Consider the following 72,089-nt stretch of genomic DNA (forward strand, 5'->3'; position numbering starts at 1 on the left):
CAGTGATGCTCAATCACTTTGGGTTTGTAGGTGTTTGGGTTTGGTTTTTCCTCACTTGATGATTTTCACTCAAAGTCCTCGGAGGATGGGTTGCTCTCAAATGACAAGTGTCAAGTTCTCTCAGAGCAGCCAACCAGCTAGTGGTTGTAGGGGCGGCTATTTATAGCCTAGGGAGTAGCCTGACATGATAAGACATAAATGCCCTTCAATGATATGACCGTTAGGTGGATAAGATATTTTGGGACAGCTGGCGCGCAGCACAGCAACAGTCGGAAATTTGACTCTCAAATTCCTCAGGGCTATCATGTTCCTCACTCTGTAGGCAATCCGCACTGGCGAATTCCTAACTCCTCAGTCAGAAAAAATTCCTCAGCGACCAGAAGAACTTCGTCTCTATCACTGAAGAAATTGACTGAACTGTATGAGATTTCCAATGGCTTCACTCGAAGGGATTGGTAGGTGTAGAATTTTGAGTTGAGCATCACATGGAAATTTTTCCTTAGTATTTCCTCGACCCCCTTTAACAGTACGGTGTTTCCTATGACTCAAGAAAGAGAAAACGAAACTACGAAAACAAAAGTCTTCACGCTTCATGTTCCTCAAATGAATACCAAGTCTTCAAGGTCACACCAATTTCTTCACTTTCAAAGTCTTCAGAATACCAAAGTCTTCAGTCGAAGAACTTCATTTTTAGGGGTCGACTTTCTCTATAAATATCAAACTCCTCATACACTTATAGACCTGTGTACACTCATAAACACATTAGTCCCTTAACCTATAAGTCTTCAATACACCAAAATCACTAAGGGGCACTAGATGCACTTACAGTCGGAGAGCCACCAGGGGGCCCACGAGGTAGGGGGCGCGCCCCCCACCCTCGTGAGCAGGGTGTGGGCCCCCTAGCCTTCATCTTTGGCGACGGTTTTTCTTTATTTATTTTAAGATATTCCATGGAGTTTCAGGACTTTTGGAGTTGCACACAATAGGTCTCCAATATTTGCTCCTTTTCCAGCCCAGAATTCCAGCTGTCGGCATTCTCCCTCTTCATGTGAACCTTGTAAAATAAGAGAGAATAGCCATAAGTATTGTGACATAACATGAAATAACAACCCATATTGCAATAAATATCGATATAAAAGCATGATGTAAAATGGACATATCAACTCCCCCAAGCTTAGACCTCGCTTGTCCTCAAGCGAAAAGCCGATAACAATAAGTATGTCCTCATGTTTAGGGGTAGAGGCATCGATAAAAATAAAATACGGACATGCAGGCATCATGATTATTCTCATAACAGCAACATATATAGATTTTGTCATATGATTACTTATGTTCAAGTGATGATCTTTTCACAATGCGAAAGTATGAATTAGAAACCTTATTGAGCACCAACAAGTTATAACCTCAGTCATTGAAGCAATCACAATTTATCAGAACATTGGAAAGAGTCTATGTCAGAGCTTAAAAGCAAGTCCACATATTCAACTATCATTTAGTCCTTCATAATTGCTAACACTCACGCAATACTTGTGGTTACGGAGTTTTAATCAGACACAGAGAAAGATAGGGGCTTATAGTTTTGCCCCACAACCTTTTACCTCAAGGGTAATGTCAACAATAATAACTCATGCTCCCCTACATCCAATTAGATATGTATATCATGTTCTTTCCAACATGCTGAGCTTGCCAAAGGATAAAATGAAAAAGGAAAGGTGAAGATCACCGTGACTCTTGCATAAGGTAGAGGATAATAATAAAAGATAGGCCCTTCGCAGAGGGAAGCAGAGGTTGCCATGCGCTTTTATGGTTAGATGCACAAAATCTCAATGCGAAAGAACGTCACTTTATATTGCCCCTTGTGATATGAACCTTTATTATGCAGTCCGTCGCTTTTATTACTTTCATATCACAAGATCGTATAAAGCTTATTTCTCCCACACCAATCAATCATACATTTTAGAGCAATTTTTATTGCTTTGCACCGATGACAACTTACTTGAAGGATCTTACTCAATCCATATGTAGATATAGTGGACTCTCATGGCAAAACTGGTTTAAGGATATTTGGAAGCACAAGTAGTATCTCTACTTGGTGCTGAGAATTTGGCTAGCATGAGGGGGAAAGGCAAGCTCAACCCGTTAGAGGATCCACGACAACATACTTTATCTCATATGTAAGAAAACATAACTCATCATGTTGTCTTCCTTGTCCAACCTCAACTCTTTAGCATGTCATATTTTAATGAGTGCTCCCAATCATAAAAGATGTCAATGATAATATATCTATATGTGAAACCTCTCTTTCCTTATTACTTCCTATTTATTGCAACGATGACCAAAGCTATATTTGCCAACTCCCAACAACTTTTAATCATCATACTCTTTCTATGTGAAGTCATTACTTTCAATAAGATCAATATGAACTCTTTGATTCTTTTTATTCTTTTTCTTTTATTCACCCAAGATCATGGCAAAATAATCAAGCCCTTGACTCAACACTAATCTTTATTATATATATAGCTCACGGACTCGATTACATAGAGGGATCATAAAGCAAAACTCATAACTAGATCATGCCATAAACTTTATTCTACTAGAACAGGATACTACTAATGGGATCAAACTAAGAAAAACGGTAAAGATAGGAGTTGTGATGGTGATACGATACCGGGGCACCTCCCCCAAGCTTGGCAGTTGCCAAGGGGAGTGCCCATACCCATGTGATTATATCTCCTTCTTTGTTGTTGGTGTAATATTTTTGGCGATGATTCCCCTCAAGATACGGTTCTCCTCCTCGAGCTTATTGACTTGCTGCTTGAGGTCCATTATTTCTTTGCGAAGCTTTCCTGTAACGGCTAAAGCTCCTTGCACCCAAGGGTGTTGCATAGCTGCGGGAGAACAAGAGACACTCCTCCTCACATTCTCATAATAAAGAAATCTAACATTGGAAGGGATAATCGAGTTTGGAATAGCTGAGCTCTGTAGTTCCCCCATCGTAAACCCAGCTCGGAGGCGAGAGGTGACTTCTTGATCTTCCATGGCATCTACCCTCATCAGGTCAGCCTCCATCTCTTCCTCTGTTGCTGGCCCAAAGTGGTCAGCGTCGCTGTTTGCCCTTGGTTCCGGTGCCTGGTTAGATACCCGGCTCTCCCCGACTGACTCCTGAGAAGACATCTTGCTCTAATCTGCAGCAGCAACAGCTCGAAACAAAAACAGAGGATATTTGCGTGATACGGGAGTCAAAACCTTCGGGAGAATATATAATGAATTTTTACCGACCAAAACACGTATCATGCAAGAAAACGGAGTCCGGAGGGTGCACGAGGTGCTCACGAGGTAGGGGGGCGCGCCCAAGGGGGTAGGGCGCGCCCACCACCCTCGTGGGGCCCTCGTGTCCTTTCTAGACTGCCACTTATTTTTCTATTTTTCTAAATATTCCAAAACTGAGAAATATTGCCTTAAAAATTGTTTTGGAGTCGGCTTACTTACCATACCACATACCTATTCCTTTTCAGAGTCTGAAACGGTCGGGAAAGTGTCCCTTATGTATTCCTCCGGGGTTACGGTTTCAATAATATTGGTTTCAACATTTATAGGATTACCTGAAATATAGTGTTTGATCCTTTGACCATTTACCACCTTCGGATTTGTGCCTTCGAAGTTGTTGATTTTTATAGCACCGGAACGATAGACCTCCTCGATAACATAGGGACCTTCCCATTTAGAGAGAAGTTTTCCTGCAAAAAATCTTAAACAAGAGTTGTATAGAAATACATAATCACCTACATTAAACTCACGCTTTTGTATCCTTTTGTCATGCCATCTCTTAACTTTTTCTTTAAACAACTTAGCATTTTCATAAGCTTGGGTTCTCCATTCATCGAGTGAGCTAATATCAAATAACCTCTTTTCACCGGCAAGTTTGAAATCATAGTTGAGCTCTTTAATAGCCCAATATGCCTTATGTTCTAGTTCGAGAGGTAAGTGACATGCTTTTCCATAAACCATTTTATACGGAGACATACCCATATGATTCTTATATGCAGTTATATAGGCCCATAATGCATCATCAAGTTTCTTGGACCAATTCTTCCTAGACCTATTAACAGTCTTTTGCAAAATTAATTTGAGCTCTCTATTGCTCAATTCTACTTGACCACTAGACCGCGGGTGATAAGGGGATGCAATTCTATGATTAACATCACATTTAGCAAGCATTTTATGGAAAGCACCATGAATAAAGTGTGAACCACCATCAGTCATTAAATATCTAGGGACTCCAAACCTCGGAAAAATAACTTCCTTAAGCATTTTAATAGAGGTGTTATGATCAGCACTACTAGTTGGAATAGCTTCTACCCACTTAGTAACATAATCAACAGCAACCAAAATATGTGTATATCCATTAGAGGCAGGAAAAGGTCCCATATAATCAAAGCCCCAAACATCAAATGGTTCTATAACAAGTGAATAATTCATAGGCATTTCTTGACGTCTACTAATATTACCAATTCTTTGGCATTCATCACAAGACAAGACAAACTTACGGGCATCCTTGAAAAGAGTAGGCCAATAAAAACCGGATTGCAATACCTTATGTGCAGTTCTATCTCCAGCGTGGTGTCCTCCATAAGCTTCGGAGTGACACTTGCGTAGGATTTGTTCATGTTCATGCCCAGGCACACAACGTCTAATAACACCATCTACTCCTTCTTTATAAAGATGTGGGTCATCCCAAAAGTAATGTCGCAAATCATAGAAAAACCTTTTCTTTTGCTGGTATGTGAAGCTAGGTGGTATAAATATAGCAACAATATAATTAGCATAATCAGCATACCATGGAGTGCTATGAGAAGTGCTTATGACATTTAATTGTTCATCAGGAAAGCTATCATCAATAGGTAGTGGGTCATCAAGAACATTCTCTAACCTAGACAAGTTGTCTGCAACGGGGTTCTCAGCTTTTTTTCTATCAACAATATGTAAATCAAATTCTTGTAGCAAAAGAGAACCCATCTAATAAGTCTAGGCTTTGCATCTTTCTTTTCCATAAGATATTTAATAGCAGCATGATCAGTGTGAATAGTTACTTTAGAATCAACAATATAGGGTCTGAATTTATCACAAGCAAATACAACTGCTAAAAGTTCCTTTTCGGTAGTAGCATAATTTCTTTGAGCATTGTCTAGAGTCTTACTAGCATAATGGATAACATTTAATTTCTTATCAACTCTTTGTCCTAGAATAGCACCTACAGCATAATCACTAGCATCACACATAATTTCAAAGGGTAAATTCCAATCAGGTGGCTGAACAACAGGTGCAGAGACTAATGCTTTCTTAAGTATTTCAAATGCTTCTACACAATCATCATCAAAGACAAATGGTACATCTTTTTGTAATAAATTAGTCAGAGGCCGAGAAATTTTTGAGAAGTCCTTAATGAACCTCCTATAAAATCCGGCGTGACCAAGGAAACTTCTTATACCTTTGATGTCCTTGGGACATGGCATCTTTTCAATAGCATCAACCTTGGCTTTATCAACTTCAATACCTCTTTCAGAAACTTTGTGCCCCAAGACAATACCTTCATTAACCATAAAGTGGCACTTTTCCCAATTCAAGACAAGATTAGTTTCTTCACATCTCTGCAAAACTCGATCAAGATTGCTCAAGCAATCATCAAAAGAGGATCCATAGACGGAAAAGTCGTCCATGAAAACCTCACAAATCTTTTCACAGAAGTCAGAGAATATAGCCATCATGCATCTTTGAAAGGTAGCAGGTGCATTACATAGACCAAAAGGCATACGTCTATAAGCAAAAGTACCAAAAGGGCATGTAGAAGTAGTCTTTGATTGATCTTTAGCCGACACAGGTATTTGAGAGAAACCAGAATAACCATCTAGAAAGCAATAATGCGTATGTTTGCATAATCTTTCTAGCATCTGATCAATAAAAGGTAAGGGGTAATGATCTTTCTTAGTAGCTTTATTTAATTTGCGAAAATCAATTACCATCCTATAACCTGTGATAATTCTTTGAGGGATCAATTCATCTTTATCATTAGGGACAACAGTAATACCTCCCTTCTTAGGGACACAATGGACAGGACTTACCCACTGACTATCAGCAACGGGATAAATTATACCTGCCTCCAGAAGCTTGAGTATTTCTTTTCTTACCACTTCTTTCATTTTAGGATTCAAACGTCGTTGAGGATCACGAACTGGTTTGGCATCCGCTTCCAAATTTATTTTATGTTGACATAGAGTGGGACTAATGCCCTTAAGATCATCAAGAGTATATCCAATAGCGGCACGGTGCTTCTTCAGAGTTTTCAATAATCTTTCTTCTTCATGCTCTGAAAGGTTAGCACTAATAATAACAGGATATATTTTCTTTTCATCAAGATAAGCATATTTAAGATTATCAGGCAACGGTTTAAGCTCAAACACAGGATCACCCTTGGGTGGAGGAGGATCCCCTAGGATTTCAACAGGCAAATTGTGTTTCAGAATAGGTTCCTGTTTAAAGAATACTTCATCTATTTCCCTTCTTTCATTCATGAACATATCATTTTCATGGTCTAGCAAATAGTGTTCTAAAGGATCACTAGAAGGTACGGCAATAGAAGCAAGACCAATAATTTCATCCTTACTAGGCAATTCTTCTTCACAATGTTGTTTACTAAATTTAGAGAAATTAAACTCATGAACCATATCATCCAAGCCAATAGTAACAACATTCTTTTTGCAGTCTATCTTAGCATTAACAGTATTCAAGAAGGGTCTACCAAATATAATGGGACAAAAGCTATCTTGTGGAGAACTAAGAACAAGAAAATCAGCAGGATATTTAGTTTTCCCACACAAGACTTCAACATCTCTAACAATTCCCATTGCAGATATAGTATCTCTATTGGCAAGTTTAATTGTAACATCAATATCTTCTAACTCAGCAGGTGCAATTTCATGCTTGATTTCCTTATATAAATCATAAGGTATAACACTAGCACTAGCACCCATATCACATAAGCCATGATAACAATGATCTCCTATTTTAACAGAAATAACAGGCACGCCTACCACATGCATATGTTTATCTTTATCACACGGTTTAGCAATTCTAGCAGTTTCACCGCAGAACTGAATAACATGCCCATCAATATTATCAGACAAGAGATCCTTAACAATAGCAATATTAGGTTCTACTTTGACTTGCTCAAGAGGTGTATAAGTTCTAATATTGCTTTTACGAACAACAGTTGAAGCTTTAGCATGATCCTTTATTCTAACAGGGAAAGGTGGTTTCTCAACATAAGAAGCAGGAACAATAGGATCATTATAAGTGACAGTCTTTTCTTCAACTTTAATAGGTGCAGCTACTTTTACTTCTATGGGAGGATGATATTTAAACCACTTCTCCTTGGGGAGATCAACATAAGTAGCAAAAGATTCACAAAAAGAAGCTACTATCTCAGAGTCAAGTCCATATTTAGTGCTAAACTTACAGAAAATATCGGTATCCATAAAAGATGTAACACAATCAAACTTAGGTGTCATACCTGACTCCTTACCTGCGTCGAGGTCCCAATCTTCAGAGTTGCGTTTAATTCTATCTAATAAATTCCATTTAAATTCAATAGTCTTCATCATAAAAGAGCCAGCACAAGAAGTATCGAGCATGGTGTGATTGTTTTCAGAAAGCCGAGCATAAAAACTTTGAATAATTATTTCTCTTGGGAGCTCATGATTGGGGCATGAATATAACATTGATTTAAGCCTCCCCCAAGCTTGAGCGATGCTTTCTCCTTCGCGAGGCCAAAAATTATATATATAATTGCGATCACGATGAACAAGATGCATAGGATAATATTTTTGATGAAATTCCAATTTCAATCTTTTGTAGTTCCATGATCCCATACCATCACATAGCCTATACCATGTCAATGTGTCTCCCTTCAAAGATAAAGGGAAGATCTTCTTCTTGACAACATCATCGGGTATACCTGCAAGCTTAAATAATCCACAAACCTCATCCACATATATTAAGTGTTCATCAGGATGCTTTGTTCCATCTCCTACAAAAGTATTAGCTAGCAGTTTTTCCATCATACCCGAAGGAACTTCAAAAGGAGTTTCATTTTCAATAGGTTCAGTAGGTTGGGGAGCAACTCTTTGCTCTACTGGACGGGGTGAAGATACCCCGAACAAGCCCCTCAGAGAATTACTTTCCATAGTAACAAGTGACAGTAAATTTCAGCACACTATATAAATTTTTCCTTACCAAATTCCACCTACCAAAGGCGCTACACTCCTCGGCAACGGCGCCAGAAAAGAGTCTTGATGACCCACAAGTATAGGGGATCTATCGTAGTCCTTTCGATAAGTAAGAGTGTCGAACCCAACGAGGAGCAGAAGGAAATGATAAGCGGTTTTCAGCAAGGTATTCTCTGCAAGTACTGAAATAAGTGGTAACAAATAGTTTTGTGATAAGATAAATTGTAACGAGCAACAAGTAAAAAGAGTAAATAAAGTGCAGCAAGGTGGCCCAATCCTTTTTGTAGCAAAGGACAAGCCTGGACAAACTCTTATAATAGGAAAAGCGCTCCCGAGGACACATGGGAATATCGTCAAGATAGTTTTCATATGATTCGCGTTCGGTACTTTGATAATTTGATATGTGGGTGGACCGGTGCTTGGGTGCTGTTCTTACCTGAACAAGCATCCCACTTATGATTAACCTCTATTGCAAGCATCGGCAACTACAACAAAAGTATTAAGGTAAACCTAACCATAGCATGAGACACATGGATCCAAATCAGCCCCTTACGAAGCGACACATAAACTAGGGTTTAAGCTTCTGTCACTCTAGCAACCCATCATCTACTTATTACTTCCCAATGCCTTCCTCTAGGCCCAAATAATGGTGAAGTGTTATGTAGTCGACGTTCACATAACACCACTAGAGGCTAGACAACATACATCTCATCAAAATATCGAACGAATACCAAATTCACATGACTACTAATAGCAAGACTTCTCCCTTGTCCTCAGGAACAAACGTAACTACTCACAAAGCATATTCATGTTCATAATCAGAGGGGTAATAATATGCATTAAGGATCTGAACATATGATCTTCCACCAAGTAAACCAACTAGCATCAACTACAAGGAGTAATCAACACTACTAGCAACCTACTAGCACCAATCCCGGACATGGAGACAAGAATTGGATACAAGAGATGAACTAGGGTTTGGAGATGAGATGGTGTTGATGAAGATGTTGATGGAGATTGCCCTCTCCCAATGAGAGGAGCGTTGGTGATGATGATGACGATGATTTCCCCCTCCCGGAGGGAAGTGTCCCCGGCAGAACAGCTCTGCCGGAGCCCTAGATTGGTTCCGCCAAGGTTCTGCCTCGTGGCGGCGGAGTCTCGTCCCGAAAGGTTGCTTCCTGTTTTTTTCTTGATGAAAGACTTCATATAGGAGAAGATGGGCGTCAGAGAGCCACCAGGGGGCCCACGAGTTAGGGGGGCGCGCCCCAGGGGGGGCACCCTCGTGAGCAGGGTGTGGGCCCCCTGGCCTTCAACTTTGGCGACAATTTTTCTTTATTTATTTTAAGATATTCCGTGGAGTTTCAGGACTTTTGGAGTTGCACAGAATAGGTCTCCAATATTTGCTCCTTTTCTAGCCCAGAATTCCAGCTGCCGGCATTCTCCCTCTTCATGTAAACCTTGTAAAATGAGAGAGAATAGCCATAAGTATTGTGACATAACGTGAAATAACAACCCATAATGCAATAAATATCGATATAAAAGCATGATGCAAAATGGACGTATCAAGGGGGCACCCGAGGTGGGCACAACCCACCTGGGCGCGCCTGCCTCCAGGCGCGCCCAGGTGGGTTGTGCTCCTCTCGGAGCAACCCCGAGATGCTTTCCTGGCCCACTGGATGCCTTCTGGCCCAAAAAAATTCCTCAAGAAGTTTCGCTGCGTTTGGACTCCGTTTGATATTGATTTCCTGAGATGTAAAAAAACATGCAGAAAACAGCAACTGGTACTGGGCACTATGTCAATAGGTTAGTACCAAAAAATGATATAAAATGACTATAAAATGATTGTAAAACATCCAACAATAATAATATAACAGCATGGAACAATCAAAAATTATATATACGTTGGAGACGTATCAAGAATCACTAGGGACACAATATTTGTTTATGTATCCACACATGTATCTAAGCTTCCGATCAATACAATTCTAGCATGAATAAGAAACCTTTATCATGAATAAGGAATATAATAATAACAACTTTATTATTGCCTCTAGGGCATATTTCCATCAGACGTGCCAAGGCTCCCTATGCCGGTTCCGCCCGGGTCATCTTGTCAGCCCACTGGCCCTCTAGGAGACAGAATTTGAAGCCTTTCCGTTCAAGAGAAAGAAGTCGGATCCGTGGCGGACTCCTCTCCACCGACGTTGCCAACTAGGGCCCTTATAACCCTAGGGCCCCCGATATCTTATATAAACCAGGTTTGGGCTAGTCGACAAAACATTTTAGACATTATGTACACCCCAGTCGAAATATACACAAAGTAGGAGTAGGGTTTTACCTCCATCATGAGGACCTGAACCTTGGTAACTCGTTTCTTTCTCCTCCATCATAAGGATACTCTCAGGTAGCATGGAGGTGGATGGCTGCTACTGATCCAGGCAGAGGCATGGTGGGGCGTGGCGCGGTCCAGTTTCGAGCGTGGCAAGCGGGCGGATGCATGCGAGTCCGGGCGTAACGAGAAGGTGCACATGGTCCAGATCTGCACGGTGCACGACAAGCTGGGGCTGGCCGGTGTAGTAGGGCGTGACCAGAAGGTATTTGCGGCCCAGATCCGCGTGGTGCGTGCTCCTACTGGCGTGTTGCTCACGAATGTGCACTTTGCGACGTAATGGAGGAGCTTGACGCAGGATGCTAAGCGAGTGGTGCGATGCACAAATGGCTTGTTAGGGGGGTTTCTCGAGTCCTGGGACTTGGAGGGTGATGCCGGCGAACGCTGTACTCTTACGATGGCGCCTTCGAGCCCCTTTTCCTTGTTGGAGGTGTCAAGGTGGCAGTCCTCACTTTTCCTCCCCACAAGCTACGGTGGAAAACCTAGATCTGATTTACCGAATTGGGTGATGGCAGCGTTGTTAGCTTTGCTTGGTGTTGCGTGCATTCTCTCTTGATGGCATCTTTTCGGAGGTGCCACTCGGAGGGACTTGTGGCTTGTGGAGTTGGCCGGTGACGGCTAGTGTGTTTTCGCCCGTGTTGCATTGCTTTATTTGGGGTGTTCATGTAATACCCGTTTCTAATCAATGTGTTTTTTTTCGCAGGGTTCTAATCAATGGTTTTTATTTTATTTTTCACTCTCTTTTAATGCTCTTTTTTTTTGCGGGAACTCTCTTTTCATGCTCTGCAACGTGCAATATGTACATGGGGCTGGAGCGTACGCCGTCCACACGCGGGAGGTCGTCGTCTGCCGTCCCGACCGTATACGTTCTCGCCACGTCATCGATCCGCGCGAAAGCTCATCATGGTCGTCCATCCCAAGCATCACCGAACGGCCGGAACCACTCCACGCCATCGATCCGAGGCATCATCCTCTCCGCCAACCACAGCCCCTCCTCCCCGCTCCCTACATAACCTCGCCGCCCCTATCCGTCTTTGCACACCGCAGCATCAGCAGCCCGCCTCACATCCCACCCAAACCCAGCCTCCCCACACGCTCCAACCACCAGCACGCATGGCACCCAAGGCGGCGGAGAAGAAGCCGGTGGTGGCCGCGGAGAAGACCCCGGCGGGGAAGAAGCCCAAGGCGGAGAAGCGGGCGCCGGCGTCCAAGGAGGCCGGCGGCGAGGGCAAGACGAGGGGCAGGAAGAAGGGCAGCAAGGCCAAGAAGGGCATGGAGACGTACAAGATCTACATCTTCAAGGTGCTGAAGCAGGTGCACCCGGACGTAGGCATCTCCTCCAAGGCCATGTCCATCATGAACTCCTTCATCAACGACATCTTCGAGAAGCTCGCCGGGGAGTCGGCCAAGCTGGCGCGGTACAACAAGAAGCCCACCATCACGTCCCGGGAGATCCAGACCTCCGTCCGCCTCGTCCTCCCCGGGGAGCTCGCCAAGCACGCCGTCTCCGAGGGCACCAAGGCCGTCACCAAGTTCACTTCATCCTAGGCGTTGTCGTTGTTTCATGAGTTGATGGCGGCAGGCATCGTGTATGTAGTTGGCAGCAGTGTGATGTTACAATCTCTGTAAGAATTGTGCTGCTTGCGGCCCTGAAGAAATAGTGATGTTGCTGTTTGAATCAATGTTGCTGTGTGCTTGTCTGTCGCTTCAGTGATAGCTTGTGTGCTTGACTCTCTTCTTGATGCCATTTGTTTATGTCAGCAAGTTTCTACTGTGATAGTTTACCTAGTTTAATTTGCTGTCATTTTATCTACTGTGATTGTTTCCAAGTCTGCACATAGAAACCTCTGATTTTAAATCTACAATCTTTGGAGTTTGTTTTCTTAACCTATATACTGTTGCTGCCATTTGAGTAAAACTGAAGTTGGCGAGCTTTGTTAATTTCTGACAGATCTTTCCAAGTTTTTCCCTTAGTGGACTTGTTATCCATATGGCAAGATGCCAAGAACAGCTTGACCGCTAGTGCTCAGAAAGTCACAATGCATTAGATTCAGATTAGCTTCTTGAGATAAATTAGAGGCTTTTCACAAAAAAAGAAGAAATAAATTAGAGGCAGCGCACCCATGTTTTTTAGAGTCAAGGAGCAAGCTAGATGGAACCATCATCTTTTTAGGATGGCATACCTGAGTTTTTTTTCTCTATATATGTTTATACTACAGTAGCTAATTTTCCTTTGTTCTACTACTACACTTGGTAATTTGTGATCACGAAGCCACCAATTTTGTGAAGGTGCAAAGTTTTTTTCTATTGATTCATTTCTCTATGTTTATGTACATTTGTATGGATATATGAATTCTAAGTTACTTGCATTGGCAATAACCCTTCACCATTCGCCATCTTTGGTTACGGGAGCTGTTCCTCATTTGTGTTAGATGATGTTACTAGAGGCCTCATGTTACTATCTTGTAGGAGTTGTGCCGCGTGAAATAGTACTGTTGCTGTTTAAATTAATGATCAAGGTCTGCTTGCATGTCACATCAGATTCTTTACATAGAAGTTTTTAGTTTGCACTCTCGAAATGTTTTTAGTTTGCATTTCTGTAGTTAGTTCATGACTTGCTGTTGTCCAGGTTTTGTTAGCAGCTTTCTCATTTTCTCTACTCATTTTGGCGCCATATCAAAATTTCAAACCTCTACTGTTGGCGCCATATCAAAGCACCTGGACGTCATGCTGTGAGCCAGCCTGGAGGAATTGGAACTTTTGGAAGGTGCAGCAAGCACTGCCAGCAACAGAGGCATTTGAGCTGTGACTGTTGTTGACAGGCATTCAAACCTTGCGGATATCGTAGGGAGTTTGACGGAATATTTGCAAAGAATTGCTAGGTGAATCAAGGCACCTCAAATTATGCTATTTTAGCTGGGTCCTGTTTGAATCGTTCTCATTTCCAGTTTTCTTGATCTTTAGCAGATGTGTCATCCCCCTTCCCCTCTTAATGCAGAAGCAGAGCTCCTGCTGCCAAAGTCAAAATAGATGCAAAAGCCACAAATGCAGATGAACCCATTTTCTAACCAAAAAACATAGGTCAAAATGAGAGAAATGGTTAGAGGGGACTGAAGCTCGACAAACAGAAAAGGTGGAGTGGGAAAAGCCGATTTGATTGTCTGAAGGAACAACTTGCGGCGCTAAAGATGCAGTTGAGGTGCAAGAGAGCCAATACAACTTGAGGTACGCCCTTAGCTAAATCCAGTAGTACAAACAACCAAGGCTCCATGGACATGAGGCGAAAACAATCTGGTACAACAATATATGCCTAGGTTGTTTTTTCCGATAAAGGGTGTTTTCTTACTGACTCATAATGTAGCATGGAGGGATACAATCATAATTTATACACAGCCGGCCTCTGCATAACTAGGATGCACGCAGCCAACAAACACACGCACTAACCGACCACACCGCCAAAAAGCAAAGCCATATAAGACCAAAGCCATGCCTATGCAGAGGAAAAAAAACCAAGCAATAAAAATAACAATTGACGATATATAGCAGTGACCATCGGAGCCAACCATTTCTTGGCAACACAAGGACTACGAACAACATATGCCTAGGTGGAAACCGTGACGTGGGTTTTCCATTAGTAAGAAAGAGTAAAAACTGGTAAACACTGGTAAACTAAAATGAACTTCATAGTGGCCTTGGCCATGGATATTTCTTACATTGGAGCTGTAAATCTGGCAGGCGATGACTATGCAGAACTTTTTGGCAAAGCTTGCCACCAAAGAGAACTAGGGATCAACGGGCATCTCCATGGGAATCGTTGGTACAAGTACATATACAGTTTGGTGTTCCTGGTCACTTTTTCAGCAAGATCTTGCAAGAGGTCCGCTATTTGGACCCTTCTGACTACAAACATAATCTCTTTTCTCGACAATAGAACGATAACCCATCACCAGTTTACTGACTTGGAAAATTGGCAATCCATCCATAACGGCAGCCTGAAACATGTCTTTGAGCATCATTTGCTTAGCTTGGTAGTTTCTACAAGGCATCCAAGCTTCTGCCTATTTTTTCTTCTATCCAGGCAAGTCTCCTCTCAAGTTTTAGCACACTGGCATGAATAATCCTAATATCAACCTTTGCAAGCTTGGCAAATGAGTGTACCAACATGTAATAATCAGCGTGTCCAACACAATCGAGACTACCAGTTATATTGTTTTCTTTCTATAGTGAAGATAGCCATCTGATCTCGGGCACTTCCTTGGCGGCATATAACAAAGTCCATGGTCTTCCATTTCTGACTTGATACTTAGTATCCCTGATGATGATGAAGAAAAGCACCTTGCGCCAACAAAATTCCATCTCGACCTCGTTTATTCACTCCAGTTGTGGTTCTTGTTAAACATATTGTAACGTGACATACATTGTAACGTAGCATGTAGCGCCGGCTAGGTTGTTAGGATCGATCTCTATCCTCCTGTAACCGTAGCCTTATCTCTCCCTCTCTTTCCTTGGTTCACAAGTTGTAATCCCAACCAATTGTATGCGCTATCCAGGGAGGTGCGCCCCTGTTATATTAACACGCAGCGCGTCCCTCCAACGAGGTAAGACGCTTAAGCCAACCTTCACATGGTATACAGAGTCTCCCTCTTCCTATACATCTAGCATCCATCGTTTTCCATCCACGAGCTCGCCATGTCCTCCTCCTCCACCAGTGCTCCTCTGGCCGTCCTCAAAGGTCAGGTTACAGAGAAGCTCACCTGGACGAACTACGTCCTCTGGCGTGTGCAGGTCACGCCACAGCTGATCGGGGCTGGTGTCTTCGGCTATGCCGAAGGGACAATCAAAGAACAAGAGAAGTTCATCGTCACCAAGGACAAAGACGGCAAGGAATCAGCCTCGCCGAATCCTCTTCATCAAGTCTGGGTGCGGGAAGATCAGCAGGTATTGGCATATTTGCTGGTTAATCTTTCCAGAGAAGTTCTTGTCCAGGTGACCAACATCCACAAGGCGCACGAGCTCTGGGCTGCGGTGGCGAACATGTTTTGTCCTAGTCCAGATCGCGTGTGAACAACATCCGTGTCGCCCTCTCCAACGCAGAGAAGGGCACAGAGTCGGTGGGCGCCTACTTCGCCTATATGCGTGGCCTCGCCGACGAGCTAGCAGCTACTGGCAAGCCTCTAGATGACGACGAACAGATCTCCTACATCATCGCCGTGATGGATATGGAGTACCAGCCACTGGTGTCAGCCCTCGACGCCCGCACCGACCCTGTCACGCTCGATGATCTGTTCGCTCAGATGAGCAACTTTGATCAGCGCGTGGCGATGTTCCAAGGCAGCAACGGCAGCGGTTTCAAGTCCTCCGCCAACGCCGCTGTTCGTGGTGGCCGTGGTGGCTCCCGCCCCCGTGGTCCGCCGCGCAGCAAGAGCAAAGGAAATGGCAGCGGCAACTACAGCAACAGCAACGGTGGCGGTGCTCCTCGCACCGGTGCCGGCGGACGGCCCTCCTCCAACAACAATAGGGGCCGTCGTTCCTCCTCCAGAATCGCCCCGATGCTGTCCGCTGTCATATATGCAGAAAGCTGGGCCACTCCGCTAAAGACTGCTGGTACAGGTTCGAGGAAGATGAAGGTGACTCCTCCCAGGACGAAAAAGTTGTTGGTGCTGCCGAAGCTTCATACGATGTAGATACAAATTGATACATGGATAGTGGTGCTACAAACCACATCACCGGTAAGTTGGAGAAAGTAACCATGCGGGAGAAATACCGTGGTCAAGACCATATCCACACTGCCAGTGGAGCAGGTATGAGGATCAAACATGTTGGTCATTCAGTTGTTAAAACCCCTTATCGTCCAATTCACCTCAGAAAAATACTACATGTCCCTAGTGCATTTAAAAATCTTCTTTCCGTCCATCGAATTGCTATTGACAATCATGTGTTTCTCGAGGTTCGCCCCTTTTTCTTTTTGATCAAGGATCAGGCAACGAAGAAGGTTCTCTACCGAGGTAGATGTGTTCGAGGGCTTTACCCATTGGTTTCGGAGTTTAGAAGATTCAGTAAGCAAGCATATGGTGTCACCAAACTCTCAACGACGAGGTGGCACGATAGACTAGGGCATGCATCTTTTTCTTTAGTTGAACGATTGCTTAGGAAGAATAAGCTCCCATATGTTGGAGAGCGTGATATTGAAACCATTTGTGATTCTTGTCAAAGAGCTAAAAGTCATCAACTACCCTATCCAATTTCAACTAGTATTTCTACCAAACCTTTGCAACTCATTTTCTCTGATGTATGGGGGCCTGCCCCAGTTCAGTTGGTAGACACACATACTATGTTAGTTTCATCGATGACTATAGCAAGTACTCCTGGATCTATCTTCTTAAGAAACGATCCGATGTTTTTCAAGTGTTTCAAAACTTCCAAGCTCTCGTTGAACGAAAGTTTGATAGCAAAGTTATTGTTGTCCAATCTGATTGGGGAGGGGAGTATGAAAAATTAAACTCCTTTTTCCAAACTCTCGGTGTCTCTCACCAAGTGTCATGCCCTCATGCCCATCAACAGAATGAGTCTGCTGAACGCAAGCACGGACACATTGTTAAGGTTGGCCTTGCCCTTTTAGCTGGCGCATCCATGCCCCTTAAATTTTGGGACGAAGCTTTTCTATCCGCTGTTCACATCATTAACATGTTGCCTAGTAAAGTCATCAACAATGAAACTCCAGTTGAACGACTCCTCCATACCAAACCAGACTATGCATCGCTTCGTGTCTTTGGTTGTGCATGCTGGCCAAATCTTAGGCCATACAATCAACGCAAACTTATGTTTCGATCAACACAATGTGTTTTCTTAGGCTATAGTCCCCAACACAAGGGCGTAAAATGCCTAGATGTTCCCACTGGACGCGTCTACATATCTCGTGACGTTCTTTTTGATGAAACCAAATTTCCTTTCGCTGATCTACATCCCAATGCCGGTGCACTCCTTCGCAAAGAAATTCTTCTTCTACCTCCTAGTCTTGTTGGCAATCATGGGGAACACAACTGTAATGATCACATGACTAATCCTCCTAATACCTTGGCTGAATTGTGTGATGCTGTAGACCAGCACAGCGAAGGCGATGCAGCAAACAGATTTGAAAATAATGAAGAAACAACCCAAACAGGGCGATATTTCATGTGCAGGGACTTGGGGGACAAATCTACATCGGGATCGGCTCCTCGTCAGGACGACAGGCTATCTCCTTTGGGATCCGCCCCGTCTGCACGCACGCGGGCCGCAGGTGCCAGCGATCTGCCCGACAGCGACCGCCCCGGCCGCTCCATCTCGACCACGCGGCGCGCCTCCACCGACCCGGAGCCCTCCTCCGACCCGCACCAATCACCGACTGCCACGTGGCGGTCTCCAAGTCGCTTCCCCGACTCCATCCACTGCTATGCGCGGCGTTAGCACCAACCGATCGGCGCGGGCTCCCATGAGCCAACCGCCACAGGCGCTGCGGCTCTGACGCACCCACCTGGTCCGGAATCTGGCGCCACCCCATCTGCTCCTCGGGATGCCGCGACGCCCGGATCTTCTGTGCTGCACCGCGCTGCTTCGTCACGCCCTTCAGCCGCGGACAATCCTGATCCAGAGGCGCCTGCTCCATCACCAGCCTCGGGATCACCAGGGGGATCTACTGCATATTCTCTAGGATCTTCTGCGATTGATGCTGCTACAGCGCCTGCTACACCACCTCGGACACATCTCTAAAGAGGGGTAACTCAACCTGTTAATTATAAAAAAAATTCTCAAGTATGGTCTGGCATGTTCCACAAGTGAACCACAGTCTTTGCATGAGGCACTTGGTGACACACGTTGGAAACAAGCTATGGATGAAGAATACAAGGCACTTCTGAAAACAACACCTGGCACTTAGTTCCCCCACAACAAGGTAAAAATCTCATTGACTGTAAGTGGGTCTTCAGGATCAAAAAAAGGTCTGATGGAACTATTAATCGCTACAAAGCTCGACTTGTTGCAAAAGGCTTCAAGCAACGGTATGGTTTAGATTACAAGGACACCTTTAGTCCTATTGTCAAATTTGCAACTATCCGCTTGGTTCTGTCTATTGTTGTATCCAGGGGATGAACTCTCAGGTAGCTAGATGTTTAGAACGTGTTTCTCCATGGTGTTCTGGAAGAGGAAGTATATATGAAGCAACCTCCTAGGTTTGAAAACAAGAACACTCCCTTTCAAGTCTGCAAACTTGACAAAGCACTGTATGGGCTCAAGCAAGCCCCCGGGCCTGGTACTCACGACTCAGTCAGAAAATGCAGTCACTTGGCTTTATTCCATCCAAGTCTGATACATCCTTGTTCATATACAATAAGTCAAACACGGCTATATTTGTGCTTATCTATGTCGATGACCTTATTGTTACCAGCTCATCTAATGATGCAATGACAGGATTGTTAAAGGACTTGGGTGTAGAATTTGCACTCAAAGACCTAGGAGATCTGCACTTCTTCCTAGGCATTGAAGTCAAGAAACTTGGAGATGGACTGCATCTCTCTCAGGAGAAATATGTCAATGATATTGTTAAAAGAGTTGGACTGCAAGGATGTAAGCCATCACCAACCCCTTTGTCTAATACAGAAAAATTGTCTATTACAAAAGGAGAACTCCTGAATCAGGAAGATAACACTAAATACAGAAGTCTGGTAGGTGCACTTCAGAACTTGACAATTACTAGGCCAGATATTTCATTTGCCGTTAACAAAGTCTGCCAGTTTCTTCATGCACCTACTACAAATCATTGGACTGCTGCAAAGCGTATAGTCAGATATGTGAAAGCCACTATGAATGTTGGTCTTAGCTTTAACAAGTCTTCATCTACCCTTGTTAGTGCCTTCTCAGACTCTGATTGGGCAGGAGATATTGATGATAGACGCTCAACTGGTGGCTTTGCAATATTTTTTGGACCTAACCTCATATCTTGGTGTGCAAACGAACAGGCCACTGTCTCAAGATCAACCACAGAGGCAGAATATAAAGCATTAGCAAATGCTACAGCTGAGATAATCTGGGTACAATCCATGCTCAAGGAACTTGGTATAAGACAGAGTCGAGTTCCTTGTCTTTGGTGTGACAATCTTGGTGCCACGTATTTGGCTGCTAATCCTGTCTTTCATGCAAGAACAAAACATATTGAGATAGATTTCCACTTTGTTCGAGAAAGAGTTGCTAACAAAGACTGGAGATCCGTTTTGTTCATTCCAGAGATCAAGTTGCAGATAGATTCACCAAGGCATTACCAACAAGGAATTTTGAAGAATCCAAGCGTAATCTCAACTTGACCAAGTTGTGATTAAGGGAGGGTGTTAAATATATTGTAACGTGACATACATTGTAACGTAGCATGTAGCGCCGGCTAGGTTGTTAGGATCGATCTCTATCCTCCTGTAACCGTAGCCTTATCTCTCCCTCTCTTTCCTTGGTTCACAAGTTGTAATCCCAACCAATTGTATGCGCTATCCAGAGAGGTGCGCCCCTGTTATATTAACACGCAGCGCGTCCCTCCAATGAGGTAAGACGCTTAAGCCAATCTTCACAGTTCTTATTTCCTCCATGTGTGCTTTTGGATTCTCATCCTACAATGCAACAGATTTAGCCATCAAGTCAACAACATCACCCCCAAAAGAAATGCAGCAAATCCTCAAGGTACTACATTGTACAAATTTTAAGCACAAATATGTTGCGAACAAATAGAGATTTTTTACAATTAATAATTGTTTTTCTATTTATCTTTTAATTTTATAATTTTGTTGTTTCTCAAAAAGAAAACCAGCTGTGTTTGGTTTCTAGAATCATTTACGTTTTCTTTCATGCTGATTTTGTTCCTGAAATAACATTCATAGATAGAAATTGTTAGTGGTTTGTACCCAAGGTTCAGAAATTCTGCATTCGTAGAGATTAGAAGTTCAAAATAAATATAGTATGTGATTAGAGTAAAATAGAAAACTCTATCTGAATAGCAACTTTATTGTTTTTAAGCTTTTAAATTTATAACATGCAGTTGCTCAAAATAAAACAAAATATTATTCAAACCAATTGTGTTTGGTTTCTCAGATCTTTTGCGTTTTTTTGTTCTGATTTTGTTCCTGAAATAGTATCCATACATAGAACCTTGTTAATGGTTTGCACTAAAGGTCCAGATCGAAAGGCACTAGGCACTAGGCACTAAAGGTCCACGCGTTTTGTGATAATTCATGATGAATAATTCCAATAAAGTTTAATTATTTTTAATACCCAAAATACATTTTCTTAGTATGCGAAGAACATTTTTAGTACATGGTCTTTTTTAAAAACACGTGGATTATCGTTAGTGAAATATAAATATTTTGTGCACACTATAAACATTTTTTAAAAATAAAGTATTGTCATTTTCAGTAAATTGTAAAACATCCTTGATATACATCAAATAATTTTTAACAAAGAAGTTATTCTTTAATACACAAAGAAAAACTTTTAAATAATTAGCTAATATTTTTGTAATATGTAATAAAATAATTAATACATGTCGAGCCTTTATAATACGCATGCACATTTTTAATACTCCCTCCGTTCCAAAATGTAGTGCATACAGTTTTCTTTTTGGAAAAGTCAAAGTTTACAAACTTTGACTAAATTTATAGAGAAGAATATTTATATCTAGAATACCAAATATATAAAATACTCCCTCCGTCCAAAAATAACTATCGCTCAAACGAATGTATCTAGCACTAAAATACATCTTGATACATCCGTTTGAGCAACGGTTATTTCTGGACGGAGGTAGTATGAGACTACATCTTATGATGAGTATAATGATATATATGTTTGGCAATCTAGATGTAAGTGTTTTTCTTTAAAAAATAGGTCTAAGTTGGTGAGGTTTGACTTCTCAAAAAATCTATATGCAGTACATTATGGAACGAAGGGAGTACATGACAAAACATACTCCTATCTCAAAACATGGGGACCATTTTTTAGAAAGTGATTTCATAAATGGTATGGGGAAAGGAAAAAAGAAATAAACAGAAAAAACAGGAGAAAGGAAACCCCAAAAGGGAAAACAATAAATGTATAAAAAGAAAAAGGAATAGAAAAGTAAATATGAAAGAAAAACTAAGGTGAAAGAAACAGGAAAACAAGAAGAAAAAAAGGGAAACGAGAGTTAAACAGAAAATATATGCACATAAACCACCCATCCCATAGGAAATAGAGGCAAAACGAGGGAGGCAAACCCCCATACATTACCCGAGCCATGACCCATGTCGAGATTGCTAGAGGCGAGTACATGGTATATCTAGCAATAAGCTAGATATTCTTTGTAAAAACAAACAACCAATTGAGAACCGCTGCCAATACATAACAGAGCGGCTCCGGGCCTCTTTATTATGCACTAGGGGCGGAGCCCATTGGGCCGACCCTGATGCACAGGAATACGGGTCCAGGAAAAAAATTAGCAGTAACTATCACAAAAAAGGCCCTGTGCATCAGGTTGGCCCAAGACCAGTGCATCGGGTCTGTCTTTCCAGGCAGACGCACGCCTCCAAACTGGGCCGAAGCAGGCTGATCGCACAAAGCAGTTTGCTTCCCAGCCCACGTCACACACGCTACACGCGCGGTTGGTTGCTCATTTTACATCTCATCGATCGATTGATTAGTCTTTCCTTCCCTCAAAAGAAAAAGATGGATTAGTCTTTCCCCTGTTTGTACGTGCGTACACTGCGTAGCCCTTCCATACGCCTCGCGCAGACAAGTCAAAGGCGGCGGCGATAGAAACGCTGGAGGCCGCAGCGCCCACCACCATTCGCACGCCTGAATCCTGGCGCATTGATGCGCACGCGACGATGCTGCACGCCGCAATTTCAAATCTGGTCGGTCCGGCTCTCGGCAATTCAGCAATCTGTTCAATCTTCCGTTTCACCCTAGATTGCTAAGGACTCCAATTCTGGTATCTTGACCTGCTTTTTCTATATTACAAATTGCAACAATTATTATAAACTTGTAGTCAATAGATGAAATTGCTATGTTTTGGGCTTTTGGTAACATGTGCGCAATTTCTAGGGTTATAACTTCTAATTAGGATATACTTTATCTGTTTACACAAGTTTCCATACAGTGGACAAGCAAGACAATGTGCTAAAGGTAATTCTGAATTTTTGGTCATTTAAATACTTTCATGGGACTTATAATGTTCTACCTGAATGTTCATTCTATTCCTTATCTCGTTTCCTGGTGTATTTTGGAATTTGGGAATGCAAGATACCCTTTTCAAATAATTTTATCTATTTTTTTATCATTATAGTAAACATTTTAGTGCCTAATTTTTTATATCATCTTCTATTATGTCCGAAAATCTACATTAGAAGCCGTGAAACACAACTTTACAGTTAATCATTGCTTGAAATTTTTACACTATGTTAAAGTGGTGCATCGGGTACCATTTGCTCCAGCTCCGCCCCTGACTAGCACATATGCCCGTGCATTGCAACGGGAGATAAAATAGTGTGCATTTAAAGTCAGTGAGAATTATATGCGCAAGCAAAACCCTGTGTGCACACGAAAAAGGAATATTTAGCTTCTCGGTTTCACCTGTGTGAAGTAATCAATCCGCTACTTTTTTCATTCACTGATCGAAGGCATTTAAGAGTTTTGTTATGTCATCGTACACCAGAGAAGGCCCATGAGTTATTCAATCTACTCTTCCTTTCAATCCTTTCAATCGAGGTGACTTTAAGGTACGAAGTTTCTGAATATTCTCGTAAACATAAAGAATTTTTTAAATACTGATCAATTTTTTGAAAATTATGTACACTTTCGGGAAAAAATGCGAACAAAATATGAAAGAAAACATATTTTAAAATTCACAAACATTTTATGAGAACACCAATTTTTTTATGTGAAAACGTGAACATTATTAGAATTTGTGAACACTTTTCTAAAACGAGAACATGTGTTGAAAATAAAACATCTTTAGAAAATGTGTATCTTTTATACACGAACATTTTTTTTAATTTTGAAAATTTCACCAAACATGAATATTTCAAATTTGGAGAATTTTTTGGAATGTCATTTTCTTTTTAGAAATCTCAAACAATTTTGAACAAAAATAAATGGCTAACTTTTTGCAAGTTCCGAATATTTTTCAAAATAGTAACAATTTTTTGAAATTCTGAACATTTTGCCAATTGTGAAGTTTTAATTTACGAAATAAATTCAAAAATAAAAATAAACTTGGAAGAGGAAAAACAGACAGGGAAAGGAGAATAAAAATAGAAGTAAAACACAGAAAAAAAGAAAAATTGGCAGCCCATTATTGGATGTCCTGTGCGAAACTCCGACTATTTCTCGCACTATGCAGAAAATATATTATGTTCCCAACTGCGTGGGAAGAAAAATAAGTGTGTTGGCTTCGCCGGGCCACAATGTGCGGTCCACGTAAGAATTTGTTTTTTCTAGCAGACAAACATATAGAATTTAGTACCACCTCGGGTAGAAAAAAATACTTTCAGCGGTGAACGGATGAAAAATTATATAGTTTTGTGAAAAGAACATATTGCATCACCATATTCAAATCTTTCATTTTGCCTTTTTCCCAAATTTTCCGAAAATAAATTAATATTTGTGGATTAAAAAATATTTTTAAAACATGAACAATTTTTAAAATACCGAAAAGTTTTCTGAAAATTTCGTTCATTTTGGACAAAGGTGAACACCATTTGAAATAGGGAGATTTTTTTAGACTTCACAAACATTTATCGAAAACATGAACCTTTGAAAAAGCACTAAGGTTTTTTTAATTTAGGATTTTTTTTAATAGAAACATGTTTTGAGCATTTATAACAATCTTTGAAAATGTATTTATTTTTAACCACTGTCGTTATTTTGAATTTGTGAACATTTCATTAAACAAGAATATATATCAAATATGGAACATATTTTAAAAATCCAATTTTATTTCGAAAATCCCAATTTTTTGGGAGAACACAATTTTTTTGAAAAAATGGAACCTTTTCTCAAATCCAATTTTATTTTGAATACCTGTTTTTTGGAAAACATAAACATTTTTTAAAAATTTGGATTGTTTTTGTAATTTTGAACAAATTTGGAATGAATTTTTTTTCCAAGTTTCGAACATTTTTAAGAACAGGAACAAAAGTTCGGAAATCGGAATTATTTTCTAAAAATTGAAAACACAAATCTTAATTCTGTTGTTTAAATGTATTTAAGGAAAAAACTAAAAAATTCTAAAGTTTGCAGGAAAAGGAAAAAAGAAATAGAGAAAGGAACAAAAAACAAAATAGAAATAAGACACAGAAAAAAAGAAAACGGTCTGGCCCAGCTTTGCGCCCTGTGCGAAGGTCAGACTATTTGTCGCCGCGTGCGGTAAATAGGGTTTTCCTAACTGTTTGCGCTGGGAAATAAGTGGGCTCGCTTGGACGGGCCACAACGTGCACGACCCATGTATGAAAATTACGTTTTCTTTTCTAGCAGACGGACGCACACAAATTTAGTAGCACCTCGGATAGGGGAAAAACTTTTCGGCGCTGAACGGATGAAGAAATTGGAGAAACGGACCTTGTTTTATTAGTAGGTATAGATATAGATTAAAGCCATGACGAGCTCGGCGTACTTTCGCTATGATGTTGCCTTCGGTGCATCTGAATTTCAAATGCCATCTTGTTTCCCGATTGATGAAGTCCACTCTCCGAACCAACTCCCATCATTGTCTTTTAAGAGCATCTCCAATGGACCCCAAAGACGGGAAGGGAGGGAGGGGAGGGGCTACTGAACGGTTTTTACTAGGCATGATCTCCACAATGATGCAACCTCAACCCCTCTTAATAGCGCGACTTTCCTAATATTTAAATAAACCAAAAAATCAGTCATCGACAAATCAGCACATTTTGAGCGAGGGGGAGGGGTGCACCATCTCGTTCCTTTTCATCAACGCTTTTAGTCCTACTAAACATATCATCACAACAAAATACAATTAGGGTCTATATGCACTCTCAAAACTATTTACTTTCCTTTTTTTAGTTAGATGCACACAACAAAGAAATATATTAAGATAAATACATGTACACATTGATGGGTTTTGTGTACTAATAACAACCACTTGGCTGGTTTCGTGTCTACAAACTCATCTTTTCAGAATCGTTTTCCTCCTGTCTCTGGCGGCTGGAACCCTAGCCGCCGCCAGGAGAGCCCAATCTTTCGGCGCCGTCCTCCAGCGGCTCCCCTCCGCCGGCGACCTCGGTCGTCGGTGGTGGTGGGGGGGGGGGGTCGCCGGATCCACGCGTGTGGATTGTTTTTACTCCCTCGTAGTTTAGGTTTTTAGGCTGTTCATCATCTTTGCTTCGGCGGCACGATGACAGCGCTGAATAAAGATTCTTCGGATCCTTCCTTGACAAGGCCATGGGTCCTATGGTTGGGGATGGATTTGGAAACCAGTCGGTTCAAGTAAGGATGGCGTGGCGGCGGCGGTATCCTCATGGTGGACCTGTGTCCTCTGGCTCCGCCATTGCGACGATGTTTGCTCCGGCATCGGCGCGGAGCTTGGGAGGTAGTCCAGGAGCGGATGCAGATTGTGGTCTGCATCGACGACATCTGGAAGACGGAACATGTGCTGGGTTCGTGGTTCGTGGATGGCAGGTATGGTTTCCTTCTGCGGCGTCTTAGTCGCGGTGGGGTGCCAGATCTGGAGTTCGATAGCGTGTCCGGGGTGTTGCCCCGGTCTGATTCGTTCAACAGTAAGGGCTTCACTTTTGGTGAGCCACCTTGGAGGTCCGCAAAGCTGCATATCAGCGATGAAACCGCGTCGAGCTCGGGTGAGGAGGTGATCCATTATTGTTTTCTTCGGTGCCTGTTGTTGTGGTGCCGGAGGCAGGTGGTGGGCGTTGGTGTCAAGCTCAAAGATGTTCTGTTATCTTTTCAGTTTTGTCATGTCGATCCTTACGTGACTTGTACTTAAATCTTTATGATATGAATAAGACACGTATTACCTTGCAATAAAAAAACATTTTTTCAGTGAACAAACATACATCGCTTTGGCGGCTCAGCGTTCTTATAGACATTGCATAGCAGCGTCCGGTTGTGCCTGGGCAAGCTACATCTTGCTTACTGTGAGACAAATCGTTGTGTGCCGACTCATTTAAGAGGATTTCATAACCCTCCGTGGGAGGGCTGGATTAGTTTTAGGAACCTTCTGGTTGGTTTTCTGTCCATTTTTTCTCCTTCTCTATGTTTTTTCTCTACTGGTTTTCATCGGTTTTCTTTCTTTCTTTATATTTTTGTTTTCTTCACTTTTTCCTTTTTTTCAAATATATGTCGACTTTTGGTCGATGTACGCTGAACATTTTCAGTACATAGGTTGAACATTCTTCACATACTCCTTGATTTTTTTTAAATCTGCATTGGATATTTTTTTCTGTTTGATCTATTTTTCTCCTTTTCGTTTTTATGTATTTATTTTTCATTTTCAAATAAAATTTTAGATATTTGATCGGATTTTTAATCAAAGGTGTCTTGCATTTTTCCTCAATGTATACAAGGTTATATATCATATCAACAATTGTATTTAGATGGCTATGCATATACCAAAGAATTAACCCAAAAGAAAATCTCGAGATAGAATCAAACTTCTAAACTGTTCTCTATCTTTTCTTTTCTTGAACGGGAATCTGTAAACTACTATCTGATCTTCGAATCGAACAAAACTTTCAACGGGGAAAACCAAAGGAAGAAAATGAAATGAGAGAAGCAGAGAAATGATAATCCGATGGAGGGCTTGGACTAGGTCGGCCTGCTACGTGTTGGGTGCAGCTGCAGGTCCAATACACATAGATTGAAGGCCCAATGCCCACAAAAATTCATACTAATCAATCTCTAGGCGTCCGCATCGAGACTATGGGGGTAACAGGGGAGTAAGATACAGTCATATAGAAGACATGTCTAAGGTTCAGTTCACAAAAAGGGTGGGCAAACAAAAATATGAGAATAAAATTCACGAAATATTGAAGAAACCATATTAGCAAATATGTCCTCGTGTTTGCTTTTTTTCTTAAATTAGTAAGATGCAAGGTTAGAAGTTGATGTGCATTGGTATGCTTAGCTGTATTCTGATGATAGCATTTGACTTTGAGAGCAGAGTTACAGTTGGCGCAAAATGTAAAAGAGAAAGGGGCAAGAGGGATACTTATTACTCCCTCCGTCCCATAATGTAAGACGTTTTTTGGCACTATGTGAAACCTCTGACTATTTCACCGTTTTACTGAGATCATTACCTGTTATTTTCTCCACAGTGGTAACTTTGTAAAAAAAAACTTTGTTTTCTGAAAAAGGTGTTTTTTATATTGATACATGAATAGCAGCATCGACTTGATTATTTATCCAGCAATGTTTGCCCTCCTGTGTGGCAAGCATTCTTCTACAGTAGCATCTTGATTTCTCAGTAAGTACCTGTTTCTCAGTCCAAAAGTAATTCTGGTATCTCATTTCCTAATTGTTTCTCATGTCTGTTAGGTACATCTGACTACATGATTTTGTCATTTGCCTTGTCATGTTTGTAACTCAGGAGTATCTAATTTAGTACAGTCATCTGACTATCCAATGTTAATAACAAGAAGCTGACAGTCTCTGAAGCAAAGGATGGATTGCAGCCATGGATACACAAGAGAAGATGATTGAAAGGATTGCATCTTTAGCCATTCCGGACATAAATCAGAGATAAATTACAGCGCCCATCTACCGGCTTGTTCATCGAACTAATGTAACAGCCACTACAGACTTAGGCAATTACACACAGGATCCAACCAACCAAAACTCATCATCCTCTCCCTGATATGGACCTAAGCAATGTCACGACAGTAGTCTATGGGCGGGCTACTCCTTGGCGGCGACCTTCTTCTTGGGGGACTTGGTGGAGGTCTTCTTCTTGGGCGACTTGGCCTCCTTCTCGGCGGCGGCGGGGGACTTCTTGGGGAGCAGCACGGAGTTGATGTTGGGGATCACGCCACCGTGGGCGATGGTGACGCCAGCGAGCAGCCTGCCGAGCTCCTGGTCGTTGCGGACAGCGAGCAGCAGGTGGCGCGGGATGATGCGGGTCTTCTTGTTGTCCTTGGCCGCGTTGCCGGCAAGCTCCAGCACCTGAGATTCAAAAAAGAAATCTGTCAGTTATCCGCCGAGCAGGAGAAGAACAGAGCAGAACAGGTGCTCGTGGACGGGAAAGATCGGCGCATACCTCGGCGGCGAGGTACTCGAGGACGGCGGCGAGGTAGACGGGGGCGCCGGAGCCGACGCGCTGGGCGTAGCGGCCCTTCTTGAGGTAGCGCCCGATGCGGCCGACGGGGAACTGGAGCCCGGCCTTCACGGAGCGGGTCACCGCCTTCTTCCTGTCGCCGCCCTTCCTTCCGGCCATCTTCTTGCTTGCTGCGTCTCCGGCGAGCTGGAAACTACTCGAGATGCGTGGGCGGCGGTGCGCGCTGCTCTGTGTTTGTGGGTTGGTACGCCAGCGAGGGCGCGGCTTTTATTGGGGAGGTGGCTTCGGCGGGACGGCGGCAGGGGGGAGCGATCCGCGTGACGCAGTGTGCCTGCCGTTGGATCTGCGGGGAGTGGGCGGTGGGGATTGGTTTGGGGGTGCGATCCGGGGGAGGGTCTGACCGCCCAATCAGAGCGCAGGGATTCATCACGAAGGGATTTTGCTTTAATTAACACCTGGTTTTCGTTTCGTTTTGCGCACCATTTAGGGTTTTTCTTCACTCTTATCTTGCATCTATTTGGTTTTTCAGATGTAGCCCTTGCTTATATTATGTATGTATATCGTTGTTTTGCTGTTATCTAACGATTGGATTGGATCCATGTACAAAGGCCCCAAATTAGATTTGGTATATATTCCCCAAATTCCAATCCGGTTGTTTGGGATGCACACGAAATAGTTGTCCGAAATGGAGCGAATACATGCATGAAATCGCTCACACGTCTCGAGGCCTCCCACGTTTTTGTGCTCTCCCGCTCCAATTTGGCTAGAAATCATCCGTCGTGCAAAGGATAACGATTTATCCCTTCTTTTCCCCACCGACGGCGGCACCCGGGTAACCCCCACTCGCCGGCCCTCCTCCTACTACTACTCCGGGACCTTAATCCCCGACGTCGCGGCTCGTTCTCGTCCTCACATGCCCCCCATCTCCTCCTCATATAGCCTCCACGGCCTCGACCTAGCCGTCTGTCGTGGCTTCTCCTCCAATATTAGAAGTACAAAAATGACGTGATTTTAATGAGAGTAATTGTCCTCACAATTTGTGTCCCAAGTAAATTGGCAATGATAGAACGGATCCAAAAAATTAGAAAGAGGAAGAAGAGCTCCAAGAATAACCTTAAGAACAAATCTTAGGAAGCGTGTAAGGATGGGCCTTACTATCCCAAGAACCTCCATCCCCTCCACTAAGGTAAAATATTTCAATTCCACTAGCTTATTCTAGCAAAGTTGTGTCGGGTGCAGGTTTGTGTGAAGGGTATGACCGCGTCCTATCGTACCTCTGTTAATTTTTTTTTCCAATGCCAAGCGACTCGGTACGAGCACAAGCGCTAATGCGATGGGCCGTCTTCTTCTTTGAATGGAGCCAATGCCTTTCACGACATGGTACGACCTAGTTAGACCATCGGTACGAGCACTCATACCATAGGCCATCCTCCCCTCTTACTACAAAACTCTAAAAAATATATCTTTTTCACTTGTGCTGGAACCCTAGTTAGAGCACCGGTACGAGCCCGACCGCTTCGACTGGAGGTTGTGTTTCTCTCTAGAAATTAATATTGTTTTGCCGGAACCCAGTACATGCACAGGTACGAGCACCAGCGCTCGACCCGACCTCGTCTTTTTCTCTGGTTCCGTGATAACTTGCAAATTCTCTAGGATTTTGCCTTGTTTGTTTCCTAATCTTCTTTAGTTATCCATGTCTCATGAAACCCTGTGGTTATGCCCTAAGAGGACCACCGGCGGATTATTGACCCAAATTTTCATTTCCATCATCGAACATCTTCTCTATAGGCGGTTATGCCCTATTAAAGAGTCGTACCTCAGATACTAATTGGAAGGATCGACGCGATCGACTAGAGGGGATGAACAGGAGACTACAATTGTAAGCTTATCTTCTATTTTTAGGGAGTTGTAGATAATGTAGGTTCTATATATGTGCAACTAGGTGAACACAACCTATATGAAAAGCAAACTCAAAGCAAATTACGCTAGGCAACAATCTAATTAGCAAGCCAACAAGCATGCAAAGCAAGTGAACGAACGGGAAAGATTAACCAAAAGTGGGTCGAGGATCGTATTTTATACCGAAGTTCACAGCATTCCCAAAGCCGAAGCCCCGAAACGCCACCACATGGCTCACTTACACAACTTTGAGTCACCCCCAACGGATGAGTCTCGAATCACAAGGGGTTGGTCTAGAAGGCGACCACCACACCTTTACAAACTTCTCTGGAGCACACCAAACACAAGGACGCTTCTGGAGAAAACTCTACCACCTAGGAGCCCAAACTCCAAGAGTATCAAGTGATAAGAAAATCGAGTGGGGAACACAAATCAGTTTGGTAGAAATGTAGATCGAGCCTTGCTCTCCCAGATGCGAACACATTGGAGTATTTGGAGGGATTGAGAGTATTAGAAAAATGGATGTTAGCAATGCTGGAGCAACTCTCAAGACATTATAGTTGGGTTGGAGGAAGAAGAAGTTGTTATTTACACTCCTTCAACAAATCTAGTCATTGCCCTCCTGGAGGTCCCCGTGCGCACGAGGTCACCCGAGGGAATGCCACAGACCCCGTGGGCAGGAGGGGTCATAGACACCATGCGCATGGGGTATACAGAGGATTTGCACTCGACCCAAGTGGTGCCAGGGGCTCGTGCACATGGGGGGTCCAGAGAATCAACCCTGGACCCTGTGGGCACGTGGTAGGATGACAAATAACACATTTATGATGAGTTTTCTGGTATTTTAAGGATGTAGCATAGGGAAGGCCGGTGTAGGAGTTTGTTATGTTCCCACGTTTTTTCCAAGCACCTTTACCACTCTTAATGGTGTGGCTTCCCTAGACTAAAATAAAGCAAAATTAAAGCTTTGAGTCATCGGAAAACCATGTATTTATCCTTTTTTGAAGTGTGTGTGTGGGGGGTCAACTTTCTCCTCTTAATAATCAATTGAGTAGCCAATGACGTGAGATAATAATATAACAACCATAATTAGTTCCACTAACCATGGTGTCATTAGACGAAAATACTCCCTCTGTCCCAAATTAGTTGTCTTGCTACAAGTCCATCTGACAACTAATTTGGAATGGAGGTAATATCATTTGGAGATAAATGCACATTCAGCATTAATTACCAAAATGCATGACTGTAAAGGCATCAATGATTATAGGTCGGTCTCTTTGGTCAGCATGCCCATGAAATTTGCCACTGAACTCATGGCTAACATAGTACAAAAGGAAATTATTCATGTGATGCATTAGAACTATATGGTTATATCAAGGGGGAAAATCCAAGATTGCCTAGGCTAGGCTTTTGAATATCTACACCTTTGTCAGTTATCCAGAAAACAATTCTCATACTCCAGTTGGATTTTGATAGGGCATTTGATAAAGTTAAGTACATTTGTATACTGTCTATGCTGCATGAAAAAGGTTTTAGACCTAAATGGCTTAGATGGGTTGAAGCATTTTTATACTTTGCCACTACCTCAATCAATGGGGTACCTACGAAAGTTATTCATTGTAAGAGGGGCAATAGGATGACCCTCCACCCCCTTCTATATGTGCTAACAACTGGTTTATACAATTTTTCATAAATGATGCTTGGCACAATGGTGAAATCAACCTACGCGTCGACTATCCAATGTCCAGGATTACCCTATTGTTCATTATGCATATGATAAGCTCTTAATCATGCCTGCTGACCATCACAACTTGTTGGAACTCAAAGATATCTTGACCAAATTCAGCTTCTCTACTGGATTGTATGTGAATTATAGTAGATCTTCATCAGTGCCCATCATTGTGGATCGTCAAACTTGCCACAAATTGCAAAAATGGACGTATTACAAAAGCATTGCCATGTACCTATCTCGGAAATTGCTAAGATTGACTGGAGATTGGCTCGCATATCGACTCCTAATTCATATTCATGTAGACTAACATATATCAACTCCGACATCACCTCAACGTTTGTGTTTTGCATGTGTACCTTCAAGATTCCCATTACCATACTTCAAGATTGAGAGAAACCATGTAGGAGATTTCTTTGGAACAAATTGATATTAATAAAAGAGGGAGATGTCTCGCCAATAGGAAAAATATATGGAGACCAGATGACCAAGGTGGTTTAGGAGTCCTAAATCCAAGGGCATAAATAATGCATTACTCATGGAAACTATTCACAAGATGCACACGCGTGAAGACATTTCATGGGTCAATCTACTTGGGAAGTATACTATGATAAAAGGATTGTCCCTCATGCTACTAAGAAGGATCTTTCTGGTGGAAGGATTTCCTAACATGGACTTATACAGAAGGATTGCTTCCTGCAATGTTGGTAATGGTAAAACTATGTTGCTTTGGAAAAACATATGGAATGGCGACATTATGCCGAGAAAATCCCCACAATTGCATTATTTTGCTTGGAATGAAAACATATCCATGGAGCATTTGGTTGCAAAGAAATGGGCAGATCTTTGGAATTATTCAGCCCAGTATCAACTCCCGTATTGAATTCAGACTTTGTTTCCTTTATTATTCATAGAGCTGGGCCTAGTCTTAGAGAAGGCATGCAATCATGGTTGGATTCTTTTAAACTTGCCCTATGGACTTTGACACGACATGTATATTAGTACATTACCACCATCATTTATAAATAAATAAATAAATAAAATGGCACATTAGGGGTCTTCCCTACCATTTTTTCTCAGAAAAAGGAATGAAACCTCCAAGGGCCTCTTTGATTCATAGGGTTGTAAAAACATGGGAATAGGGAAAATATAGGATTGACATGACATGACCATCTCAATACTACAAGATTTTGGTTTATTTGATTGCATCATAGGAAAACAAAGAATTATTTTAAAGATGTTTGAGTGGATGCTAGAAATCCTATGGGAAGTAGTACAAAGAAATTGTTAGGAAGAAACTCTATGGGATTCAATCCTATGAATCAAATAACAAACATATGAAAAGTTCCTAAGGATTATAATCCTCCGAAGTTCCTACGAAAATCCTTTGAACCAAAGGAGCCCTAACTATTTTCTATCTTTTATTTTCTAGAATAGGAATTTCTAAATTGTTATTCGATCTCCCGAACGAACTAAAATTTCAATAGGGGAAAAGGAAGGAAGAAAACGAAATGAAAGAAGCCGAAAAACGAGAACATGTTGGTTGGCCTGTACCATGTCTACTTGAGATGCGTTGGGTCTCAATACACACATGTTGAAGGCCCAGTGCCCCCCCTGATGTTAAACCATCTCTATGTGTATGCATCGAGGCGACGGGGTTAAGGCCATAAGGAGGAGCTACGCCCCTTAAGATACAATTATACAAACTTACAAATAACATTAGTAAGGTTCAACTCACGGGATTCTGGGGAAAAGTAGGATCACACAGGCGATCAAAGGAGGCGACGAGGTCGGTTCCCTTGCGCGCCGCCGGTGGCGCTGCCAGTTCCCTCTCTCTCCTTCGGCCGCTCCGACGGCGGGAGGGAGGGTGAACTTCGGGTCTGTCCGCTAGGTGGGTGTGTGGTAGGGTTAGGGTTGAGGGTGACGCTGTCGAGGCTGTTGCGGTGGTGTCACGTCGGAAGTTTCTCCGGGCTCTGTTCGCGGTCAGGCGAGGCTTTTGCCTTCGTCTAGGAGCCAACGGGGTGGGGTTCCCCGGATCTCGTCGAGGTTGCGGGCTATGGTGATTGGAGGTCCATCTGCACTGGCCGTTTGGGTCCTCAGATGGGTGATGGATGCAGGGAGACGAAGACCCTTCTTCTTCCTTGTCGGTATGATTTGCTGCTGTTGTTCTTCTCCTTCCCTTGCGCTGATGCTGAAGAGAGATCCTGCTTTGCCCGGGCGGATGGCCCGGCCGCGGTGCTAGACCGGTCGGATGACTTGAGTTCTCTTCCTTTCGGAAGGGACATTTTTCGTGGTACTCAAAGCCAAAGATGGCGACGGCTGTTGTAGGTGTGTTGGGTTGATGTACATGCCCTCTCAGCGCTGGTGTCAAGAAAGGAGGAATCAGCGTGGCGGCAATTGTACCGTGGTCGAAGATGATGATCTGCTTGCGCCTGGTTGCATATCCTTCTGCTGCAGGGGTCTTCTCACAAGATTCAGGGATGATGTCAGAGGGCTTCGGAGATCTTCTTGTGTTATGGTTGGCTTAAGGTACTTTATGTGTTCATGGTCCTTTGTGTTTGCGTTTTTAGTGTGCTTGTAAGGGTCAACTACTTTGTACTGTTTCATGATTCGAATGAAAAAAAATTCTCGAAAAAAAAAACTCACGGGATTGTGGTGTGATATGCTTATTTTATAACCTATTACAAAAAAGTAGACATAAAAGTAGGCAAAGGCGGGTCAAAGAAACACCAAAATATGGAAAAGTGGGTGGGGCAAACAAGATGACGAGAATATGCCACGATGCCAAGCGTGACTTAAAATATGTATACTTCCAACGTTAGTAGAAAAAATCATAAAATATTTAACAAATGAAGAAATAGAATCAACAACTATTGTTTTATTGTGGGAGCAAAGTTACGGTTAGCGCTAAACATAAAAAAAAGAAAGGGCCAAGAACGAAACCTCTGACCATTCACCGTAGATTATTACATGTATATTTTGCGGCCTTTTTTTTCTATCTGAAAATAGTGTGTTTTTTTATTGATGAACATGAAGCGCAGCATCAACTTACTTATTTGTCCTCTGATGGGCCTGACTTGTTGATGAGCGTTGCCCATGTCTTAATATCCCAGTATATGATTCTGTTTTCGGTTAGTCTAAAAATTTTCTTATATTAACCTACAGAGGGAGGACCTCGTTTGGTCAGTGGCACATAAATCATAGCCTTCACGAGTCAGCCTAGTTTTTCAGTTTTGTGGTATCTGACTATCCAAAGTTAGTTTCCAGCTCAACTCAAACCAAAAGAATTTTTTGCTTTGTGACAATCAAAGTCAGAGTTCAATTGTTTGGAACAACGCTCCTTGGCATCAAATTTGTCAATTACTAGCACATGATTCAGCATTGTCAGGACTTAATTCGCCATGTTTGCCTGCAAGAGTTTTGAACCCTTCTTTATCCAATTTAGTACTGCCATCGTTTAACACTGACAGAGGGTACAGGGGTGAAAAGATGCAGAAGCTGAGTGTTTGAAGCAACATTCAGAAGATTAATCGAACACCAAATGTTTCAAAAGCAATGGCAGGTTACGAACACTGTTGATCAGTTCCATGGATAAACAAGAGAATATGATTGAACGGGTCACATCTTTAGCCATTCCACGCATACTAAATCACATGTAAAATACAGTCCTGACTGGCTTGTTCATCGAACTAATGAATGAGCCACTACAGACTAGCATTTACATACAGGATCCAATCAACCAAAAGTCTCCTCATCTTCTCCCTGATATGGAACTAAGAGTCAGCTAAGCTAGGGGCGGCTACTCCTTGGCGGCGACCTTCTTCTTGGGGGACTTGGTGGTGGTCTTCTTCTTGGGCGACTTGGCCTCCTCTGCAGCGGCGGGGGACTTCTTGGGGAGCAGCACGGAGTTGATGTTGGGGATCACGCCACCGTGCGCGATGGTGACGCCGGCGAGCAGCCTGCCGAGCTCCTGGTCGTTGCGGACGGCGAGCAGAAGGTGGCGCGGGATGATGCGGGTCTTCTTGTTGTCCTTGGCAGCGTTGCCGGCAAGCTCCAGGACCTGAGATTCAGAAACGAAATCTGTCAGTTATCCGTCGAGCACGGAAAGAACAGGAGTGCACAAGAAAGGACGGGAAACATCAGTGCGTACCTCGGCGGCGAGGTACTCGAGGACGGCGGCGAGGTAGACGGGGGCGCCGGAGCCGACGCGCTGCGCGTAGCGGCCCTTCTTGAGGTAGCGCCCGATGCGGCCGACGGGGAACTGGAGCCCGGCCTTGACGGAGCGGGTCACCGCCTTCTTCCTGTCGCCTCCCTTCCTTCCAGCCATCTTGCTTGCTACTTCTCCGGCGAAGAGGGCTCTCGAGGTGTGGTGTTTGCGGCGGCGGTGCTGGATCGGAATGCTCTGAGCTTGTGGGTTGGGAGGCCGGCGAGGGCGCGGCTTTTATTGGAGGCAGGAGCGTCGCGGGAGGGGGGATCGATCCGCGTGACAGGGTCGGATCTGAGGGGAGCGGGCGGCGGGGATTGCTCTGCGGGTGGCGATCCGTGGGAAGGTCGGATCGGCCAATCAGAAAGCAGGGATCTGGATCACGCAGCACACTTCGCTGTGATCAGTTCTAAGAAACAAAAAGGGGTTTTGTTTTAACACTTGAACATGTGTTTTCATTTTCCCATCCATATTTTTTGTCCAAAATCTCTTTTTCCACGTACAGGAGTTTGCTCATTGTAGCTAATCCCAATTTTGTTTTGGTAATTGAGTAGCTTAATCATGTAGCATTAACATGCTTTTCTTTAGAATGAAGGGCTCGATCAGTCGTATATGTATCCTAGTGTGCTCATTCATTCTGCATTGATCAACATAGGGGATGGACTATGTTCATTTACATTGGTATGTACGTTGTACAACTCAATTTGGCAAATTTTGATTTAAAACTGGAAAACGAAGGAATCGAAGGCACATGAATCTCATGCGATGTGCTACCTCTGTTTTTAATTACTCTGCATATTAGCTTTGACAAAAGTCAAATTTTATAAAGTTTGTAGAAAACAATATGAACATTACAATAACAAATCTATATGATGTGAAAATATATATTCAATGATGAATCCCAATGGTATTGATTTGGTGGTGTATATATTAATATGGCTTTTTACGAACTTGTTGAAAGTTCATAAAGTTTGACTTTAGATAAACTATCATATCATTGTGCTACTAATATTTAGCTGCAAGGAAATAACTTCTCAGGTGTGGTTGAATTGACAATTCAATTGCTAAGGCTTATAAATATTCTTTGGCTCTCCTTTTTGTCGAATCAATAAATAGGTTGAAATACTACCCGCGAAGACTATTGCGATCCCCTACACTTGTGAGTCACCACTGGCGAATGAACGATCCACCAGAGTTTCGGCTCGAATTTCGGCTATGAGTTTGTTAACCTTTGCAGTGGCAACACCAAAGTGAATATTATTCAGGTTTCTCTTGAGTGAGTGTGTATGTGGTAATACACGAGTACTGGTCGCATGAGCTCAAAAGAGACAACATATTGCTCTATAGTACTCAAACTTAAGCCACATCGAAACCCCACATATAGCACATTTTGGCATAATCTTGAGAACTTTGAAGTACCTATTCTGGATGCACCACAACTGAACTATGTGCCTGAGAGCCTTGACTTGAGAATGTTAGTGGGCATGAATGAAAAACTCCATATCTTGACTTTTTGATAGCTCTATGTGCTCAAGTTTGTTTAAAAAGGAAAACAACCAAAATAAAATGAATAAGCTAATAAGCAAGAGGATCCAAGTATTTGTTTTCATGCTATAAACTTTGACAAGGAGCATAGAATTTTTTACTCAAGCTCCAGGGGTTTGATGATCAAAATAAATGTTACCTAGCTGAGGATGTGATACTTGTACAAATACGTTCTATCTTGATTATAGCTTGTAGAGAAGACATGATATGCCTATGAGCAATAATATTATTGATGAGCTAGATGAATCACTTTGGTTTATCTACCTTTTTGCTCGAGGACGAGCAAGGTTTAAGCTTGGTGATATTAATTCCAGCCGCCGCGAGTTCCAGAACCACGAGATCCAAACTAGAGCCTATTCCGGCACTCTGCAGGAGGGGAACACAATCATGGAGGGGTTCATCATCCTCATTGGTGCTCCTTCGGTGATGCGTGAGTAGTTCACCATAGACCTACTGAAAGTGCTAGTTATCGACTAGAGGGGGGGTGAATAGGCGATTTTTATGAAAGTCTTCAAAACGTGGGAGTTTCGTAGACAAACTATAGAAATGACCTAATTGATATGCAACGGAAGATAAACTACAACAAGCAAACCATAGTCAAGTATGTAATTATGTGAAGGTACAAGACTAGTAGCAGCTTGGTAGTAATGATCAGGATGGAAGATAGTATGAAGCCAATCAATAGTAGTCAAGCAGTGAAGTCAAACAGGTATGACAATTAGACAATGACTTCACGAAGACAAACTTAGAGTAAAGGGAGGTAGAGGATAGAACCAGTCACTTGTTGAAGACACATGATTTGTTGGACCAGTTTCAGTTGCTGTGACAACTGTACGTCTGGTTAGGGAGGCTAAGATACAACTCAGAAGACCGTGTCTTCACCTTATTACCCTTGAGCTAAGGACACACAGTCCTCGCCCAATCACTCTGGTAAGTCTTCAAGGTAGACTTCTGAACCTTCACAGACTTCGTTCACCGGCGATCCACAATGACTCTTGGATGCTGAGAACGCGACGCCTAACCGGCTGGAGGATACACAGTCCTCAAGTGTAATAAGTCTTTAGGTCACACAGACAGAAAGACTTCAGTGATGCCTAACACTCTTTGGCTCTGGGTGTTTGGGCTTTATCCTCGCAAGGATTTCTCTCTCTCAAAGGCTTCGAGGTGGGTTGCTCTCAAACGACAAAAGCCGTGCACTAACTCTGACCAGCCACCAATTTATGGTGTAGGGGGTGGGCTATTTATAGCCACAAGGCAACCCGACCTGATATGTCCGAAATGACCCTGGGTCACTAAGGAACTGACACGTGTTCCAACGGTCAGATTTCAAACACACACGGCAACTTTACTTGGGCTACAAGCAAAGCTGACTCATCCAGCTCTGGATAAGATTTGCTCACATTGTCTTCGCTCGAAGACATAGGATTTGGGTTGAGCATCACTTCAGTCATCCTGACTTAGTTCACTTGGACCCCACTTAACAGTACGGTGGTTCCTATGACTCAACAAAGAAGAAAAGGAAACAACGAAACCACACAGTCTTCGCGCTCCATAGTCTTCACTCAATGTCTTCTCATGTCATAGTCTTCAATATGAATATCTTCACATACCACCATTGTCGTCAATGTCTTCATACATTTTTAGGGGTCATCTCTGGTAGGTAAACCGAATCAATGAGGGACACTACCTGCGTTATCCTGCAATTCTCACAAACGCATTAGTCCCTCGACCAAATTTGTCGTCAATACTCCAAAACCAACTAGGGGTGGCACTAGATGCACTTCCAATCTCCCCCTTTTTGGTGATTGATGACAAACTGGTTGAAGTTTTCAACGGGGATAAAGTATGTGAAATTGTAAAGGATAGGGTATTGTCTTCATAAGTGGCAAAGGCTCCCCCTGAAGTTGTGCATATAAGTAATTTGCTTTTGGAATGCAAATGCACATGGCAGGTTGTACTTGTGGAGATCCTCTTCAACTTATGAAGATAATTCATCATGCATGAAATGATATAACTAAGAGAATGATATGCATGATGAAAAATGGACGTATGCAGAATGATCTAAGTGCGGAATTTATCATCGCACATGCGGAATTTATCATCGCATCACAGAAAAGCAAATAAGTAGCAGACAACCATCGAGTTTAAGTGTTACAACTCAAAGAACCAAATGTATCAAAAGCGAGAGTTGTAAACACTGGGCAAAATATTAAGCAACAGCCCATAGGAACCCGCTTGAAGACTATCAAACTCATATGCTTTTCCCCCTTTTGTCAGTAAGGACCAAAAAGGTTTGAATACATAGAGCATCTACTCGTCCTCATGAGGAGTAGGTGAAACCGCAGGGTAGTCGTTGTTGTTAGGCGGCGTAGACGTACTTGGTGCAGTGTCGATGCGTGCAGAAGTAGGGGGCGGTAAAGTAGCATCGTCTTCATTATTGATCACTTTGGCATTCACAGTTGGCGCGGAGGAAGAATAGTCAGAGTCTTCAAGAGATGGAGTTCGACGTAGGACAACATTCCGTGGAGGAGTGGAGTCAAACTTGAATCTTTCAGTGAAGCCATCGTCTTGAAGATCTGCTTCAGCACTGAGCAGCGTCAAACTCTTCCATGATCGCCGACAGGTCTCGTGAGTGACAAAAGCATTCTCGGTGGCAAGATTTCGAATGCGATTGACGTCCACCAAGAGGCTTTGCATCTGTCGCTTGAGCCAAAAGTGATGCTTGCCTTGTTTCTGATGCAGTGCCACAGGAAGTTCTCGGTCATTGAGGACGCGAGAGCGCTTCTTAGGCCTTTGGGAAATTGTGCTCTCAGTAGCTTCAGTTTGCGCACGATGAGGCAGACGAGTGTTCCCAGCCATTGGATAGACACGAGTTACTGCTTGGACTCCTTCCATGGGCTGAGTGAAGCTTTGGTGATTAGCATTTTGAAGACAAAGAGGCTTCTTGGCAGGCTCAGGGTATATGGCTTCAACTGACATATCAACCTCTGGTAGAAAGATCAGATGATTGCGAGTAGAGGGCTGATAGTTGATAGTAGAGTGTAGCTTGATGAGGCGCATGACCCATGGAGCATAGAATTTCAGGCCAAAAAGGTCAGATCCAGACGCAGCAAGTTGCCGGATGAAGAATTCTTGTGTATTGAAGCTGATGCCATTGAGGATGTAAAAGACCAATGTCTTCATGTCTCCTTCAAGTTTTGCAGCTGATGAATGCCCTTGATAGGCCATAGAGTTCGCCTGATGATGTGATATATTGTGCGAGGCAGATACTCAAGGTCATCAACAAAGAACTCCTTTGGGTATTCAGTGTCTGATGGCAGAGGCTTCATCATGCTCAACATCTGGCTCATGTTGGGCTCTGGCTTATGGAAGATGCTTTCCAGTGCATTGCGGTGTAGTTGATAGTCAGGTTCGTACAGCTCTCCGGGAGTGGGTAGGCATGTAAGCTCAATGACGTCAAGAGCTTTGGCTTCATGATGAACATTTCCGGTCATCCACTCGAGAACCCATGTCTTTATATCCCTGTTGTAGCCGCGAATGTGGAGGGTAGCATAGAATTGAAGCAAAAGTTCTTTGTCTGTCACAAAGCTGAGCAGACCTGCATCACGAAAGCAGTCAAGTGCTTCTTCTAAGCATGGCAGTCCAGCAATGGCTTCAGTGTCGAGGCGCATATGAGGGAAAATGCGCCCTTGATCATATAGAACACAGGAGTAATAGCTTCGCTGCTGATAGCTCCAGAAACGATCAGATGATATTCTTGGCTTTGAGTAGGGGTTCTTTGCGCTGACAAAGAAGGTGTTGTGGCTTTTCAAGCCATTAGCATTGAAGGACCCTGTAGAGGTGGCAGGACCTGGGAACCGTGGCAGTCTTGGCTTTGGTTTCTGGACCTGAGGCCTATGCTCAACATGATAATCAAACTGAGGTCCAGAGGCAGTAGGCGGAGGGACCAGAACGGGCCATTTGACAGTGATCAGCTGGCCATGGCTGTATGCTTGCTCAATTGTATGGGGCCTTGATGGCGGAACAGGAGCAGTGGCAACAGCTGAGGCATCAGGCTGTACAGCAGAAGCTTCAGGAGGAGTCGCATCATTGGCTTCTGGCACATTGGTTGGTGCAGGCTCCACATTTTCTTCAGCCATGACTACGTCATTGGCTTCATTGGTGTTGGTGGTGGCAGCCTCAAGATTTTCAACCTCCACTTAAGGAGCTGGAGGGTCGGACACTGGCACGTTCACATCAGGAACATCTTCTACAGTAATGGGGGGAGTAGGGACACGTTCTTCTCCTTGATTGTCATCGGCTGATGCAGCCGGATTGTCTTCAGCAGTTTTGGCTTCAGACACTGAGACATTCACAGTTGGAGTGGCTTCAGGAAACACTTGACGTGCAACAGATGAGTGGTGCACTTCTCCTTCTGGAATGCTCGAGAGAGGGACTTGAGGCCTTGGTCCTTTGCGAAGCCTGCGTAATACTGGCGACGCCTTTGGAGATGGAGTTGGGTGGGTGTCGGTGTCAAAACCGGCGGATCTCGGGTAGGGGGTCCCGAACTGTGCGTCTAGGCGGATGGTAACAGGAGACAAGGGACACGATGTTTTTACCCAGGTTCGGGCCCTCTCGATGGAGGTAAAACCCTACTCCTGCTTGATTGATATTGATGATATGGGTAGTACAAGAGTGGATCTACCACGAGATCAAGGAGGCTAAACCCTAGAAGCTAGCCTATGGTATGATTGTTGTAATGGTTGTTGTACCGACTAGCCTGGCCCCGGTTTATATAATGCACCAGAGGCCTAGGATAACAAGAGTCCTAGCCGAATACGTCGGTGGGGGAGGAGTCCTTGTCTTGATCGCCAAGTCTTGTGGAATCTTCCTTGTATGCGGCAGCTGTCCGAACTGGCCCATGAGTATACGGCCATGGGGGTTGTCGGTGTCAAAACCGGCGGATCTCGGGTAGGGGGTCCCGAACTGTGCGTCTAGGCGGATGGTAACAAGAGACAAGGGACACGATGTTTTACCCAGGTTCGGGCCCTCTTGATGGAGGTAAAACCCTACGTCCTGCTCGATTAATATTGATGATGTGTATTACAAGAGTGGATCTACCACGAGATCAAGGAGGCTAAACCCTAGAAGCTAGCCTATGGTATGATTGTTGTAATGGAGGTTATGTCCTACGGACTAAAGCCCTCCGGTTTATATAGACACCGGAGAGGGTTAGGGTTACACAGAGTTGGTTACAATGGTAGGAGATCTACATATCCATATCGCCAAGCTTGCCTTCCATGCCAAGGAAACTCCATCCGGACAAGGGGCGGGGTCTTCAATCTTGTATCTTCGTAGTCTTGGAGTCCGGCGGACGATGATAGTCTGGCTGTCCGGACACCCCCTAGTCCAGGACTCCCTCAGTAGCCCCTGAACCTGGCTTCAATGACGATGAGTCCGGCGCGCATAATGTTCGGCATTGCAAGGCGGGTTCCTCCTCCAAATAATCCATAGAAGATTGTGAACACCAAGATAGTGTCCGACTCTGCAAAATAAATTCCACATTCCACCGTAGAGAGAATAAAATGTATACAAGTTCAATCTGCTGACGTATTTTGCGGCATGACGTCACACCACTACCAAGCCTTTACTTGAATCGTTTTTTATTATACCACCTCAGCGCGTTTAGCGAAGCGGTTTCCTTGGCATGTCTTGTCGAAGCAGAGATCGTGTTCCCCTTATTCCGGGATTCTCATCAATACGGACGTGGTAACCCAACTGCGCCATTGATGGTGGCGCTTGGGAGATAAGAGAGTTTTACCAGGCTAGTGGGGACGCATAGTCTTCGTCCGCCTATATATAAGGGATAAGGATTCACCTTTTCACCTATGCCTTCCTCCTCCTTTGCTTATCCATCTCCGCACACTCGAGCTCCAGCGCCCAAGTTTGCGCATCTCGTCTCAACCTTCTCCGACCATGTCCGGAGCGGGAGGCAAGTGGTTGGCCTCCACCGTTAAGGAGGAGCACATCACAAAGTTGCGCAGCGTCGAATACCTTTCCGGCGACATCGCGCACCGGCTGCCCAACGAGGGGCAGCTCATCCCCACCCCCAGGCCCCATGAGAGGGTCGTTTTCCTCCCCCACTTCCTCCGCGGACTGGGCTTTCCACTTCACCCCTTTGTCCGGGGGCTCATGTTCTACTATGGCCTGGATTTCCATGATCTGGCGCCGAACTTCATCCTCAACACCTCGGCGTTTATCGTCGTGTGCGAGGCCTTCCTCTGCATCCAGCCCCACTTCGGCTTGTGGCTCAAGACCTTCAATGTCAAGCCGAAGGTAGTGAAGGGCACTCAAGCGGAGTGCGGAGGCGCCATGTTGGGCAAGATGCCCAACGTCCTTTGGTTCGAAGGGGCCTTCGTGGAATCCGTCAAGTGGTGGCAGTCGGGGTGGTTCTATATCACCGAGCCGCGCGACCCTACGTGGGCGGCGGCCCCCGAGTTCAGATCTGGTATCCCTATGCAGCTCACCTCCTGGAAAGAGAAGGGCTTGCTGTGGGGTAATTCGAAGGAGCTGACGGGACTCCAAGGCTGTATCCAGAAGCTGGTGAATAAGAAGCTCAGGCTGGTTAACGTGGTCCAAGTCATGCTCGTCCGCCGGATTCTCCCATGCCAAGAACGGGCATTCAATCTGTGGGAGTTCGATTTGGAATAGCGCCAGGCGTTGAGTGGGCTCTTCGACATGACGTACGAAGGCGCCTGGAGGGTGTTGTTTAAGGGCGCCGAGGCCCCCGCATCCGCGACGGAAGATCGCGGATTCCACTCGCAGCGTCCAGCTGACGAGGTAAGTGATTCTACCCCTTTACGGGACACTTATTGTTAATAGATTGATTCTAAGCGGGTTTCAATCTCCCTTTTCCTTTGATAGGAATGGATGAAGAAGGCCGAGCAGCTCATCTGCCCGGCTCCCATGCCAAAAGACCCAGTGGACACCCGTCTAGCGGGGCTGCTGGTTCCGGCACCGCACGTGGTGCCGGAGAAGAAGGCCAAGAAGGTGGCCACGGGTACTCAAAAGAGTTCCCGTTTTCAGGTGTCCGACGACTCCGAGGCGGATTCCTCCCCCGAAGATGTGGAGGAGGAAGAAGACTCTCTCCCAGAGGAGGGAGAGAGAAAGAGGAAGGCCTCCCCAATAGGGGAGGCCGAAGGGTCCAAGAGGGGAAGAACTATTCCCCCGGACAGCTCCGCCAACACCAACGTTGGCGATGAAGAGTGGCCCTCGAGGGCCAGGCCTCAGGCGAGATCGTAAGTATCCGGATTCCTGAATGACCTGCAATTTCTTTTGTGTCACATAGTGTCCTTCTAATACCGCATACTGCCTGCAGTCCGGCTGACGATGATCTCCCTGCTTCGTCGAGCGGGTCGTTGGCTGCATCGGATGTGGAATCCATTCCGACTGCCTCCACCCCTCGCGCCGCTGAGGACGCCGAGGTGGGGTCCCAGGAAGGGACCCATCAGGAGGAGGCTCCGGAGGCGCCGCAAGGCAGCCTCCCGGACTTTGCGCTGGACTCTACACCGGAACCTGCAGTGGTTCCAGAGTCCGGCAGGCGGCCCCTTCGCAAGAAGGGCAAGACCGTGACACCGGCGGCCCCCGTCCAACCGGAGGCGCCAGACAACTTGTTGGAGGCGCTCAAAGGCGCTTCCATCAAGGAAGAACACTGCACCATCATGAGTGCGGTGATTCAGAAGGTTCGGCTCGCCAAGAGCGGGCTGACCGAAGCCTGCAGCAGCCTTCTAACAGGCTTTGAGGTAAGAAGTTAAAATTATGCAATGTAATACCGCATAGACAGTAGCCCCTGATGCTCGGTTCGGTGTTCGGAAAGAAAAGCCGGACTGAGGATGTAAATAAGATATACGTAGGGTTGCTAAAAAGTGTGTCAATATGGGTTTGCAGGCTGCGCTGCTGACCTCTGCCGCACTGACTGCGAAGGTCAGTGCATTGAAGCAGGATCTCGAGCGGTCCGAGCAAGAGCTCGGCCGTGCCAAGAAGCGTCTCGAGGACAAAGAAGGTGAGTAACACCACTTTGAATAGTTACCTTACAGAAAAGGATTTAGGTTGCGATGAAAGAATAACAGGGATAACATGGGTACCGCAGGGGCCACGAATGAGGTGGCAACCCTGAAGGAGGCTGTGTCCGTGGCCGAACGCAATGCGGCTGTGGAACGGGCAGAGCGAGAGAAGCAGGAGGCGCGGGTGGCTGAGGTGCGGCAAGAGCTCCAGGCTCTCATGGAGAAGCATGAGAGTTTGGAGCGCGACTCAAAGACTTGAGAGTCCGAGCTCGCCTCGGCTCTCGAAAGTGCCAAGTCCGCCAAGGCCGAGGCCCGTAAGGCCCTTCAGGAGGTTGAAGATGTGAAGAAGATAGCGGCGGGTAAGGCATTTTTCATGCAAAGCAAGCATGTTAATGTAAACTACCTGATACTTACCCGAATTCGGAGCTCTCCAGGGGCGTTTGCAGATCTGCCGCGCAGTGTGTCCGATGGCGCCGCATTCTACCGTGGCGAGGAGGGGAGCTCAACGGAGAAGTGGTCTCAGTACGCTGAGGACGGCCATCCGGTGCCCCCTAGCGACCAGCTGAAGCAGCTGGTCGAGCTCCACAAGGCGGATGAGGAGGCCATGAAGGGCCTCATAGTCCGGCTGTGGCCAGGACAGGCCATGCCTAGGAGCTACTTCGGCCTCGTGCGGCGGCTGGTGGATGCGCGCCCCTGGGTGGAGGTCATCAAGCGCTCCGCCTATATTGAAGGTGCTCGTCGGGCCCTTGCCCGCGCAAAGGTGCACTGGGGCAGGCTGGATGTGGAGAGGCTTCTTACTGACCCGCCGCCAGCGGGCAAGGAGTATCGTATGCCCGAAATGTACTATAAGACTGTCCTGAAGGGTGCCCGCAATATTGCGGATGAGTGCCCCAGAGATGTAGTTATTGAGTAAACTCGCTATGTATTATCCTGTGCGCTGAAAACTTTGTTCATATGCGCTAAGCAACGCTTGTTTAATTTAAAATATTACCTTCTGTGCGGCCGTTTATAAGATCTGAGAGATGGCAAGTCGTTGGCTTCAGCCCCCAAGCCGCGATTGCTGGGGTGTTCGGGATAAACTTGAGCACTCTTGTTCCCATTTATGGGTCCATCTAGGGAGGCGCTCAACACAACGAACAAGGCAACCGGACTTATAATGCTTGAACACTCTCACTTAGCCATAGAATTCTATAATTTTAAATTTCGGCGAAGCCCCTAGTATTCGGAAGACCGAATTCGGGGCTCTATCCACGCCTTCGTCGGACATTATCCGGTACTTCGCTCGAAGCGGCATGAGTCTTTAGGGACCCGAAAAGACCTCTCGAACAGCGACCAGTCTCTCGCCTTATCATGCCAGTCAGTTTTAGCTTTCTCCACTGAGGCGCTCGCCCAGCTCAATCGGGGCGCAATCGCAGTGGTTCTCCCAGTGCCACCTTAGCCGACAGAACGGAACGTAAGGCACCAAAACGTGGGAGCCGGGCAAACCCAACTATTGACCCAAGACATGATTTGGAGTCGATTCATATAATGCTATAAGTTCGGGGTGCCGCACTTGTGAAAGTGTTCGGACTTATCACACCATAATGCGGGGAACATAAGCCCTTGGTGTATTCGGCCGTACCAAAATATACGGGTGCAAGATGTCATTAATGAACATATGTGTAAAGTAATGCAATAATAGGCAAAAAATGCTGCATTATTTATTCAAGGAATTCTGCTATGAGTGCGGAAGGATACAAATAGTGTGGTAAGCAAGGGATTGGACTAAATAAACATGTCCCCCTCCAGGGGCGGGCTGCGGACTGGTGTATATAATCAAATTTAATGCTCGTAATGGAGACCACCTGAGTGTTCATCGCAGCCTTCTTTCTTCCCTGGTTGTTGCATCTTGAGTTCGGCGGGTTCACCGCCGGACAGGGCCTCTGGGAAACGGAGTCCTGTATGTAAAAGGAAGGAAAATAAAAATAAGAAGAGTGACACACTTGGGAGCCCCTGGTGTGGTCAAGCCGCACTCTGGGTCTGTTGTGGTCGTGCCCCTCCCCCTAGGCCCATGGTATCTCCAGAGCGTAATGATGTACGCGGAGGGTTGGTCTTGCAATTATGCAAGGGTTGGGGTTGGGGCCACATTGCTACGCGTGCTCGGAACATGCCAGGTGGTCTTGGTTGATGTTGCTCCGGGCACGTTTGGCCGTGTCCAGTCGTTTAGCGGCCGGACTCAAAAATTGCCTTAGAAGGCTGCTCTGTACTTCTGCCGCGAGAGCCGCTGTATGTTCCTCCGTTCGGAGGGAGCGTTCCGTATTTCCGTTGACCGTGATGACTCCACGAGGGCCTGGCATCTTGAGCTTGAGGTATGCGTAATGCGGCACCGCGTTGAACTTTGCAAACGCGGTTCGTCCGAGCAGAGCGTGATAGCCGCTACGAAATGGAACTATGTCGAAGATTAACTCCTCGCTCCGGAAATTGTCTGGGGATCCGAAGACCACTTCCAGTGTGACTGAGCCTGTACAATTGGCCTCAACACCTGGTATGACGCCTTTGAAGGTCGTTTTTGTAGGTTTAATCCTTGAGGGGTCTATGCCCATCTTGCGCACTGTATCCTGGTAAAGCAGGTTCAGGCTACTGCCGCCGTCCATCAGGACTCTCGTGAGGTGAAATCCATCGACGATTGGGTCTAAAACCAATGCGGTGAATCCGCCATGGCGGATACTGGTCGGATGGTCTCTTCGATCGAAAGTGATCGGGCAAGAGGACCATGGATTGAACTTCGGGGCGACTGGCTCCATCGCATATACGTCCCTTAGTGCACGCTTCCGCTCCCTCTTGGGTATATGGGTTGCGTATATCATGTTCACCGTCCGCACTTGTGGGGGGAAACCCTTCTGTCCTCTACTATTCGGCGAACGGGTCTCTTCCTCGTCATCGCTATGCAACCCTTTGTCATTGTTTTCGGCAATTAACTTGCCTGCCTGCTTGAATACCCAACAGTCTCTGTTGGTGTGATTAGCTGGCTTTTCGGGGGTGCCATGTATCTGGCATAAGCGGTCGAGTATTCGGTCCAAATTGGACGGACCCGGAGTGGTTCTTTTGAATGGCTTCTTCCGCTGACCGGGTTTAGAGCCTCAGAATCCGGCGTTGACTGCCGTATCCTCCTTGTCGTCGCCGTTAATGCGGTGTTTATTTTTGCTTCGACGCGACCTGCCATTGTGGTCCTTAGTATCCGGACTGCCAGAATTTTTACTGAGGTTGTTGCTGCGAGCTAGCCAGCTATCCTCTCCCGCACAGAAGCGAGTCATTAATGATGTGAGGGCTGCCATGGATTTTGGCTTTTCCTGTCCTAGGTGCCGAGCTAGCCACTCGTCACGGATGTTATGTTTGAAGGCTGCGAGGGCCTCTGCATCCGGACAGTCGACGATTTGATTTTTCTTTGTTAAGAACCGTGTCCAGAACTGTCTGGCCGATTCGTCTGGCTGCTGAATTATGTGGCTTAGGTCATCGGCGTCTGGTGGTCGCACGTATGTGCCCTGGAAGTTGTCGAGGAATGCGGCTTCCAGGTCTTCCCAACACCCAATTGACTCTGCGGGCAAGCTGTTAAGCCAATGCCGAGCTGGTCCTTTAAGCTTGAGTGGGAGATATTTGATGGCGTGGAGATCGTCGCCGCGGGCCATATGGATGTGAAGGAGATAATCTTCAATCCAAACCGCCGGGTCTGTTGTGCTATCATAGGATTCAATGTTTACGGGTTTAAACCCTTCAGGGATTTGATGATCCATTACTTCATCAGTGAAGCATAGTGGGTGTGCGGCGCCTCTATATTGAGCAATATCACGACGTAGCTCGAGTGAGTGTTGTCTGCTGTGTTCGGCCCGGCCGGGGTTGTTGTATCCGGCGCGACGATATTCGTCGTGGGTCGTGGGGCGCCCACGTGATCCGTAGATGGATCTGGATTGCCTTGCTTTCTCCTTCAATATATCTCGCAAGTCCGGCGCATTCCCACTTGGCTTCGCACTTTTGGAGCGATGCCGGGGTACGGTCTTTGTGGAGGTTCTGGATGCCTCTCTATCGCGACCACGGGGTGGTCGGTCGGTCGTATTGTGCGCTGGTGATGAAGGTATGTATGCTTCTTCCTCTAATCGGGGGAGCAACTTGTGTTTTGGGTAACTCTTGGAGGGACGTTCGAGTTCATACTCTTCGGCCGCGAGGACCTCAGTCCACCTGTCGGCCAGCAGGTCTTGATCAGCTTGAAGCTGCTGCTGCTTTTTCTTTAGGCTATTTGCCGTGGCGATAAGCCTGCGTTTAAAACGCTCTTGTTCGACAGGATCCTCTGGCACGACGAATTCATCGTCGTTGAGGCTTGCCACGTCTCCGGAGGGAGGTATGTAATTATCATCCTCGACCTCTTCGTCTGCCGCTCTCTCGTGAGGGCTTGCTTCTGCATCCTCCTGTGCTGAATCTTGCTGGAGGGGATTGTCTTCGGCACTTTCTGGGGTGTTGTTATCTCCTGTGCCGGAATCTCCATTCTTGCTGTGGCGGGATTTAGAGCGGCGCCGCTGACGTCGGTGCTTGGGTTGTTTCTTTAGGGGATCTGCCTCCGCTGTTTCTTCGCCGTCCCCATCTTTTGGGGTGTTCACCATGTATATGTCATATGACGAGGTGGTCTTCCAGTGCCCTGTAGGCGCTGGTTCTTGATCGTCTCCGACATCGTCGTCCATACCGTTGATGTCTTCGGAGTCATAGTCTAGCATGTCGGTTAGATCGTCGACAGTGGCTACCAAGTGGGTGGTGGGTGGGCTCTGAATTTCTTTGTCGTCCGCATCCCAGCCATCCTGGCCATAGTCCGGCCAGGTCTCTCCGGATAGCGAGAGATGTTTTAGCGAATTTAGGATGTCGCCAAAGGGCGAGTGTTGGAAGATGTCCGCGGCGGTGAACTCCATGACCGGCGCCCAATCAGATTCGATTGGCAGGGGCGCGGGAGGTTCGGAGTCCGGCAGGGAGTCCAGCACCTCGGAGTTACAAGCTTGACAGGGGACGAGGTTAGTGTTCGGCTCCATCACCGTGGAAGTTGCAGCCCCCGAGGCGGCGTCCAGCCACCGGTCCTCGATCTGCGCGATCGGCTCCGGACTAAGGGCTGGAGCGGATTCGTGTGCGGCCACCAAGGCACTGTCCGGCGGCAGAGCTAAATCATGCCCATCGTGACAGCGCGGCACGCTCGGCTGTGGCTCGAGTTCATTGAAGATCAAGTCCCCGCGGACGTCGGCCGTGAAGTCTAGGCTTCCGAACCTGACCTGATGGCCAGGGGCGTAGCTTTCGATCTACTCCAGATGGCCAAGTAAATTGGCCCGCAGTGCGAAGCCGCCGAATACGAAGATTTGTCCGGGGAGAAAAGTCTCACCCTGGACAGCGTTGTTGTTGATTGAAGAAGCCATCAAGCCTATTGGTGACGGCACAAAGGAACTCTCAATGAAAGCACCAATGTCGGTGTCAAAACCGGTGGATCTCGGGTAGGGGGTCCCGAACTGTGCGTCTAGGCGGATGGTAACAAGAGACAAGGGACACGATGTTTTGCCCAGGTTAGGGCCCTCTTGATGGAGGTAAAACCCTACGTCCTGCTCGATTAATATTGATGATGTGTATTACAAGAGTGGATCTACCACGAGATCAAGGAGGCTAAACCCTAGAAGCTAGCCTATGGTATGATTGTTGTAATGGAGGTTATGTCCTACGGACTAAAGCCCTCCGGTTTATATAGACACCGGAGAGGGCTAGGGTTACACAGAGTCGGTTACAATGGTAGGAGATCTACATATGCATATCGCCAAGCTTGCCTTCCACGCCAAGGAAACTCCATCCGGACACGGGACGGGGTCTTCAATCTTGTATCTTCGTAGTCTTGGAGTCCGGTGGACGATGATAGTCCGGCTGTCCGGACATCCCCTAGTCCAGGACTCCCTCAGGGGTCCTCGGCCCAATCTAATAGATCGGGAGATGACGTGGTGAGTACCCCCTAGTCCAGGACACCATCAGTAGCCCCCTGAACCGGTCTTCAAGTTAGGGACGCTCCTCGATTCTTCCGAACTGTTCTTCATCTTCAGTCGTCGGTCTTGAAAACTGGTTCAACGAATCTTATTTATCTTCGATCTTGAGGATCACCGAAATGCATTCGACGGGTTTACACGTCGGGTATCCGAGGAGCCCCTTTAAGTTTCCGGCCTTTATCAATGCCTTGTTATTTTTATGCCACACCTCAGGTTTGAAGTTGTTCCCGGGAGGCAGTTCCCTCTTGCGTCCGAGCTCTAACGCCGGACCGCATTCGAGGTGCTTTTGCAGCCGAGCACCAATGCCGGACTGCTTCCCAGCTCTAACGCCGGACTATCTATCCGAGCTCCAACGCCGGACTATGTATCCGAGCTCCAATGCCGGACTATATCCGAGGTGTCATAAATCACCTTGGTTCAAAGAAGTTTGAAGGAGTTTAGCCGAGCTTAATGCCGGAAATGCCCTCTATGGAGCCAGCCACTAGCGCCCGAGCTTTATGCCGGACTGCTTCTGAGGTGGTGCACCACCCCGAATGTGGGCCGATTTTTGTCAATATTTTTTGTTGGTGCAATTTATTCTCTGCCGAGATACATAGCCAGCAGCCCTCAAGGTGGGTATCGGTCTAAAACCCGAGATGCCCATGAAGGATGACATAAGACCGCTGATCCCCATAGCTGCTGAGACTCGGGTTGATTTGCAAAATCGGTCTGAGGATCAAGTCCTAGCTCGGCAGAATACTTCGGGACACAAAAAGCGGCGTGCTTAGTCCTCGAGACTCAGGTTGGGTGCGGCCGACCAACCTGAGGATCAAAATCTCCTCAGAAACTGTATTGCACTTAAAATTTTCTGCATTGGACAAGCAATGCAGTAGCCCCTGAGACACTGGTCGGGTGGCAACGCCAGATCAGGGGATCAGTGTGCCCCTTTAATATGTTTAGATAATAAGCCCGAAGCCCAGTAGCCCCCGAGCCTTAATGCGGGCACGGGTGGCTGAATTAAGGATCGATATCCATAGTAAAATCACAAATTGTGTGTAATGACTCTATGTATCCAAGTACTTTACATCATTTAATGCTCGAATCCGCATTGTACAAAACTTTGTTGACTAACCATCGGCTTCCACCTCCTCGGCCAGTAGCCGAGGAGTGTTTGTCTTACTTTATAAAGCCTTTATGAGGGCAAAGATTTACGACAAACAAGGCAATCTGGCCATACGGTTTTATAAACAAAGGTACGCGGAGAGATATTTTATATTACTGTTTAATAGAAGAAATGTCTTCCAAAGAAAATAGTCCCGCTATCGGTTCCTTTCTTTGGGTTGTCATGCTAAGCATGATCATAAAACCTCAGCTCCAATGTAAGAGCGAAATATCGAGGATTTAGTTTGGGAGGCTAGTTAATAGCCCCCGGTAGTGTTCGGCGACAGTCGAGGTCAAGCTGTAAACACTTCGGCCAATGTTATGAATGGCCTGTTATTTAACACAGTCATCGGATCACTGACCAGTTTACGCTTATTGTGACAGTTAGTTTTCGGCTTTCTCCACTGAGGTGCTTAACCGTGTGAGCTGGAAGCACGATCGCAGTGGTTCTCCCTTTGCACGCCTAGCCGAACAAAGCGGAACATAGGAAGCAAGTGCAGGAGCCGGGCAACCCAACTATTGACCGAAGACACAATTCGAAACCGATGCATATATAGCAATATCCGAGAATATTTTTGCCGAATCTATAAAGGTGTCCGGCATTGCACTGCGAGACTTGTGCTGAAAAAGCACAAATAGTTTGAAAGTGCCAAAAAGCTTGGAAAACCAAGAAACGTCAGTAAAAGCATGGAGTCCGAACAATATCAAGTGTTCGGTGCCAACCCGAAAATTGGTCTTAGAAAAAAGAAGTGCTTCTGTCGTGCTTTAACATGATACATCCTATCTCAAGACTTCGGGCGGGTCAGCCTACGGCTTCAACCTCCTATCCTGAGGGCGGAGTACTTCTCTTCAGGCCAGTTTAGCAAACTAAACTCTAGCAGCTTTTGAGAGAGAAATTAGGCTCCCCGTCTAGTGACCGCACACTTGTGTCGAAAAAAGGAGTGATAAATAATAATAACTTTGCAACGACTAAGAAGAAAAACACTTAGTATGAAACGGCTCAAATAAACATAAGAGCCCCCAAGTGACTTGGGTAAAAGTTGACTATATAATGTAAGGTGACATGTAGAATGCCTTCTAGCCGGATTGTAGATCGTTTGTCGTAGCGGACCTTTTCGCTTCAACCTCTGGACCCAATAGTCTGGAGTGTGTCCGAATACCCTCGCGGCTATAAAAACCGGGGCATGCGTGGAGACCAGGCGTAGGGGTCATTAGTGCTTTATCAGACAAGTGCCCAACTAGTTATGTTATATTACATGGTTAGTAAGAAACATCTTCCAGGGATAATAGTTCCGTTAGGGGTTCCTTTCCCTGGGAGGCATGCCCTAAAGTGCATGTCCAGACTGCGAAAAGAGCAGAAAAACATCTGGGGGCAGGTAAATAAATAGGTAAGAAATCATCTTTTAGTTCACCGACCGAGTATTCCCTTAAGAACGCTAGCTTTCGGCTTCACCCAGTCTGAGGTACACATCCAGCTGACCCGGCAGTAACAATCACAGAGGTGCTCCCTTTACCACCTAGCCGAACAATCGGGAACGTAGAGGTAAGCACAGGTGCCAGGCAACCCAGCTTGGCCAAAACTTAAGTCATATCGATGCATATAATGGTGAATAAAAGGTACATGCGGAAGTGTGACACATGTGTTGGGCGTAAAGCCCATATTAATAAGCTTCTATTAAAGAAGCCCCCAGGTATAATGAGCGCGGGTAGCGCGTCAAGTATGTGTGAACAAAGTTTGGACAAGAAAAAATTTTACAAGCAACTTTTTTTCCAAAAAAGTATAACGCTTGGTCGAACCGAACACAAGTTAGAAATTAAAGCTTTGAGCATGAAAGTGACTTAGCTGGTTAATGTGTTCGCAGTCCGAGCTTGATGCGGGACAAGGTTCTATCCCCCAAGCCGGTCCCGAGGTGGCGGAGCGGAGAGCTCGACACGCCGAAGTGGTGACATAGCACGGTCGATGCAGACCGGCAGAGTGACGCGGAAGTCCCCGGATCATTTTCCTGTGCACAAAAAATAGTGCAAACGGGAGATAATAGTAATAATGATAATTAAAAAAAATCGTTGCATAATGAATAATTTATGCAAAGTGAGTAATAAAAGAAATATGGCCTGGCGCCGAAGTCAATGTCGATGCAGGGCGTCGGCGTGATGCAGTAAAGACGTGGCAAAGCCTGAATTCGCAGGTCGGTCCGAGCTCCGGATGCGGCGTTCGCCGGACTATGTACGGAAACTGACTGAACCACCATGCGACTGTCGTGAATGCGGCCACCATTTAATAGACCTGGTTTATTTGTTGTAGCAATCCGAAGGAAGGTGATTCCCAAAATTGGGACTCGCTCCGCACATCCATTGCCTGATGGGCGATAAAACGAGGGCATGGCAATGCTAGTAAAGGTTGGCTCGCCGAGGCAAAGCCCTCGGCCTAGCTAACGTGACGGAGCTGGTCGGCTAGTGACACTGAAGTGTCCGGAGTAGGTTGATGAAGAGATGGCTAAGCCCCCGGTCCAGCCGAGATGTCGAAGTAGGTCGGCGTGATGGACACTAGCTTGAAGAAGCAATAGTGTAGCCCTGCCGATGCAGGTCGTGACGTGGTCGATGGCGGCTTGATGAAGCGACCGTGCGGCGATGCCGGTATGCCCGCTCCGTGTAATCCGTGGGGCGGCGATGTTGGTGATGATTTGTCCTTCACCATGCCGGACTCTTGTTCGGCTTGCCGAGATGATGATCCAAAGAAGTTGAGCTCGGCTCAACAAAGTGATGACGTGTCTAGCGCAGGTCGGCAGCTATGGAGCAATATTGCCAGACTGATTTGACACCAGCATGATGATGAAGATCATGGTCAAAAGATCTTAAAGTTAGTGGGATGTGTTCGGGAATAATACACAATATCCCATACAAAACTTCCTTCAAAAAGGATGTCCGAAATCCCGTTCATAAAAAAGATGAATTCGGGTCGGATTCGTTCTCGCGCAGAAAACAGATCCGAAAAGTGATGCACTAATCGGAAGGTTCCTGGAGTTTGGACGGTCGGATCGAGCTGAAATTTGGAGGGGTGGTAGATATAGGAATTCCGCAGCCAATCAACGGTGGGATCTTCCAAAGGACGTCCGAGCTAGAAGATGGACACCACGCCCTAAACACATCCAAAATCCCATCCAGATTTGACAGTGCTACGGTATATCGTGGATCGCCAGAGATTCCTCCATCGGAACTCGACGAAATTTTCCAGGGTTGTTGTAGACTCAATTCCGCACAATTCCACCAAAGAGATCGTCAAAGCGATACTCGAAAAGGTGGTGGCAGCAGATACGAGTTCGCTGTCCAGAAAAACAGCACGGTCGCTTGAGGGCAATGTTGACGTTGAGCCCCCGAGCTCCATGGATGATTCCTCCGTGATCTTGATAAAGATCGGAGTTGATGTTTGATGAAGGCCCTCGTACAAATATGGTGATCCGAACACGGGGCGCAATTCTTGGTCGAACCAAGGTGACCAGTCGAGCTGGTGACGAAGATGCCGAAGTCGCAGTTGATCTGCAGGCGAGCCATCGATCCTTTTATCGATCACACAGCGGAACTCTCAATGAAAGCACCAATGTCGGTGTCAAAACCGGCGGATCTCGGGTAGGGGGTCCCGAACTGTGCGTCTAGGCGGATGGAAACAGGAGACAAGGGACACGATGTTTTTACCCAGGTTCGGGCCCTCTCGATGGAGGTAAAACCCTACTCCTGCTTGATTGATATTGATGATATGAGTAGTACAAGAGTGGATCTACCACGAGATCAAGGAGGCTAAACCCTAGAAGCTAGCCTATGGTATGATTGTTGTAATGGTTGTTGTATCGACTAGCCTGGCCCCGGTTTATATAATGCACCAGAGGGCCTAGGATAACAAGAGTCCTAGCCGAATACGCCGGTGGGGGAGGAGTCCTTGTCTTGATCGCCAAGTCTTGTGGAATCTTCCTTGTATGCGGCAGCTGTCCGAACTGGCCCATGAGTATACGGCCATGGGGGTCCTCGGCCCAATCTAATAGATCGGGAGATGACGTGGTGAGTACCCCCTAGTCCAGGACACCGTCAGTGGGCCTCAAAGTCTTCTTGTTCTTCTTGCACAGGTGGTGTGACTTGTTGTTGTTGTTGGGGAGTACTAGGGGAGTCTTGTTGTTGTGGGTGATCAGCCCATGATGCATCCCGAGCAATTGGCGTCAGAGGACGAACAATGCTGATGAGTTCGCTATTCGTGAGAACAGGCGATGATACCAAGTTGTGTTCGATCTGAGGAAGAACTTCATCATCTTCAACATTGTCATTGTGACCAATGTCTTCAGCAGCGGTGGGATCAACTGCTAGAATGTCTTCAGTTTCATGAGCCTCTGTGAAAGCAGGCTCATGAACTATCATCTGTCGTTCTTGGTGTTCAGATGCAGGGCGAACCACTGAGATAGGTTCAACAACTAAGGGCTCTGTGGGAACAGCCCGATTCTTCTTGGTTTTGCGCTTCTTCTTGGAGGGAGCAGCATCAGAGGCTTTAGTACTTTTCCTTTTCCTGGCTTCAGCCTCGGCAGCCCTCGTCTTCTTCAGTTCTGAAGCGGTTGACATGACCTTTGGCTTCGAGCCAGTCATGCTGCTTGGGAAGATTGTGCGAGGTGCTTCCTGCCTTGGAGGTGCAGATTGGGCAGTTGATAGCTTCTTCTTCTTTGCAGCCATTCTGGGATCAATGCCAAGACGACCAAGAGCCTTGTGCTTCTCAGCCTCATTGTAGGCTAGCACACACTTGTCAGCCAAACTCTTCATACGCTCATGAGAGCCTTGAGCTTCTTCACGCTTCTTGAGAAAGGCTTCTTTGAACTCGTGCAACATGATCTTGAAGTTTTTGACATCTTGCACGCTGAGCCTTGCCACATGCTTTTTGAACTGAGCTTTCTCATAGTCGATCTTGTGCTTCAGTTCAACGATGCGCTGAGCAAGAGCTAGCTCAGAAGCAATGACGCCATTAAAGGAGACGCTGAGGCCAATGGGAAGTTGCAGATCTTCAAAGCTGAGATTTGGGGTGTCAAACCACTCATCAATGAAGTTATGGATGATTGCCACATCGAAGAGAGGCAAATTATTGAAGATCTCTGCTTCTTCCTTGCTCTTGATTAGTTGCTCAAGGGCATCATCTGCAAGATCTTCATCACTGGACAGATCAATGTGCTCTTCTCGCAGAATGGCAGCAGGAGTCAAGGTCTGATCAGTATGCTTGACGATTTTCTTTTTCTTCTCCGTCTTCTTGGAGATACGGGATAGATCTTCAGATTGCACACTGTCTTCAGGAGGTGTAGTGGCCAGTGGCTTCGCACGTGAAGCCTTGGGTGGAGTAGCTGATCTTGAAGCCTTAGCCTTCTTTAGCTTCTGCGGCTGTGGAGGAGGAGCTGGGGCTTCATCAGTGTCAGCATCATTATCAAAATGATCCACTTTGGCACCTTGGACCAAGATGTAAGTGATGAGGCCATCAAGGTTGGAGAAGGGGCCAATGACATTGGGTTCTGCATCACGTGAGCCGTCAGCACGGGGAGCAGAGGGACCAGGGTTGAAGTCTAACCCCAATGACTTACTGTTTTCCTTGGCCGATGCCTTTGCATGCTGGAAGTTGCGCTTGAAGAGAGTATCGTCACGACACCAGAGCAATGATGATGGGTCGGCATTTTCTGGCTGAGGTCCACGAACCATACAAGGATAGAAACCCTGTGCAATAGCTTCAGCTCTGTTCTTGGGTTGAAGGCCTCGATAGAGAATATCACCCCAAGGACTCTTGATAGCATTCTTCTCAGTGTATTCCTGGGTCACGAACTTGTATTTGAACCATTGTTCAACCCAATATCATCGAATCCATTGGATTCGTGTCTTGCGCTGATGATAATTCTCTTCAGGATCTGTCTTGTAAAGCTCTGCGAGGTCATCAGGCAAATATCTTGAAGTTCCCCCACGACGCTGTCTGACACCCTTCCTTACTGATTTCTCTGCAGCCACGAACTTCAAACTGAATGGTTTCAACACATTCAAAGGCTTCAAAAGCTTTTGCTTGCTGGACAAACAGGCACTGGCTTCGTGAGAGTTAATGTGATGCTGTAAGAATTCTGCAAACGAGTGCAGACTATGAGAACCAAGGGATTCTCCCACAGACATGTACCTGTGATAGCATTAGAGATGCGAGGGAAGGGGAAGAGGTCATATGCATTCTCAGAAGATTTTGAAGATAAATCAGTTTGAAGACATTGCCCTCATGATGCGAAGACATTCACTTATATGTTGAGAGTTGGTTCCAGATTTGTACGAATCCATGAATAAGTACAAGTGAGGAATCAAACTAGATATGAAGTTTAAGTGAATATACTAGGCAGTATGAGATGCAGACAGAATCGACCTAACATTGAATAAGCAGAAACCAATTTTGGTAAATAGGATGAATCTTTGAAGATCAAAAAGATGGTAAAAATAGAGTTATATTTACCACACGAAGAACTGCTAGATGGGATGAATAGGAGACCGAGCAGTTCAATCCACCGTGCCCTAACTTGGCGATGGAGGACACCTACGGCGGCGGCGGAGAGGACGATGTCCGCAGCCGGCGTGAGGACGGCGTCGGAGAAGTCGCGGCAGCTAAGCGCTTCGTCGCCGGCGTCGTCGAGAGCTAGCGGTGGCGCTAGGGTTTTGACGAGGTGGAGAGGTGGAATAAGGTTTTCTTTACCGCGGGGGACATGTATTTATAAGGAGGTGTGCGGCACAATGCAATTACGCAGGTGCCCCTGACGGTTCACATCTGAGGGGCACGTGGCAAGCATGCAACATACTCAGAGTTGTCCCACGTTCCCACGCCCGCCAGGTTTGTCGGATGGTCGTTCCGGTTTCTCCGAATTTCAAACACTAAGGATGAATCATTTAAAACAGACTTAAGTCTCTGTGTCTTCTGCTGACTAGGACGCAGAGAAGACATTCGACAGTTTCAATAGAATGCATATGATTTGGACAGATAGAGATTGAGATAGGAAGCATAGAGAGATTAGGGTCCAATCACATTCACTTAGTTCAAAAGATTCAATTAGGAAGACATAGCTATAAGTGAATGCTGTAGAGGACAGAACACTAGTATATATATATATATATATATCAGAAAGCAATCAAATCAATAGAGTGAAGAGAATCATGAAGATAAGTTAAAGTTGAAGACAAACCAAATGCAAAGACATTGCAAAAATAATGCCATGAGTGAAACACTTCAAACAGAGAAATTTGGTGGTGGCGTTACCCACCGTATAGGAAGTATTAGACCCAGATACGGCGCACAATTATCGTGGTGCTCCGAAGTCAAATTCCACGTTAATGTATTCACACTCAGAATGTAAGTCTTCATTGATTGAAGATATACTTTACTTCGTGCGTTGCACATCTAAGTCATCAACATGCATAAGTGTTAGGATGTGTGCCTGATCACAGGACATTTGAGGATTCCAAGATATTTAGCTCACACCGTAACTTGCAAAACCTTTTCTCATCCAAGGGCTTTGTGAAGATATCTGCCAGTTGCTCTTCAGTGTTGACGTGAATGATGTCAATATCTTTCTTCATGACATGATCTCTGAGAAAGTGATGACGAATTTCAATGTGTTTTGTCTTCGAGTGCTGGACTGGATTGTTGGCAATCTTGATGGCACTTTCGTTGTCGCAGAAGAGAGGTACTTGTTTCAGATTGATGCCATAGTCCTTGAGAGTTTGCTTCATCCATAGAAGCTGAGCGCAGCAAGATCCAGCAGCAATGTATTCAGCTTCAGCAGTTGAGAGTGATACACAGTTTTGCTTCTTTGAAGACCAACAGACAAGTGATCGTCCCAGAAAGTGACATGTGCCAGATGTAGACTTGCGATCCACCTTGTAACCAGCATAATCAGCATCCGAGAATCCAACCAAATCAAATTTTGAGCCCTTTGGATACCATAATCCGAGTGTTGGGGTGTAAGCCAAATATCGAAGAATTCGCTTCACAGCTAGGTGATGCGATTCCTTTGGTGCCGCTTGGAATCGAGCACACATGCAAACACTAAGCATAATATCTGGCCTAGATGCACATAGGTAAAGTAAGGAACCAATCATGGAGCGGTATACCTTTTGATCGAACTCTTTACCATTGTCGTCGGGACCCAGATGGTGTTTGGCTGGCATTGGCGTCGTGTAACCTTTGCAATCTTCCATTCCAAACTTCTTCAGACAATCTTTAAGGTATTTTTCTTGAGATATGAAGATGCCATTGCTTTGCTAACATATTTGAAGACCAAGGAAGAACTTCACCTCACCCATCATGGACATTTGATATTGCTCTTGCATCATGTATCCAAACTCATCACTATACTTCTGGTTGGTGCAGCCGAAGATAATGTCATCCACATATATTTGGCACACAAACAGTTCACCATCATATGTCTTCGTGAAGAGTGTGGGATCGAGGGATCCAGGTTTGAAGCCTTTGCTCTTCAGGAAGTCTTTGATCGTATCATACCAAGCGCGAGGAGCTTGTTTGAGGCCATACAGTGCTTTGTTTAGCTTGTACACCATATCAGGATGTTTTGGATCTTCAAAGCCAGGTGGTTGAGCTACGTATACTTCTTCTTCAATCTTGCCATTGAGAAATGCACTCTTCACATCCATTTGATATAGCAAGATGTTGTGGTGGTTAGCATTGTTGGGGAACGTAGTAATTTCAAAATTTTCCTACGCACACGCAAGATCATGGTGATGGCATAGCAACGAGAGGGGAGAGTGTTCGTCCACGTACCCTTGTAGACCGTAAGCGGAAGCGTTATGACAACACGGTTGATGTAGTCGTACGTCTTCATGATCCGACCGATCCAAGCACCGAACGTACGGCACCTCCGTGTTCAGCACACGTCCAACTCGATGACGTCCCCCGGGCTCCAATCCAGCGAAGTGTCGGGGATGAGTTCCGTCAGCACGACGGCGTGGTGACAATGATGATGTTCTACCGGCGCAGGGCTTCGCCTAAACTCCGCGACGATATGACCGAGGTGGATTATGGTGGAGGGGGGCACCGCACACGGCTAAGGAATGATCCGTAGATCAACTTGTGTGTCTATGGGGTGCCCCCCTCCTCCGTATATAAAGGGGGAGATAAGGAGGGGGCCGGCCAAGAGGGGAGGCGCGCCCTAGGAGGGGAAAACCTACTCCAAGTAGGTTTGTCCCCTCCCTTTCCTATTCCAAGAAGGAGGGGGGAGGAAGGAGTGGGAGAGGGGAAAGGCAAGGGGGGCGCCGCCCCCCTTCCTTGTCCTATTCGGACTCAAGGGGAGGGGGCGCGCCTCTTGCCCTGGCCGGCCCCTCTCTCTCTCTCCACTAGGGCCCAATAAGGCCCATTAGTTCTCGGGGGGGTTCCGGTAACCCTCCGGCACTCCGGTTTTTTTCCGAAAACATCGGGAACACTTCAGGTGTCCGAATATAGTCATCCAATATATCAATCTTTATGTCTCGACCATTTCGAGACTCCTCGTCATGTCCGTGATCACATCCGGGACTCCGAACAACCTTCGGTACATCAAAACTTATAAACTCATAATAAAATTGTCATCGTAACGTTAAGCGTGCGGACCCTACGGGTTCGAGAACTATGTAGACATGGCCTAGGACTATTCTCGGTCAATAACCAATAGTGGAACCTGGATGTTCATATTGGTTCCTACATATTCTACGAAGATCTTTATCGGTCAAACCGCATAACAACATACGTTGTTCCCTTTGTCATCGGTATGTTACTTGCCCGAGATTCGATCGTCGGTATCCAATACCTAGTTCAATCTCGTTACCGGCAAGTCTCTTTACTCGTTCCGTAATACATCATTTCATAACTAACTCATTAGTTACAATGCTTGCAAGGCTTAGGTGATGAGTATTACCGAGAAGGCCCAGAGATACCTCTCCGACAATCGGAGTGACAAAACCTAATCTCGAATTATGCCAACTCAACATGTACCTTTGGAGACACCTGTAGAGCACCTTTATAATCACCCAGTTACGTTGTGACGTTTGGTAGCACACAAAGTGTTCCTTCGGTAAACGGGAGTTGCACAATCTCATAGTTGCAGGAACTTTGTATAAGTCATGAAGAAAGCAATAGCAACATGCTAAACGATCAAGTGCTAAGCTAACGGAATGGGTCAAGTCAATCACATCATTCTCCTAATGATGTGATCCCGTTAATCAAATGACAACTCATGTCTATGGTTAGGAAACTTAACCATCTTTGATTAACGAGCTAGTCAAGTAGAGGCATACTAGTGACACTATGTTTGTCTATGTATTAACACATGTATTATGTTTCCGGTTAATACAATTGTAGCATGAATAATAAACATTTATCATGATCTAAGGAAATAAATAATAACTTTACTATTGCCTCTAGGGCATATTTCCTTCAAGCATAGGCTAGCAGTATGTGAATAGCTTCAAGCCTAGCCACAGGAGCAAATGTTTCATCGAAGTCAATTCCTTCAACTTGAGTATATCCTTGAGCCACAAGACGTGCTTTGTTTCTGACGACTTGACCATGCTCATCTTGCTTGTTTCGATATATCCACTTTGTGCCAATAATGTTATGCTTGCGAGGGTCAGGACGCTTGACAAGTTCCCAAACATTGTTCAGCTTGAACTATTGAAGTTCTTCTTGCATAGCTTGTATCCATTCAGGTTCCATAAAGGCTTCAGCAACTTTCTTGGGTTCTGATATTGACACAAAGGAAAAGTGCCCACAGAAATTTGCTAGCTGTGTTGCTCTTGAGCGAGTAAGTGGACCAGGTGTATTGATGCTATCAATTATCTTCTCAATTTGTACTTCATTTGCAACTCGAGGATGAACTGGACGAAGACTTTGCTCTTGCTGATCATTGTCATCACTTGGAAGATTGTCTTCAGTCTAAGCATTGTCTTCAGGTTGGTAGGTGCAGAAATGATAAGTTCCTCTTTAGGCTGTGCTTCAGAAGGCATGATTTCACCAGTTCCCATCAGCTTGATAGATTCGCTGGGTGGAGCTTCGTCTAGTGTACTTGGCAGGAGCTCTCTTTGTGAACCATTGGTTTCATCAAATCGCACGTCCACAATTTCGACGATTTTGTAGAGATAGAGGTTGAAGACTCTGTAAGAGTGCGAGTCCTTTCCGTAACCGAGCATGAAGCCTTCATGAGCTTTAGGTGCAAATTTTGACTTGTGATGGGGATCCTTGATCCAGCACCTAGCTCCAAATACTCTGAAGTAGCTGACATTTGGCTTCTTGCCAGTAAGGAGCTCATAGGATGTTTTGTTCAGAAGCTTATGGATGTAAACAGGGTTGATGATGTGACATGCTGTATCAATAGCTTCAGGCCAGAACTTTCTTGGTGTCTTGTACTCGTCAAGCATTGTTCGAGCCATCTCAATGAGGGTTCTGTTCTTGCGCTCTACGATGCCATTTTGCTGAGGTGTGTATGGAGCAGAGAACTCATGAGTGATTCCCATTGTATCCAGATAAATATCAAGTCCGGTGTTCTTGAACTCAGTGCCATTGTCACTTCTGATATGCTTGATCTTGATGCCATAATTGTTCATGGCTCGATTGGCGAATCGTCTGAAGACATCTTGCACTTCAGTTTTGTAGAGAATTATGTGCACCCATGTATATCTTGAGTAGTCATCAACAATGACGAAGCCATAGAGACAAGCTGTTGTTGTGAGGGTGGAGTAGTGAGTAGGTCCAAATAAGTCCATGTGTAACAGCTCGAAGGGTTGAGATGTTGTCATGGTTGTCTTCGAGGGGTGCTTGGCCCTAGTCATCTTTCCAGCTTCGCAGGCACCACACAAATGATCCTTCTTGAACTTGACACCCTCGATGCCTATGACATGCTTCTTTTTGACGAGTGTGTGTAAGTTCCTCATGCCAGCATGCCCCACCCTCCTATGCCAGAGCCAACATTCTGAAGCTTTTGCAAGAAGACATACGGCAAGCTGTGGACCTGCTGAGAAATCTACCATGTATAGATCATCTTTCCGATACCCTTCAAAGACTAGAGACTTGTAAGATTCCATTAGTACAAGGCAACGATATTTTCCGAATAGCACAATCATGTTCAAGTCACAAAGCATCGAGACAGACATTAAGTTGAAACCAAGGGATTCAACAAGCATCACTTTATCCATGTGTTGATCCTTTGAGATTGCAACTCTACCTAGACCCAATACCTTGCTTTTACCAGTGTCAGCAAATGTGATGTGACTCTTGTCTGATGGACGTAAGGTTGAGTCCATGAGAAGACTTCGATCACCTGTCATATGATTATTGCATCCACTATCCATAATCCATCCAGAAGCTTTTGGTGTCATACCCTACAGTGCAATTAGGAGGATAGGCTTCACAAAGAGTGTTGTGAAGCATAAGCATTTGACGCACACAAGGATTATCACAGCATAGGTCAAGGTTAGGACACATAGTGTGACTGATAAGCAATTTAGATGTGAAATTCATAGCAAGATCATTTTATCATGCGTCCCGTAATGTGTTTTAGGTCCCCAGCAATAGCATCGGACGCCTTTGATTATAGGCTGGAGACCTTTCTCTGCAAAAGAAATTTAATTCTTCTTCACCACCCACATCTTCAGGGGTGGCTTAGAAGCAATGAGTCTAAGTGCAACATCTGAGAATTTTGGCTTTGGAGCCCTAGCAAATAGCCTTGCAGGAGATGAATGATACTCATATGAATAAGCAGAAAAGTTCTTAGTTCTATGAACATAGCGGTTTGAAGACACACGCTCATATTCATAAGTCTGAGTATGGTTTCCCTGCAAAACATTGGCGTTAGGGTGACTCAGGTGAGTCCTATATCTGTATGAAGCCTTTGGGCCATATGAAGCCATAGGTCTGGGGTTTGTCTTCTTCCTTGGTGGTGTCATGATGACATTCACAGGAAGATTCTCAATACACTGCTTAGGTACCCAGATCTTCTTCATAGGTGGTCCATTCCTGTAGTTAGTACCAATATACCTGGCAAACACTTCACCATTCTGATTCTTAAACAATTTATAGTTTGCATCAAAGGATTCATCAATGATAATAGGATTAGTACAGGTAAAGCCAGATAAGGTGGATGGATCTACTGAAGGTTCCTTTGCAGCAACCCATGTGGTTTTGGGGTACTGCTCAGGCTCCCAGTACGACCCATCAACATTCATTTTCCTCTCGAACCCAACACCCTCTTTCCTAGGGTTTCGGTTCAGAATCTGCTTTTTGAGGACATCGCAAAGTGTCTGATGTCCTTTCAGACTTTTATACATCCCTATTTCAAGCAATGTCTTCAACCTCGCATTTTCATCAGCAATAGTGGTGGTATCCTCCGTAGAGGGGTTAGTTACCACATCAGTAGTTGAAGACAATGCAATAGTAGCAACAGTGGAACATTCAGCAATAGAGGTAGCGTTATCATGCTCAATGCAATTTAGACATGGTGGTTCAAATCCATCCTGAGCGGGACTGATCTGTTGAGTGCGAAGTGACTCATTCTCTTTTTGAAGATCTTCATGAGCCGCTCTCAATTTATCAAGCTCTTGCTTCCTTTGAAGATAATCATAGGAGAGCTTTTCATAAGTGGTTAAGAGCGTTTCATGACGACTTTCAAGTTCTTGGTACTTAGCATGAAGATTTTTTATGTCTTCAACTAAGGACTGTGAACGTGTCATTTCCGCGTCCAATAGGTCATCGCTTTTGTCTAACAGTTTTTGAGTATGTTCCATAGCCTTTCGTTGTTCAGTTGCAATTTTAGCAAGTGTTTTGTAGCTGGGTTTGGATTCACAATCAGAGTCATCTTCACTTGATGTTTGAAAGTAAGCATCACGTGATTTTACCTTGGCACCACGTGCCATGAAGCAGTAGGTGGGAGTAGGATCGTCTTCATCATCAGCTTCAGCGTTGGTGTGGAAGTCATTGTCTTTAGTGTTGAAGATGGACTTGGCAACATAAGCTGTGGCTAGAGCCAGACTTGCAACGCCAGGGTCGGACTCCTCTCCAGACTCCACCTCTGCCTCCTCAGAAGCAGACTCCTCCTCTGAATCCATTTCCTTGCCAACAAAGGCACGAGCCTTGCTAGATGAGCTCTTCTTGTGTGATGAAGACTTGGAAGAAGACTTAGAAGAAGACTTTGAGGATTTCTTCTTCTTCTTGTCATCAGAATCATATTCTTTGTTGTTCTTCTTCTTCTCATTGTCCCACTGTGGACACTCAGATATGTAGTGACCAGGTTTCTTGCACTTGTGGTAGGTTCTCTTCTTGTGGTCATTGGTGGAAGCTTCATCATTCCTTGAGCTGGATCGTGAAGACTTTCTGAAGCCTTTCTTCTTGGTGAATTTCTAGAACTTCTTCACAAGCATAGCAAGTTCCTTTCCAATGTCTTCAGGATTATCAGAACTGCAGTCAGATTCTTCTTCAGATGAGGAAACAACTTTTGCCTTCAAAGCGCGAGTTCGGCCATAGTTGGGACCATAGATATCTCTTTTCTCAGAAAGCTAGAACTCATGTGTGTTGAGCCTCTCAAGTATATCAGACGGATCGAGTGTCTTGAAGTCAGGGCGTTCTTGTATCATGAGGGCAAGGGTGTCAAAGGAGCTGTCAAGTGATCTCAGTAGTGTCTTGACGATTTCATGCTTGGTAATCTCAGTTGCGCCGAGAGCTTGAAGCTCATTTCACTACAGGAATCAGCTACTTTGCCGTCCGCCAAGGCGGACGGCAAAGGCATGAATGGCGGACGGCAAAGGTCTTTGCCGTCCGCCACGGACGGCAAAAGTGGACGGCAAAGAAAGGGCCGGTAAAGAGCTACTTTGCCATCTGCTTTTGGTGGCGGACGGCAAAGGGGCCTTTGCCATCAGCGGCTGACGGCAAAGGGCATGGCTCTTTGCCATCTGCTGACAGACGGCAAAGGGCATGTCTCTTTGCCATCTGCCAACAGACGACAAAGACTGCAGGCTCTTTGCCATCTGCTGGCAGATGGCAAAGAGACCAAATAGGCATTAATTTTGTTTCTTCTTATATCAATTCATTTTCATAGAAAATCAAACACACACACACACACACAAATATATATATATATATATATATATATATATGACCAATATAGCATATCCAACACATATTAACAATACTCATGAACACAACACATATCCATGAACACATATCCAACAAATATTACAAGGAATGATCTAAAACTAAATATCTATTTTCCTAAAAACTATCTTATTACTATAAGATCTTCTCTGGATCTTCTTCTTTTCTTACAACCTGCATAACAAAAACACTAAGAAAGAGAGAATGGGTTAGGAGTAGAAATGTAGCATTTCACTTGGTGAAATGCAATGCTGTAGGAACCAGTACTTGAGATCAAGATAATCTTAGTTAAGATCCTGATTTTCAAAGTGATCTTAATTAGAAAGCCAAATAGAGTAAACCAATACCAAAGAGCCAAAGGAGAGAACCAGCCAAGGACCCAATCAAGAAGCCACCACAATTAGTAGTTAGTTAAATGCCAACACAAAGACCACTATCAGTACTAGCTCCAGGAATTAAGCCAACTAAAAACTAGTGATTAAAGCCAAAGATTATACTTCATCACCACAATCAGTTTTGTCCAGTGACAATAGGTACATGTCACTGTGCAACGCCAAAAACAAAGCTCCAGGAGGAGATATACATCACAACCAGCCAACCAGACCAAGTCCCAACACATCCAGCCACAAGCAGCTTAGAAGAGGTAACCATTAAGGAGAGGTACAGAAGACCTCAAGGTATACTTGAGGGATTATGTGCTCAGATAGCCTGGAAGTGCCAAGGCTAGTTCATCACAGCACAGGGATAGCCACATGTAAATTAAGCCTAAGAGAGGGGGGCACAGACTAGCATCACTGCCCAAATCAGATGTAGTATCTATCTTATCAGTAGAAGACTAGGAAAGTAACAGCCAAAACCAAGTATAGCATCTGTTCATAGGCTATTAGAAAGAGACAAATAGGAATAGCCAAACCAAGTGGTATATGTTCATATCAGTATTAGAAGTAAAATAACTACGAACAAGTGAGTATCTGTTCATGAGTAAAGTTACTGACCAAAGTAACAACTCCAGGATCAAATACACAGAACAGAGCAGTACAGGAGTATATATACTTCACAAATACACATAGATGGTCACTGACCAAAACCCTGACACAGCAAAAATCCATCACAGAGAGCTCCAATACAAGTTGATGCTCATCTACAGCAGCTAACCACAGCTAATAGAGCCTCACATCCAACAAGATCAAATGCTACAACTATGCGTTAGAGAGATCAGGAGGGGAGCAAGGACAAGCTCACCAAGAGGAGTTGTAGCCAAAGCAGGATGCAGCCACACCATCACTATGGTGTGACCAACATCACAACCAACACCACCACAACAAGTCGGAGCTTGCCAAAGAGCACCACAACGACGGCGCCAGCGAGAGCACGGGCACGAAGCCGCCAACCAGGGGCACCGCAGCACGGAGGCGCCACCCAGGGGCACCACCGCGCCACGGCACATCCAGCATCGCCGGAGGATCCTCACGGCGACCGAACCTAAGTGCACATCCAGCAATCGACAGTACTGAGCCACAGACAGAGCAAGCGACCAGGCACGGAAAAAACAGGGTGGATGAGCGGGACTCACGCGCGCTCGAGCTCGTCGGGATCGAGATCTCTGGTTGCGGCCGCGGCGAGACAGAGCAGCGCCACCGCGCAGATCCTCGGGGCCCACCAGTGCCCCATCCCCGCCTCTCGGCCGGCCTCATATCTCCCATGGCGGGCGGGGCGCAGAGGAGCTCGGTGCTCGGCTCCCATGGCGGAGGCGGATCTCGAGGTCGGGGCGACCGATGACCAGGCTTCCACGGCGGGGCGGCGAGCTTGTGGGGAGGTGGCGGCGCGCGACGCAGCGCAGGCGGCAACACGAGGCAGCGGGGCTCCTGGGGTCCAGTGAGGTGGCAGCACGCACCGGCGGGAGGAGGCGAGGGGGTGCAGTGGCGCGGGGTCGAGGAAGGCGGGGTCGGGAGGCTCTTGGCTGTGGGGCGGGCGTCGTCGAATCCCGCCGGAATCGGCCGGCGTAGCTTCTCATGGGAGGGAGAGGGAGAGACGAGCGGGAGACAGAGAGAAGGGTGGGGCAGAGAGATAGGGGCGGAGAGAGTGGGGATAGAGATAGAGGAGGTGGGGCAACGGTTTTTTTTACCGCAAAAAAAAAGATAGCCCCCTCTTTGCCGTCCGCCAGCAGATGGCAAAGAATCTTTGCCGTACGCGAGCAGACGACAAAGAGTGGGCGTGGACCATTGCAGTATGCAGGCATCCGGTGGCACCTCTTTGCCGTCCGCTGATAGATGGCAAAGATTCTTTGCCATCTGCCAGCTGACGGCAAAGAAATGACAGATGGCAAAGACCTTCTTTGCCATCTGCCAGTTCTTTGCCGTCTGTTGTTTGGTAGCTGATGGCAAAGACCTTCTTTGCCGTCCGCAAGCAGACGGCAAAGATCTGGCAGACGGCAAAATCCCTAATTCCAGTAGTGTTTGTGATGTCGGTGAGGCGATCGAACGTGGGTTGGACATTTTCATTGTCATTTCTGTTGAAGCGGTTGAAGAGGTTGCGAAGAACACTGATCCTTTGATCTCTCTGGGTTGAGACGCCTTCGTTGACCTTGGATAGCCAGTCCCAGACTAGCTTCGACGTTTCCAGAGCACTCACACGGCCATTGAGGGAGTCCTGGACTAGGGGGTGTCCGGACAGCCGGACTATCATCGTCCGCCGGACTCCAAGACTACGAAGATACAAGATTGAAGACTCCGTCCCGTGTCTGGATGGGACTTTCCTTGGCGTGGAAGGCAAGCTTGGCGATACGGATATGAAGATCTCCTACCATTGTAATCGACTCTGTGTAACCCTAGCCCTCTCCGGTGTCTATATAAACCGGAGGGTTTTAGTCCGTAGGACACAACAACCATTACAACAATCATACCATAGGCTAGCTTCTAGGGTTTAGCCTCCTTGATCTCGTGGTAGATCCACTCTTGTACTACCCATATCATCAATATCAATCAAGCAGGAGTAGGGTTTTACCTCCATCGAGAGGGCCCGAACCTGGGTAAAAACATTGTGTCCCTTGTCTCCTGTTACCATCCGCCTAGACGCACAGTTCGGGACCCCTACCCGAGATCCGCCGGTTTTGACACCAACATTGGTGATTTCATTGAGAGTTCCTCTGTGTCGTCACCGATAGGCTCGATGGCTTCTTCAATCAACAACAATGCAGTCCAGGGTGAGACTTTTCTCCCCGGACAGATCTTCGTATTCGGCGGCTTCGCACTGCAGGCTAATTCACTTGGCCATCTGGAGCAGATCGAAAGCTACGCCCCTGGCCGTCAGGTCAGATTTGGAAGACTAAACTTCATGGCGGACATCCGCGGAGACTTGATCTTCGATGGATCCGATCCGCAG

General features: G+C 45.5%; 3 protein-coding genes and 1 pseudogene across 3 annotated transcripts; 2 read left to right on the forward strand and 2 right to left on the reverse strand.

Moving 5' to 3' along the window:
* The first annotated feature begins 11,691 nt into the window (after window positions 1–11,691).
* LOC119324585 (histone H2B.2-like) lies at window positions 11,692–12,353 on the forward strand. The gene has a single exon (XM_037598362.1). The coding sequence runs from the start codon at window positions 11,785–11,787 to the stop codon at window positions 12,217–12,219; it is 435 nt and encodes a 144-aa protein (XP_037454259.1). The 5' UTR covers window positions 11,692–11,784; the 3' UTR covers window positions 12,220–12,353.
* A 3,489-nt stretch (window positions 12,354–15,842) lies between these two features.
* Window positions 15,843–15,981, forward strand: LOC119327065 (annotated as a pseudogene).
* A 12,398-nt stretch (window positions 15,982–28,379) lies between these two features.
* LOC119323925 (histone H2A.1) lies at window positions 28,380–29,190 on the reverse strand. The gene is made up of 2 exons (XM_037597637.1): window positions 28,940–29,190; window positions 28,380–28,845 (listed from the first exon to the last, which is right to left on the reverse strand). The coding sequence occupies exons 1-2, from the start codon at window positions 29,114–29,116 to the stop codon at window positions 28,582–28,584; spliced, it is 441 nt and encodes a 146-aa protein (XP_037453534.1). The 5' UTR covers window positions 29,117–29,190; the 3' UTR covers window positions 28,380–28,581.
* A 6,958-nt stretch (window positions 29,191–36,148) lies between these two features.
* On the reverse strand, window positions 36,149–36,996 carry LOC119324381 (histone H2A.1-like). Its single transcript, XM_037598169.1, has 2 exons — window positions 36,736–36,996; window positions 36,149–36,645 (listed from the first exon to the last, which is right to left on the reverse strand). Exons 1-2 carry the CDS (start codon window positions 36,910–36,912, stop codon window positions 36,385–36,387), a joined length of 438 nt encoding a protein of 145 aa, XP_037454066.1. The 5' UTR covers window positions 36,913–36,996; the 3' UTR covers window positions 36,149–36,384.
* Between the last annotated feature and the right edge of the window lie 35,093 nt (window positions 36,997–72,089).

This window comes from Triticum dicoccoides, chromosome 6B (assembly GCF_002162155.2).
Source record: "Triticum dicoccoides isolate Atlit2015 ecotype Zavitan chromosome 6B, WEW_v2.0, whole genome shotgun sequence".
Classification (NCBI taxonomy): Eukaryota; Viridiplantae; Streptophyta; class Magnoliopsida; order Poales; family Poaceae; genus Triticum; species Triticum dicoccoides.

What these genes read in the sequence shown, in the direction of transcription:
- LOC119323925 (XM_037597637.1), bottom strand. Translation starts at nt 29,116, where the DNA reads ATGGCCGGAAGGAAGGGCGGCGACAGGAAGAAGGCGGTGACCCGCTCC. An exon ending in TCGAGTACCTCGCCGCCGAG is followed by an intron (nt 28,846 to 28,939) that starts GTATGCGCCGAT and finishes TTTGAATCTCAG; the next exon opens with GTGCTGGAGCTTGCCGGCAA.
- LOC119324381 (XM_037598169.1), bottom strand. Translation starts at nt 36,912, where the DNA reads ATGGCTGGAAGGAAGGGAGGCGACAGGAAGAAGGCGGTGACCCGCTCC. An exon ending in TCGAGTACCTCGCCGCCGAG is followed by an intron (nt 36,646 to 36,735) that starts GTACGCACTGAT and finishes TCTGAATCTCAG; the next exon opens with GTCCTGGAGCTTGCCGGCAA.
- LOC119324585 (XM_037598362.1), top strand. Translation starts at nt 11,785, where the DNA reads ATGGCACCCAAGGCGGCGGAGAAGAAGCCGGTGGTGGCCGCGGAGAAG.